Source organism: Coturnix japonica, chromosome 7 (assembly GCF_001577835.2).
Source record: "Coturnix japonica isolate 7356 chromosome 7, Coturnix japonica 2.1, whole genome shotgun sequence".
In the NCBI taxonomy this organism is placed as follows: domain Eukaryota; kingdom Metazoa; phylum Chordata; class Aves; order Galliformes; family Phasianidae; genus Coturnix; species Coturnix japonica.
Window position 1 is genome coordinate 21,932,138 of NC_029522.1, and position 72,089 is coordinate 22,004,226.

Sequence of the window (72,089 nt, forward strand, 5' to 3'; positions counted from 1 at the left end):
GCACCACAAAATTAGATTGCAAGGGAGATGAATGTCTCCTGACAGAAGGACAAAGACAAACTAATGAAGCTGGGATTTGACTGACAGCATGTTGATTGACAAAATATTATTATCCATGTCATTCTGAAGGGTGCTCTGCAGTGATGTCTTAAAGTGGAAGCAAAGACATAACAGGCACAAAAGTTTATGAACTTGAGGTTGCAAAGCTAATTTTTCTTAGGATAACACCTTCTAAAACTAGGAAAGATGTAAAAGGAGAAACGTTTTATTAAATGACGAAAATATTAACCAACCTTTAATACTGAGAAGGAGAAACATGGGTACTCCTAATTGTGAACATTAACATACGATCCAAGACCTAATCAGATTCTTTTTGGGGCAGGACAAAAAAGTTTTTTTCAGAGGGTTTTTTGTATTTGTTTTTCTTATTTTTCCTGTGATTTGGTTGGTTTTTTTGGTTGTTCATTTGCCTTGGTCTGCCATGCTTTCCAAATGCTCTGTGTTGCCCTTATTCTTTTAATTTCTCCTTTGGTCTTCCTTTAAAAAAATAATCTGAAAAGACTTCATTCACAGAGTGATTAAAAAAGTAAAAAGATTTTATCCAATGTTATGAATCAACAGGACTTGTTTTCACCTTACAGTTTGTAGAGTTCCATGGTTCTGTGGCCATCCATTTTACCAATCAAACTGGAATTTATGTATCCATGAATTCAAAAACAATGAAAAGTGCTGTTCTGCTGGTATCACCATGGAAGCCTAAAAATTGGAATCCAGAGGAACTTGGAAGGGTTGCAGTTGGTTTGTGTTTGAATTCTCAAATGTATTGGAGATCAACATTCATTCCAGGCTTACTTACATAGGTAAAAAGCAAGGTGAAGATGAGATCAATGCCATAGGAAGAATTGAAACCACTAGAGGAAAAAAAGGTTAATTTTTGATGATTTTTAATTGTTATTTGGTTGGTTGGTTTTGGTTTTTGCTGCATTAACTCTGGACTTCAGTGCATCCTGTGTAGGATAAGTTCTGCTTACGTCACTGAGAAAACAAAAAGATGAACTATTGAGAATACTGGATCAAAAGGTTTCCACTTGCTCAGGAATAGAACAGTTAAGTGTATTAAGCAGAAAGTTCTACGTACTTGGATTTGACTCGCCACTATACTTTTTTATTAAGCTCAATAAATGAGACAAAATTGAGTGATTAAGCCACAAAAATATTTTCTCTTTCTATGGGTACTACACAAGAATTATTGTCAGTCTTGAAGCCTATAACATATGCCTATAGACATTTTCTTGGCTAAGATATGAATGCTAAAACTATGCTGGAAACCTGAGGCGGCCCTAAAATTTACAAAGTAGATGCTTGTATTTTCCTAACAACCAAATGGAACAAGAGGCCAATTTAATTATGAACTTCTTCTCCAAGTCCAGCCAGAATGCTGATCTAGTCTTCCATTTTATTTTGTGCTGTATTTAATCCTGATATAACATCAAATGTTATAAGAAAAAAAAAACCAAAACATTTTGTCTTTTTAAAATGTCCCATACACTGAACATAGCTGAGTAAAAACATAGACAACACGTTCATCAGTTCTTTGTAACAATTGAATGTGTGATATTTAAGTAAACAGACTGGCTATTTGATGAAGTGTTTTGTATTTCTCTGCTAGCTATCACTGATTATATATAGCTCTTGAAAAATAAGTAGAAGAAACAAAAATGGTATGAGATGGTAGGCTGTTGTTGTTTAACCTGACAAGCAGCTGAATACAAAATAGTCTTTTGCTCACTCCCTTCTTTCCAGTCAGATGCGGGAGAAAATTGGAAGAGAAAAAGTAGGTTGAGATGAAAACTATTTACTAAGACAGAAAATGAAGAAATAAGTAACATTAATTACACATACGTACATCACAAAACAAGTGACGTGCAATGCAATTGCTCAGCCCACCAGCCAATACCCAGCCACTTCCTTAGCAGTAGCTCTCTCTTGGCCAGCTTCCCTCTGTTTTATAGTTTTTTTTACGTGATGTCATATGGTATGGATTATCCCTTTTGCCATTTTAGGTAAGCTGTCCTGGTTGTGTGCCCTTCCAGTTCCTTGTGTGCCCTGCAGCCCTCGTCCTGGCAGGACAATACAGGAAGCTGAAAAACTGATATGTCTTTGGCTTTGTGTAGCACTGCTCAGCAACAGCTCAAACATTGGTGTTATCAACATTGTTTTCTCATAAAGCCAAAACATAGCTTCATATCAGCCACTATGAAGAAAAACAACATGGTCCCAACTGAAATATGGACACAAACTAATTCAGTCTCTACATAAAAAAATAACTATGTAATAAATCTTATCTATGCTTGTAATTTTGAAGTGTGTTTCAAAAGGGAATGAGATTTGAAAAATTAGAGGAAATTTAGAGAAAAGCCAAGGTGGCAAAATATGATTTAAATATCATCCCACTGCTGCCTTCCTTTACTCTCTGCCACTAATGTAGACTCAGCATTGCAAGAAATGTGACTTCTGGCCCTGCTCCCTTTATAACCAGTGAAAATTTCCATTAATTTCCATAGAAGTAGACTCAGATTTTTAATTTGCAAAGTCTGTTTCCCAGTGGAATGTATACGTTGTCTCAGCAGCACAGTTCTGTGCTATAATAGCTGTTGGGGGATAGCCAATGGGAGCTGACTCAGCTTCTGCCCGTCTGACTGCTGTTTTTAAGATCTTGAATCAAAGCTGCTCTTCAGTTGCTGATATCTACATTGGATTGATAGTACAGTCCAGTGAAGAAAACCTCAAGTCTTGGGGAAAAAAGAACAGCGTCTAGGGTTTTGCTCTGGGTGTTAAGAACATTCGTAAGTGGGAAAGAGCCCATCTGTTTCTGTCTCTGCCCTGGAAGCATTTTCTTTACATTTGAAAACTGCTGGATAATGAGGAATATCAAGAGAAAATCCAGACCACAAGGACAGAAATCCACACATCCTGCTCTGAGCTGAAACAAACCAATGTTAAAAAGCAATTCATCTAGGACTAAGTAGTAATTTGGTACATACCAAAATAGGCTTGTAAAAGATAGCGCCAAACATACAGTGGCATATGAAGAATAGGAGAAGTACAGTGCAAGAAGCAGAGGTGATGTACGTAGTTATGTGTGTTGAGTTCAACTCTAAACATTTCACGTTGTTGCTCTTCAGTGAGTGCTGTCGTAGGAACAGCTAATGCACAGTGCTGCTTAAGCAAGTTTTCTGACCCCTCCAGCAGTTACTTGGACTAGCATCTTGGAAAGCATATTGCTGTTTATTCTGACAGGGAACGTTTTCTTTCTGTCATAAATGACTCAGTAATCCTTTGTGAGTGGCTGAAGTTATTGAAACCTCCTGCACTGAAGTAATATATTCCTTCCTCTAACAGACAAGACTTGTTTTCTGAAGGTTTATTGAAAAATGAAAGTCTCTCATAAAATGTACTCCAGATCATTTAACTTTTCTATCTCCTTTTATAATCCAATGAATTTTATTCATTTTAGTAATCTCCTTGTGAGCCTAAGTATTGTGGGGCTAAGATTAAAATATGGTGCGTATGAATCTGTGTTCATAAAAGAAATGAAGACTCTTCTTGCTTATAAGTTTTCAGTCATTTGAATCAACCCATACAGCTGGGAAGAGAGTAAACTGATATTTATTCTCCTGTGCCTACACAAATCAAGTTCAGATAGTTCAGCTACTATCTAAACTAGAGTTGATAAAGCTGACACATACCTGCAGGGAATTCTTTCTTGTGATTAGTAAACCTGAAGTTCGTATCAGTATTTTCAGAGCATTATCAACTACTGTGATCAGTGACAAAGATTAGCTGTGAGCTGATGTCCATGACAATATTTCCTTGCTCTGTTTCAGCAGAGATGAGTGGGGAACTGTAAGCACAGATGTGACTGATTGTAAATTTGCAGCCCTTAGCTTACAGCAAAAAGCTGGAATACCTTAAGTTACTTATCCTAGGAACTCTTGTTCAAGTTCCTTCTTTTGCTATACTTTCTTGACATGTATGGACTCACTCCTTTGAAGTATGAACACTGCCTCCTGCTTCTGTAGATTAATAGAAAATTGTTTCCCTAGTGTAACAGTGAAGGAATGCATTCCAGTTTGTGCTGGTGTCGGATATTCTGTCCCTAACCCCAAGCTACTTCTCAAAGAGCAGTATCTCATGTCCCATTGAGTACATCTTCATGCCTGTTCCTATAGATATATAGCAGTTAATGCATATAAAGTGTTTGAATATGTAAGCTTATAAGACACTAAGGAAAATGGTCAAAGCTGTTGTGGAGAAAGAGAAACACAAGCAGAACTTTGTAGCATTAAATGAAGAGAAATATTATTTGGATAATCAGAAATGAGAATATGACCTAAGCAAGGAAGTTTATGGAGTTCATGACTTGCAGTGAGATTTGCCTGCCACTGTTGTATTTCTGTGGTAATTTATATGCAATAAGCAAACTATTCAGAACTGTACTTGTCCTTGTCTTTCTGTTGAGTAAATTTCCCAAACTTTTTTCCTTTATTCATAACTGAAATATTCATTAGAATAACATAGACTTGTGAGACTTGAAATGAAATGAACAATAGATTTGGATTCAGGGTGATATAATTACAGTTTTCCATTATACATGGTGAGCAGAGTAAGTTCAGGATTAGTTTTTCTTGCTGTATTATACAATTTGAAAGAAAATGTCATACGCATCATGCTAAAATAGGATGCTATTCTTCCTACACAAGCACAGACAGTGCGCTAATGAGCTGACTCTTCTGTCAGACTGGGAACATGCAGGAGTTGACCAGAGAGCATCAAGGAAACTTCTGAAGTATATAATTTGACTAGTAAATAATTGGGAAAGTAGGTCAATTTGTGTTTACCGCTCTCCACAAACAGTGGATTTTCTCTGAAAAAGATTGGCTAAATAGCATAAAAAAAAAAAGGTTGTGTTAAAATTTGGAACTTGTAAATTAGTAGAACATTGCCTGAAAATCAGGAGAGCTGAAGTATTAAAATGAGGCATGCTCAACTGATGAGAGAAAAACTTTTCAGATAAGTTTGGAAACAAGAATGCAGCCAGAATCAAGAGTCACAAATGAATCATTAAGAGGTGAATAGCCACCCTCTTTTCCATTTCCCAGTGAGAAAATCTGATGTAGTTGATCCACAATAGCAGTTCTTAATGGAAAACTGGGAATTCATTCTTGATTTAACATAGTCTGCTGATGGTCAAGCTTAGAGTTGCTTATATTGTACTGAGTCTTGGACATGACATGCTTATCTCCTAAGCTAAATTTTGTCTGCAACCCAAGTGTTAATAAAGGTGGAGTGGGCATTTTCATGTTTGTTATCCCTGTGGTTTGTAATGGAGAGGAAATGGAGGCTCTTGGTCCATGTGGCTCAAGATTAACAAATCCTGTCGTGCTGGCAGCATACTCAATGTCTGGCATTTGCTCTGTATTTCTACTGGGTTCTGTGTGGCAGTTTATTCAGATACGGGTCAGGATGGCGAATAAGATGCAGCTGAACAATTTGGTCTTCATTTCACTTGGGCTGGAAAAAAAAATAAAAGAAGCCATACACATTTCAATTTATGGAGCAATAAATGGACTGAATAGTGGAATAAACATCAGTAGAGAACATAAAGATGCCATGAAACATTTCCACCAACATGGCTGAAGCCTCCTTTCCCTTACAAATTCACCAAGAGACATTTTTATTCCTCCGTATTTTTGTATAACTAAGGGTAGCCTGAAGAAAAGAAAAAGATATCATTACGAGATTAAAAACAAAAGAAGTTTTAACTTCACACATTACATGTCTTTCAGTGATGCTATTAGGGAAATTAATGAAACCCATTTTCCTTACTCTGGGGCTCTGGAAAAGCCATTAGATTGGAATGAATATATAACACTACATCAATCTAATTTCAAGAGAGGGAATTGGCAAACCAATGAGCAGATGTAGCTTCAAAAATTCACCTTAATGGCTATAATGTAAGTTTCATGAGTTACAGTAGAAAGCAAATTAAAAACAACACAAAGAGACAATGATTCACTGGAGCACATACACAACAATTAAGTTCTTCTGTCTATTCAGCTTCAACTTGACAATTAACCATGCCATTTTACTAATATAAGGATTTGGCTTGTCCTATTTGTTTGGATGATACTCTCCTTGCGGGCTCTTCCTAAAACACAGATTGAAGATGTGTTCCTTTTAGTGCGGTGCAGTGGTGACTTTGAAATTCCACTAAGGACACAACTCAGGATATTCACTTAAGGGAGGGAAGAAAGGATTTTCTGGTAGAGTTTTAAAATATAATTACTTCAAAACTGTACCTACTTTCAAACATGTATTTGAAACCTCAGTACACTGTTTTCCTCTTTATAAATTAGGCATTTTTGTTCTTTTAATTACTTTTTATTGCCTGTACTTGCTTTTTATGAGTCACTCTGAAATCAAAGTAAAATAACACTGATGTGTTAATACAACAAAACAAAATTGACCTACAAAAAAAAAAACAACAAACCAACAACAAACACAAAACAACAACAACAACAACAAAAAAAAAACCATCAAACCACAAACAAACATTACTTGTCTCTGTGGAACCAACAAAATAAAGGCAGCTAAGAAGAAAACATGCTACATTAACAACTAAAGCTCCCAGTTCCTTCTGAAGTTTCACAAATGAAGGTTCATGTTGATTTCTAGATGTTTTGCACACCTCCTGTCTCTACTAACACTTGAAATAAGCTCAAATTCTTCCTAGAGATTTTGTCCATGGAATAATACTTCGCAATGTAAAAAATGCTCTAGAATTCCTTGAACCACAGTAGAGGGACCTGCTGCTCCCTGGCATCAGTGCGGACATCATCTTTTGCAGGCAGCTGCAAGCATATATTGGGGTCTTCAATGAGCCCGCAAACAGTGTGTGTAATGCTATGTCATGTCTGTACTGATTACAGTAACACCTTTCGCAGCCTTCTAGCTTAGCCTTTGGAACTGGCTTTTGGGCAGGTGGCCAAGCAAAGCAAAACCAAAGCCATGTTCCCTTTGAGCAGCTAGACAGGGTTTTCAGACCAGGTTCTAGTGCGGCATCTTCTCCCACCAACCTCTACTTTCTTTGTAAGAGTTTCTTGAATCTTAACACCATATTCTGCACTTCTGTTTACAATTTCAGAGGTAAATGTAGCTCTACACTTAAAACTCCTAATTGTTATTGATGGCAGTCAAATAAGAAATTCTAAGAGTGATATGTTTAATACTCTTGTGTGTATATCCATACAGAAGGTAAATCATTCTTGATTCCTGGTTTACTCTGTTTATCAGTGCTCATTTCTGTCTTTTTTGTAAGTTAGAATAGTTCATCTTCCAATAAGTTAGTACAGTATACCAGAAGCAGTGAAGCACTCAGTGTGAATATCAAACATCAACAATTCAGTTCACTGAAATCTGCTGCTCGGACTTTTGCTGCTGGTGAGCAGCAGTGAGTAATGTCCAGTGGATACAGACAAACTGCTGACATCAAATCAACAGCAACAGACACTAAGATTTCTAGACAGCCAGTTAACCTTAGCAGGGATTCTTGGATCTTCAGGATATGTTCAAAGGAGAACGGAGATCACACACTGGCCAAAATAATCACTGGTGCAATGACTGTAACTGATGCTGTCTATCAAGTGCCCTTGTATAAAAATAAAAGACTGTGTGACCCAGCATCTCTCCAACAAATATGATTCTCCCAACAATCCTCATCAATCTACAGTTAAGATTTAGTGTGACAGCTGACTGACTTGCCATAACAAACAGTGCTGGGAAGCAGTATGTGTTGCATCTTCCCTTGAAAATATTGTATTTTGCAGAGTGGTAACTGTCACTTTATGAAATTTAATGAAAGCCAAGTATACATCAGAGATTTACAATCCCATCCCTTTACTGCCACTGCAACAATGTTTTTGTAATCAACAAAGGAGATGCCCTGTAAATGTAGTTGATGCTGTTTTTTTCTGGCAAAAAGTTTTATAACAGTTTATAAATGTCAAGAAAGGTGGGAAAAAAAGAAAAGGAAAAAAAAATAAGAAAAAGAAAAGGAGGGGTGGAGAAACCTGGAGGAAGTTGTACCTGTTTATTTATTTCTGTCTCTTGACTGTTGAATTCAAGACATCAGAATGCAACTTGTGAATAAATGGCATGTCTTCAGAAACTTCTACATTCCTCTGACACAAAAATACTTGCATTTTTTTGGTGCTAAAAGGAGTTGTTGTAGTTGAGAAACAAACAAACAAAAAAACACCTTCTAGTCTATGCTTGAACACATAGATTAGAGAGCTAAAAAAAAATCTCTACATTTCTAATAAGTCTTTTGGATGTGGTTTAGGCCAGTGCTTGAGGCAGAAAGAGCAGTGCTCAGTTACTCTATGTCCAGCAGAAGTTGGTCTGAAATGACAGCAGTAGTCACTGGCATCAATGAAGTGAAAAAAAGAGGCAGCAGATTCAGGTTAGAAATTTTTTGCTAGACAAAGCATTGTCAAAGGTTCCCTGCACTGACAGAGTTCTACACTGCTCATACACTGATGTGATACCTTAGGAGTAGGAGTGAGCTGCCTGTGAAAGGTGAAGAAACAACCACTCTTTCTGTATCAGCCTCTTGGGTATCTGAGGTCGCTGTTAAGTAAAACTGATCTTTAGCCAAAATACTTGCTTCTGAGACTGCTCAGGCTGGACACCAGATCCCATTTAGAGTGCTGCGGGCAAGCAGAACCTGATGCAGTGTGAAACCTGATGCAACAAGTTCAGCCATCTGAATATTTTTAAACAAGCTTGAGCTAGCAGTGTGGCTGATGTCTGTTCACACAGCTGTGACATTTTTGAAGTGATATTAGGGGATGGAAAACTGAATTTACTGTATCATCAAACCATAGCCCCAGGCATGATGCCTCTTGAGACTGCTTTTCAGCTGGTGAACCTTATGCATATCTTGTTGCCCAAGGCTGAGCCTCAAATCCCTTGGATTATTAGAAGAGAAAGAAGTGACATAATAAGAAATGTTTTACATTTAGGAAGCAGAAAGCCCTCTTAAACAACCACTGCTCTTAGTACTAATCTATTTATAATGTCAGTCTCCAGATGCTAGCTGTTGATGGACATATCCCCAGCTATAAACAGCTCCACATGTGCAGCTCTGGGACTAAATATTTAAGAACTTTGTTTTGGTCTTCTACAAGAGGTCTGATTGTTGCTGCTCAGGTCTTAGACCTGATATTTAGATAGACCTTATATTTAAGAAAAGTTTGTTATTTCAGTGCAGTTAGTTATTCGTCAGTATATCTCACCATCCAAAATTACAAGCAACTACCTGCCTTAAGAAGTCTTTCTACTCCTCTTAACTGTTTTATGTTATAATGGCATGAGCACAGCTGAACATCTTCCACTCTTCTTGTATTACTGTAGGAAACCTTTCCAAGGAAGTTTCATGAATGTGAAAAACAAATTAAGGACATAAGATTATGGTCTTTTTTGTTATGAATCTTAGGCTCTGCTTTCAGCAATTAACTCTAACCCAAATTATGAGATGGCCTACACAAATGGACTGTAGATTGGGAGGTTTCTTTGACTATTGATTTTTCTTCACTGACTCTTATCTACCTTCTTGGGATTTCTGGGGAAAAAACACACAGAAAACTATTGATAAGTAGTGGTTACAGCTATTAAATCTGAACGTTCGAACACATGGCAGAAGAAAACCTTAATGCTTTTGCATTGTCAGCTTATAACGTAGTGCTTAAGGATAACAGTGACCCATGATTATAGAGAAGCAGATCTCATAGCTCAAAAGCTAAAAACTATTGTTTTTTATTCCTTGAAGAGGCACTTGTTCAGCACCACTTTGCAAAGCCTCCTTGGTACTCAGAATGAAGCCTAAGAGGGAAGGAGTACTATGCCTTTCTCCTTGATTTGCATACTTACAGAAACCCTGGGAACTCTTAATCTTTTCTCTCTGCACGGTAAAGCTGGTTTACATTTTCCATGTGTGTTACACTGTTAGGAGTTGGTATCTTGTCCTTTATCTTGTGCTGAGCTCCCAGCCACATGAAGTCATGTTCAAAAACCCATGAGTAGAAAAAACAACAAACAACAGAACAACAGAGTAAGGTTTATGTACTTAAAAACGAGAACTGCTGTTACAATCACTTTAGGCTAAAGTAAAATTGCTAATAACTGAGATCCCAAGAGTAGCTGTCTGACCTGAAAATGCCAGCCTTATTCACACATTCACTCACACAGCCTCATTTTCTTTATTTCTGGAGTAGGTACTGTTCAGTATGCAGAAGCATGAAGCGCTATGAATAGACGTGGGCTTAGACTCTACTGTTTGTACTTGTGATGATTAATATTGTACCAGAGCTGCGTGAAAAATGGATTTCTTTCTTTGTCACCCAACAAAGTAAACAAATGGGAAAAAATGGTGACTGAATAAATATTCAATTCTAAGCACTTAGGGTTTGGGTTTTTTTTTGTTGGTTTTTTTTTTTTTTGGTCGCCATTTTATTTATTTTTAAAAGCAGATTTTGTCTGAAAACACAGTTCAGATGGAAACATATGGAAGTACTGAGGGTAGACAAAAAACAACAAGAAAAGACTTTTTTGCTTTGTGGATTCGATTTTCTCAGACAGTCTGTTTGCTGCAGTCAGTTTTAAGTCATGAGCTTAATTGCAATTATCCTATGATTTTCGGTGCCTTATTCTGCCTCAGACTTTGTAGTGCTATGAGCCTTTCCTCCATACAACTATAGCATGGCGCAGAGCTGTTCTGCTATTGCTTTGGAGATGTTCCAGTGACTGCCCTGTATTGTTCTTTGTGCCCCAGTCTGAGCTTTTGGCCCCTCAGGAGCTGCCAGCACAGCACCTGTCTGAATTGGATCTAAAATCCCTTTTACTTTTTATTATTTTATAATAAGTGTTTCCTCAAGTGGTTGGGGAATAAATACTTCAAATGTAGCACTATTTGTCTTCTGAAAAACAAACAAACAAACAACAACAGCAACAACTCACCGAAGAACGGAATAAAGCACTTCCCATCTTCAACACACATATCTTCTACCTTGTCGATTTCCTTGTGGTTTCAGTTTATCTTACAAATTTCCTTAAAAGCAGCTAAACTCATTTTTCAAAATACTAAATAAGAAAGATTAAATGTAGAATTAAGGATCAGGAGTGTAGGAAAAAAACTACCCTGACAACACTGGCAATGAACACTGGTGGATAGGTCTTGGGCCACTGTCATCCCCCCTCCTTGCTTTATTTCACAGCTCAGTGCACCGTGTCTTCTCATCTCACTGGTGTGAGGTGGGCATTTACAGGTCATTTCAAACATAGCATGTAGCTCTGAATATATCACAATTAACAATACCTGCTCTACACCACTATACTCATTTGCTAGACACATCCAATGAACAATCCTTAACAGCTCTTGTGCTTTTAGCTGGCATAACTGGCAGATTGATTGTGAATTCGTCTTTGATGGTGAGTATTAGAGGCAATGACTCACTGTTTACCTTGCATGTAAACTGCTTACATCTCCTAGAATGGCATGAAACTGCATCAACAGAGGTTCAGGCTGAATATTAGGAAAAGGCTCTTCATTGAGAGAATGATCAAGCACCATCACAAGCTCCCCAGGGCAGTGATCACAGTCCCAGGCTACCAGAGTTGGAGTGTTTGGACAGTGCTTTCAGAAATAAATATGGTTTGAAATTTGGGTGGTGCTGTATGTGCCAGGAGTTGGACTCAGTGGTCCTTGTGGATCCTTTCCAACTCAAGTTGTTCTGTTCTCTTCTTGTCATTATCATAGTTGATGGACTACTAGGGATTCAAGTACAATTGAGGTCAAGAGGAAAGGAGTATTTGTAGTATAACTTATCAGCTGAAGAGAGTAATAAGTGCCAGCTGGTACATTAACACAGTTCAGCAAGTAGTATTTCCACTGAGAGAATATACCAGGTCCTGAGGGATTCTGATACATGAAAGACATTGCAAGAACCAGCAATGAAATAAATAAACAGAAACGTCAGGTGGAGTTCTGTGGAAGGGCTACTATATGGTCCAGCATGCTGCTCCTAATCCTTTGTAAAGTTTGACCCTATTTGCACAACCATATAAAGGTACTCTAACTTCTCCATTGCTGGCTTTGTAGCTTTCTTGGAGCCAGTGGAAGAGAATGAGATCTGTGTTTTTCTATGCATGAGATGTTATGCACTCTGCTGATAAGCACTTTGCACTTTTTCATTCCCATTCTCAGAACTTTGTATCTCACAGTGTTAACAGAATAGGCTTAACCTACTCATGTGTTTATCTGTTTTGCTACTTGCAGGCTTGCTTTATCTGTGTCATCCCTTTGAATTGAAACACTGAGTTGCTGTTCCTTGTTACCTGAGATAAAATCTTCATTATTGCAAAATGAATTTCATTCTGCAGTCTTAAAAATTCATAGCTGTCTACATTCATAAGCACATAAACAGCAGATAGCACTCCTGCTGCTACTTCTAAGGCTTCATTTCACTGAGGAGTAAATACAGTCACAGCTGATGACACAGGATAACAGGGCTCTCTTAGGACTTCCTCCAGCCACCTGCTTCTTGACATAAAATATCTTCTCTTTTCTTCTGAACACCCCAGGGCAGAGGAGTGTTGGCAAACAGCTCCGCATTTGGCATCTTCAACATTCAAATGTTTTGTATGCACTATTCCTCAATGACTCCCTCACACCCTGCTTTGCATGCAACATGGTTAGTTCTTGATAGTATACAGGGCATGGAAATGACAATGAGTGAAGGGCAATTATTTAAAACATATTGAATGGCTGACCTTTAGCTGATCTGATCTCTGCACACATTCCTGTGACTGAGCATTACCCAGTGTGACCCATGTGCGCCAACTCCTGAAGGTCTGCTCTTATCCTGAGGAAAGATGAGACAATTCAGGTTTTCCAAAAGTCACTGTCACATTTATGGGAGAGAACAAAAGATCCTGAGAAAGCCTTCATGGAAGGCTGGCCCAGACACCTGCTATGGTGCCTTTTGAGTACTGTGGTTGCCCCTGTTGAGGATGGATGATTCCTTTTAGTACCTAAAGGGAGCCTACAAACATCAGGGGAATCAACTCTTTACAAGAGTAGATAATGGCAGTACAAGGGGAAATGGTTTTAAGTTGAAGGAGGGAAGATTCAAGTTAAGTTGGATATCAGAGGGAAGTTCTTTACCAGGAGAGTGGTGAGGTGCTGGGATGGGCTGCCCAGACAGGTTGTGGATACCCCACTCGTGGAGGTGTTCAAAGCCAGGTTGGACTGGGGCCCTGGGTTGCCTGGTCTAGTATGAGATATGGAGATTGGTGGCCTTGCCTGTGGCAGGAGTGTTGGAGCCTGATGATCCTTTCAACCCAAACCATTCTATGATTCTATGATTATGTTGCACACGTTATTCAGGTATGCTGACATTCTGCTTGCTTAGATCTGACAAAAGCTACAAATGAACAAAACTTCTCTAACCCAGCCAAATTTCCAAATGTAACTGTTGTGAGGGTGTCACAGTCTAACAAGCTTTGTTGTACTTATCAAGGTGGAAGAGGCATGAAGAACTCAGCACAGCAGACACAAGTGCATTTAAATCTGGATCACACAGACTCTCTACTATCATCATTTCCTGATCCAAATTCTATTTGGATTCTCTCTTCTTAAGCAGAGATTCATAGAGATCTCTGCACTTCTTTTATGAAAAAAGGCCAAATTGCCACAAGGGTTGTGAAAAATTTATTCTTGTATTTGAACGCTATATATATATTGTATTTGAACGCTATATATTTGAGGTTGTAATTATGCTGATGAAATTTAAGCTTTCAGTGAATGGAAAACTTAGATATTTCTATTCCATTTGCACACTGGTTGAACTAAAGATCAATTCTAAGACTTTGTAGACCACCCTGGTACAGGAAAGTGTACCAATACTTGGCCACACATTTCTATTCCTCTGTAATCCACACTAAACTGTTTTTTCAATGGATACCTAACTCCCCTGTGTTCCCTGTACACATTCTGCTCCACCCTATTAAAATGCCCATGGACATTTTTCTCTTTGTCCCACAGACAGGAGAATTTACTAAATGTATTTCCTTAAAGTTGTCTCTCCATTTTTCTCTTTGTGAAATCATCAAAAATGCTTCATGCCCACGCTGTAGAATATACTTGTCCAAAACTTTGCACCTTACTGATGGGATTCCTGGTCTCTAGTCATCTGTTCAGAGTCTTCCCCGTCCGCTTATCGTTGCAGAACAGACATGACACAAATTACAGCCAATGTCATCAATCAATAGGAAGCTCAATGAAAACTAGTATGTTCAAAAGTATATGACAGAAATTTCCAATCTGAATTAAAAATGTATAACTCTAATATAGGGATTATACACTGAACTTACAACACACCTTCTTTATTAAAAAAATAAAGCACATACAACTAATGTTGCTGATAATGGCAAGTTGTCTTCACTAACAATCAGGTTTAATTGTTCATTCTGACACACTCCAGCACTCTATTAAGCACAGATTACTCAGGACTGAATAAATGAATACAAACGAAGCTGGCCCACTGCTCTGCACACATCGGTGGAAATAATGAATTACATCATTTCATGAAAATACATAAGGGACCAGGGAAGGTCAAGAGCTTGTTATAACTTCATGTTGACCATTGCAGTTTTCCAGAGCAGAAGATGTTCTGAGGGTGGCTTCTTACTCGGAGAAGAAATCATCCTATTTTTTAAATACCTGCTTTTTCTTTAAAATGGGAATTTGATGTAATTCACATATTAGAATACTTGTTTTTATATGTTTGGAAATTTGACAGGCCATATACCTCTGTGTCTGGAAGCGTTTATGAAGTGCTTTTTGTTGTTGCTTCTTACTATGATAGTTGGTTTTACTAGTGAACACATAGCAAGCAGAACACAAACATCCACCTGCGGGGGACTGGAGTTAGACTGTGTAATAGTTTTGGGGTTTGTTTTCATTGTTCAAGTTGAGATCACTGGGGAGGATCCTATTTGTTAGGTACAAGTATGCAGTGATGGAATGTGGCAATCCTAGCACCACTGGTTTCAGAATTTACATAGATACAAACCTTAATTGAGGAAAAAAAAACCAAGACTTTCCACGTTTATGCTTTAACAGATTTGGTTAGTTTGTGAGAGAAAGCGTAATGAAACAAAACCACCAGCAAATGGAGATACCATCCATGTTATTGCCTTATGTGCTAATAAAGTTGGTGCAGCTATTACACAGGTAATGTTCTGTAAAACATACAGTATACAAATGATTCACATGAACGGTGTTTGGTTTACTAATCCCATCAAATTCTTGTTCAGTCCACAGGACAAATTCATGTTTTCTGTAATATCCCATATCTGTAATTGAACAGATATAATGTCCTTTTTCTCTCACCCGTGTTTTGACATTTTCTTTAGTCTGTGCATTTGAAAGTTATTAAATTCCTGGAAAGTATAAAGGCAGAGGGTGTTTCTAACAGTACTAATGCTCCCTAAAGATTTCTATTTCCTTTAAAGCATCTAAGGAAAAGATTGAAAGCCCTAAAACATTCTGTGTAAGAATCACATCCAACTGAAAGCAAGTCATTCAAAAAACATTCGCAAATGCGTGTCAGATAAAATTAACAGCTCAAACTGTTCCTTTGCACAAGAAGTGTGGCACCAAATTATGACTTAATTATAAATACAAATGATGAGTCTTTAGGACAGTATGCACAGAGGCTGATCCAAGGCCTCTTATAATCATCAAAGCTCATAATAGCTAATGAATACTCGAATAGCAAAAATTTACTTATCTGGGAAGATCCCAGTCTTTTCCTGTTTTATTTTAACTACTTGTATTTCAACAGCATAAAGTGGTCCTAAAATGAAAACATACACTCCCTCACTCAGCTTCCTACTATACACCCACACACATTGCCAGATAATCGGGCACAGATTAGAAGGCCTTTTGAAGCTTCAATTTGTCAAATATTCCTTCAGTTGCTGTGGAGGAACTCATGGTAGCATTTATTAGTAGGAGGGATGTTTACTCTGCTCTACAGGTGGAGATCATGTCTTTCCCAAACAAAAGACTAGGTTATAATTTTGTATAGATGCATCTTGACAACGTAGTCAGATTCACTCCAAAGTCTGTGGCTCTAGAGAACCTGAGAAACTGCATCATGTCCCTCTGCACAGAGTACAAGCTCACCAAAGTTTCTTAGAAATGTGATCGATAGTGTAAAAGAAACTATCACAAAGCCATAGTAAAAAAGTTGTGGGAAAGGTATACTGGAACCATATTCTCAGGCCTATCATTAGAGCCTGAGACCGAGCAACACAGTGACTGCTGCTAACTGGTGGATATGTAGGTTGTCTAAGAGTTCTGACTTTTGGTTACAATGAAGGCTTCTTCAAAACTGTTTTAGACACAGCAGACAGCAACAGTTGTATGTCAAACATATGTATAGTGATTAAAAAACGTGCAAGTAGCCAAAAAGCACTGCTACAGCCTGGCATTCTGAATCCAAATGATGAAATTATGTTTTCTTTCCCTCATATGCTGTATCATGTCATCTTGCATTAATTATAGCCTCCCATTGGGTAATTTTAAAGTGATTAATTACTTCATTCATACACAGTGGGCACACAAACTGCAATCATTAGCAACACCATGTGTTCAGTTCATGTCACGGATCTTTAAATAGTGCTCCGGTCTGTCCCCTGTACATAGCAGCAGTATCCTCCATGGTGTCTTGTACAGACATTTGCAATTGTTTGATGGATGACAGGCATCCCGCTCATTAATTTTCTAGCCATTTATCAGTCGTACTCTGAGGTCCCCATTATTTCAATTGCATGACTACAATAATTAGATTTTGTGTCTTTGGACCTCCTTAGGCTTGCTTCAGGCTATGGTGCTGACCTCTACTGGGTTTAAAGTTTACTGTAATATTAACGTATTTGTTCATTTCCCGGGTGTTGTATTCTAATACTTAGTGGAGCTTTCCAGACACTTTAAACAAGATAGCAAAAAGAAACATGAATCCCAAAGCCACCAGATCTTGCAATTGAGTAAGGTTAGGCAGTAATAACCTCAGATTATTACATGTAGATTTATTAGCTGAATGACTTGGTATCCATGAAGCAAAGCACAGTAAAACTAGATGGACTGAATGTTAACTTGCTAAAGGTGGGTGACTCAAAATACATCTCTTCATCTTTCATGGTTTCTTACTGTTGTACCAAACTCAACATGTGTCCGTTACAACACTTATCCTCTGTCTCTAGAAAATCCACGTCAGCTGATTGAATGCGTATCCACTGCAAACCTAAATCCTTATCTCTTCAGACTAGATTATCAGACTTTATACTTAATTCACTGTGGAAACTGTGAGACCAGGGTATTGTGGGATGTATCCTGACACCACCTGCACAGTGGTGCTCACAAGTAGCACAGCTCCTATTCTCCTTCCAGTTCAGATCACTGAAGGTAGCCCCTGTGTCCCACCTGCTCCCATGTCCAGTGCTGCTGCAGTAACACTTTATGTGAGATGTGTTATTGTAGTCCTGTGACTGGAATCCACTGGGAAATTGACCATGCTGTACAGACTGCAGTTCAATGATTTATTTATTTTTTGCCCAAGCAATCTTGAGGCCTTCTATGATGGAGTGACAACATTGGTGAACAAAGTAAGGACAACTGGTGTCATGCAACTGGATTTCTGGAAGGCCTTTGGCATTTTCCCACACTGCATCCTTATCTCTAAATTGAAGATATGTGGATTCCAAGGGTAGGCTATTCAGTGAATAAGGAACTGACTGGAAGATTGAAGCCATACGGTTGTGGTCAGTGGATCATCTAAGTAAGGTTCAACAAAGCCATGTGCATGGTGTTGCACTTAGGCTGGGCCAATCCCAGATAAATGTACCGACTGGGAGAACTCCTTAAGGGCAGCGCTGCTGAGAAAGACTTATGAGCCAGCAGTGTGCGTTTGTGGCTTGGAAGGTCAATGGTATCCTGGGCTGCAGGTGTTCAAGGCAAGGTTTAATAGGCCCTGTGCTTGATTTAGTGGTTGGCAACCCTGTCTGCAGCAGGAGGGTTGGGAACGCATGATCCTTGAGGTCCCTTCCAATCTAAGCTGTTCTGTAATTCGATGATGAATGCTTTGTATTTTCCTTCCATAGTGATTTTTAGACTGTGAGTGCAGAATAAAACCTTGTTGACCCACTGCAGAGCATAAGATAACATTAATGACCTGAAATATGTTTGGTCTCCTGGTTAGTATTTATTTTAAATACTTTTCTATTACCACAAAAAATGAAAAGATTTATAAAAATAAACCACTTGAAATTAAAGGTCATAAATTTGATTAAATATGGTCAGGAATGAACTTGTGTATTTCTGTAGCTGAAAATAAAAGTACAAAAGAGCAGTGGGAAGCAGTGGGAGACTTAATCTGTTAAAAATTCTTATTCAGTTCTGGGTAAGTACTTGAAATGTTTTCAGAAGTTGTTTGAGTAGGTGCTGTGGGTGTTTTCCATCATTACTGAGATGTAAAGCATTGGATTACTATTTAATTATGGCCAGTGCAAGTTCTGTTTAATTTTTATTTATAATTAAAGAAAAACCTAACAAAAAAAAATCCATAACAAACAGATAATCTGAACTAATTAAAGCAAACCAAGTAAGCAAGTAACTAACCGACTGACCAGTAAATAAATAAATAAAGTCTCCATGTGAACCACAAGACTTGTGGGTTTTTGAATCCTTTGATATGTTTCCTGGCTGTAGTTTCTGAAACAGCATGTATCTAAAGCTTTGACAAGCAATTTGGTTGGCTTGTATCTTCCTCTGTGCACACTGAAAACACCCAGAGAGAGTTCTTTCCTCAGTTTCTTCTCAATTTTTGGCTTGTTCCTGTGAGTTCTCAAAAAATGATTTGTTTATAAACATGTGCAAATAATATTTACTGCAATGGGGTTCTTTGGTGAGCATCAGTATTTGCTAGTGTAAAACATACAGGATAACAAGATGGGTGGACTTGTTAATGAAAACAATGCAGACTCACAGATACCTTCAATATGTCATTCTGAATATGGTCCATGGTGAGGCAGGGTAGAAAAAAACTAATAGATTCTGTCCTGAAAGTGGGTTCTCTTTAAAAATCTTTATGAGCTTACTTACGCTTTGTGAACTATAGATTTTGATGACTAAAGTTATGGTGGTTCATCTGTGGTTTTTGTTTATCCTCAAATACAGGAACTTCACTTACTTACATATAGATTAATTTTACAGCCTCATTACACTCATGCGAGAGATGGCATTTTAAAATTTGGCCTAATAAGTGCACCATCTGATTGCATGTGTTTTTACCCTAGTTAACTAGGCTTTGTCTAATTGCATAATTAGATTATTTACATAAAGCCTTGAAATCTAAACGGCATTCTTTACCATGTAATCATTTTGTGTGCATAAGCTGTCAGAGCTGCAGCCTTACTGCAGTATTATTTTATTTTTGAAAGAATAAAAAAATGCTTTTAGAATCTGCAGCATAGAGTATTTTTGAAGTGTGTAAAAATTGTGATTAATGAGAATATTGAAAATAATACATTAATTCCTTTTTTCCACTCTTCAGAACAATTCTTAATGAAACTAGTAGCACAATTCAAAGGATAAAATGGTATGCACAAGTGTGAAAATTTTTGGCTGTAATACTTTGTGGAACTGGGAGGGTCCATGGAAGTTTAATGGGGAATGAGAATGGGTACAGTCTGTGTATGCTCACTCTAATAGGGTGGAGAAAGGATTCGTGGTCCCTTTTGTACAAAGGCAGTGTTAGCATTCATGTTAATGATAAGCATACTGACAGAAACAGAAAGCAGGATAGTAAAAGAAATGCAATTTCAATTGTTATTAATGGACAAAAGTCTTTTATTTTTTTCATTTTTATTTTTATTTTTTTTAAAGCAGGGGATATCACCCAGTCCCAGGAGCTGACTTTATTTCCATTGAACTTAAAAGGGAAAGATGCCATTAATATTGATAATATGGGACACTGGGTTAAGTGAACTTAAATGCTAGTGCTTTAAACAAATATTTAAAAGGCATGGGTTAAAATTGAAATATTTTTGAAACATGAATTCATGTTTCTCATTGCTTATAAAACAGATGAGTATAAGAACCCAGATGAAAACATTCTGAATTCTGTGAGGACAAGATGCAGAAATAAAATCAATTGGCCAGACAAAACATGGGGAAAAAACAGAGGCTTCAGCCCTCAGAAAACTTTGTTGTGATTTGAATAAAAGAGATAACAGAGAGTATCTGGGCTTGTTTCAAATTATGCTTTTCAAAATTGCACTCTCAACCAGTATTATGCTAGAGAAAACAACATGTTTATGTCTTATGCAGTGTTTGTTTTGCTTTACATAGCATTGGGGGAAAAAATACCAGGATTTCTCCTATGTTATGTATTATTCTGCATAGTGCTGGTTATTACAGTGCTGAAGCACACAGAACAATGAGAAGAAAATACAAAGAGTAACAACGAAAACAGTGCATAGATTAGAAAATGAGATATATGAGCTGACATGGAGGGAGGTAAACTAATATATGATGGAGAAGGACAGACTCAGGACGGACATGATCAAAGTCTATAAATACCTTCTACAGTCTATAAACACCTTCAAGGTAACCATAAAAATAAAGGACAGAAGTGTAAAGCATCAGAAGGTGGTAGGAGAAGAATCAGTGTGGTGAAAGTAACCACACAAGGAGGGGGGGGGGGAAGAGATAAAACTTTGGGCAATAGCTGACCCCAGACCGGCCTGGTAATAGGGTACTATCCCTAATGATACTGCAGAACAGGGTTGAAGCTATTAAGCAAAGTAATGTAACAGAAACGGGTACACACTAACCAGCACTAACTAATTTGACTATAACAGTTGCCCCTTTTAAGATTTGAAATAATATAGATCTTCTGAAGAGTTTCTTTGTTACTACACCAAGACTACAGACAAAAAAAAAACCAAAAAAAACCCCCCAAAAAAACCCAAAAAAAACCACCCAAGCCCAGTCTTACTTTGGAGTCAGTAGCAAAGCATCAGATGTCTGGATCTATCCTAAACAAAGTGAAATGCAGATTAGAAATCCCCCTTTTCAGGAGGTCAGAATTCTTGCAAATATTTACAAGTGACCTATGCAATAGGTTGTTCTGGATGGCACAAAACATTCTGTGACTGACATGCTAATTTCTGAATTATATTAAATTCTACCTTAATTCTGGATGTTTTCTTAGCTGTGGGGACATCTAAGTAGTTCAGATTAACAGTCCTAAATTATGAATTGAGAATTAATTGAATTTATTCTCAAAGGCACAAAGACAAGAATAAGTGGGACTGGTCCAACTTGATGAGTAGTGCCCTTGCCCAGCATGAGATAAAAATTCTTATGACTTCTTAAGAAGGCATAAATACAAGTAAAGTAGATCTGTGCTAAAGAATGACAGGAAAATCAGACCACTCTTGTTCACTTTCAGTTACTGGTAATTTGCAGAATGTTTGGAATGCATATTGAAAAGAGTGAATTAAGAAAGCGTGACTGCTCAGTTCGTTTATGTGACAAGCTTGACTCAGGTGTAAATATTGCAGTTTATTAAAGCCAGAAGTCCACACAATTTATTCCTTGAGGATGTTTTGTATCAGGAGGGTTTTGTTTATCCTTTTGTGAAAAAATATTGGACTATCAAGCAATAATTTAAAAAACAGAGGAATATAACTGAAGTATTAGTTTTTTAAATGAGAAGCGAAATGAAACAATATTGTTCTACCAAACCTATGATACAGTTGTGCAATTATTAATTAACTCTATCTTGTACAGAGGGTTTGTGAACCTAGGCAAGATATAACCTTGTAATGAAATCAGAAACCAGGATCAGTTGTCATGGTTTCCAGTGTTATAGCAACATTTCCACAGAGCTGCAGAGATAAAACAATTGAATACAGAAATTTAAATTACTTTCTTACGCATCAACATGTTAAAAAAATTGTGATAAAAAGTATAGGCAGCACCCTGCTGGAGATTTTAAAACTGAGACTATCATAGGATTCAACAATTCATGTTTAAATGGGAATGCTTCTGTATTTGCATAGTATATTAAAGCAACAACAACAGCTATCAATATTATTCATCAAAACTGTAAGGGCATTTTTGGTCTTTACTCTTCTGGTGATCTAAAGGGCGCTGAAATCTATTTCTTATTAGTTAATTTTATCATACAAAAAATGTCTATCCTTAGTCTGATGATGTAGGAATTATGGAGACACTGGGCAGCCCAGACATGTGGGAATGCATTTCCAGAACTCCATGACCCCATGAAATGAATTGACATCTTAAATTTCGATACTGTCACATCATATTTTCCAGCACAATATTTTTTACCAACTGGCTCCTGAGATATGTTTGTGTTATGCAAAGAAGAGCAGCAAAGTAGATCTTGCAGGTAGCTCAGAGCTACTCAGAGATTCTCTCTTGCTATATGTTTTCCCTGTAATTACAACTGCCCTTCTATTATTCCAACTATACAGTTACTAAGCATGTTTAATAAAGTAAGGTGGGAGAGGAGGAAAAAAAGAGAACAGTTTTCTTTGGGGGATTTTTCTGCTCACTTCAGTGTTACGTCCATTCCTCAAACGTAGAAAAGCAGAGGTCCTTCCTTATGAAGCAGCTTCCTTACGAAGGTGGTTGAGGTATGCAGCAAATATTGCTCTCAAACCACATCTTGCAGTTCTTTAAGTCATGCTGGATGAGGTTTTGGAGATAAAGAAATGGGAATATGATGGGAAGTGTGCAGTGAGTCTTTAGATTGATTTGCCCAGATTTTTCAGGTTTGCAGTCCTTTAGAACCCTCCAAAGTTCTCAGGCTTTTGGTTTGCTTGGTTTTGCTTTTTTTTTTTTTTTTTGTTTTGTTTTGTTTTGTTTTGTTTTGTTTTGTTTTGTTTTTTTGTTTTTTGTTTTTTGTTTTATTTTTGGACAAAGTCTCCAAGTAGAAAACAAAGATTACTTGAAAAACCTGGTTCTGATATGATAAATCAGAGGACCTTTTCTCTTCTTGAATTTGAATTGAGTGAATTGAAGAGTGGTACATTTGAATGCTTGATAACTATTTGGATACATGCCCCTTCTCCCTTGAAAAATAAATGAGATTCTCCTAAAAATGAATCTGAAATTGGCCTTGCCAAGAAGTACTTCTGAGTGTTGGAATTACCATTACATCTAGTTACTTCAGAGGATTTCATCTGCGTGTACTTTCCACTGTTTCTCATAATTCTCAAGTGTATGCCTCAGCAAGATCACACTCTGAATCTGTTTTTCTCTACATGCTTTGATTTTATACTAGGGTTACAGTTGTGTGAAAAGTATTTATTTAGTTCTTGTTGAGATTAGTTTGCCAAAGCGAGGTAGAGCAAGTTAAATATTTAATTAAAATACTATTCTGTGTGGGCTGAATAAATATCAATTTTCAAATACATTAAATAAAGCCAAGAGGAATCCGTTACTGCATTTCTGTTGCTTCTGCAACATCTAGTGTGAATTTAGCACATTTGGGTTAGTTCTTGAACTTCTCATAATTAGCTTGGTAGGAAAGGGAAAGGATCCTCTGTAAGGAGCTTCTTGCTACCAGCACTGCAGTTTATGAGAGAGACTTTCTGCTTTTTAAGTTTTCCTCATTAGTTGCTGGGCAGTAGGAGGAATATAGTAGGACAAATTCACCTCACATTTCTGACAATAAAGTAGAGGGTTATTTCTTTTCTTAGTTTGTCAACAAAAAAACCCCCATGCTTCTGCTCCCAGGACGATGTATACTGTCGTAATTCCTCCCACAAAAGGAGTGCATGCAGTTTAAGTTAATGGAACAGTATCGATATAGAAACAATGCTGTAAGATTTAATGGAATCATATTATAGCTAACCATACACTTATCATTTTAAACAGTTTTGTTTCTCTAAAACCCTTTTGTACATGGTTAGCAATAGAAATTGTATGTAATAACTGGTTTTACAGTCAGCAATTAGAATCCACCTACTAAGATCTGAAAAGGTACCAGTGCTCCAGGAAAATTATCTTTCACAAACAGAAATCATTAATGTCTTGGTAGAAGAATTTTGTTTGTACGTGTGTGCATTTATGGATATACATTTGCTCTGAATAAAATATAAAGTGAAACCCCAACTGTAAAATCTAATTGCATCATTTAGAATATTGAAAGACTTAACACAAAACAAAAAAACAACAACAAACCCACACCAAAATGTTTTAGGCATCATTTCAGCTGAAGCTTATAAATAATAATGACTAAAATTCAGAAAGATACCAGCTGGTTGTTCACACAAAATGGAATACAAAAGTATATGCATTTATCTCCTCCTCTGAAAATACTATTTTCAGCTCATTAACCCATACAAGAGCTTTTATTGAGTAGTCATATATACTTTTAGAAATACTTCTTCTTTTCTTTCTTTCCTAATCAGTCCCATCTCATCACTTCCTCATTAAGTAAGAATGTTTGTTTGTGATGTCCTTGTGAGGAGTTGCAGTGTGTCTTCCTATTCTGGGAGGTATATTATTTAGCACTGAGAACAGTAAGAGCAATGACTGCAGTAAACAACAGCAGATTTCCTGAATGTCATATTAGAAGACTTGCTGTATCTGAGTTCTTCAAGTTGAAATAAAGGTTCTTGAAACAGTAAAAACACAAGCTGGTTCAAATTTGTGGTAGCTTAAATCAAGATGGACCTTTAAGATGTAATTCTGAATTTCTTGAACAGTATTATTTGGAGGGTTTGTACTTTTTGTCTGCAAATGATCTAAATATGTCCAGTGCTGATGTTTCACTCAATGATGCGAACACTTCTTGACAACTTAATTTGGCAAGGGATGGAAACAATAATAAGGTTAAAATACAGATCAGTGTTAAAATGTTCACTGGGAGGCTGCTGAGGTTAGTGTGGTTCTTGCAAATACTGCCTTTTACCTGAAGAAATGCATTGTAAATGGAATATTTAATCAAGCTTGTGATCCCAGAACATTTGTCCTTTTCCTATGCACATACCAGACAGACTAGATAAGATTCTAGTGAGGATTAGGTGGAAAATGTGTTCCCTTGGTTTGCTGTGCAGAGAGCTATGTGAGTGTGGAAAATGAAATGCAAGACTTGGGGGATCTTGGGAGATAATCTTACCCGTGCTTCTACACAGAAGTTGGATCAAACACTACTGCCGTTGAGACCTATGAAGGAAGGTTTCCTAGTCAAGTATTTATTAATTCATTGAGGAGATAATAGGAGATATTAATTTGGATAAAGTCTTTGTGACTTTGTTGATTTTTATCTTCACTGATAGTTGTCCATCAAAATGACAGGACCGAAATTTAGGATGTTTTCTATGGGAAAAAATACAGTTTTGTGGTAATTTCAACAGTGAACGGGGGAGGGGGGTGGGGGGTGTCTGCTTGCAAATATCTCAGTTTGACTTTTAGTTCTAAAGTTATGATGAAAGGAAAAATTGTTGTGAAAAAATCCCTTGGCTGTCTAAACCTTTCAGCACTGAAATATTTCTAAAGGATTTTACATTTACAACGGGGGAAAAATAGGATAGAATTATAGATTTCTGGCTTTAGAAATCATGATGGACAAATCATGGAATTGGTTTGTCATTTTTTGACAGTTGCCTCCTATCCAGAAGGAAACAGTTACTACAGGTATTTATTCAGTTCTTCATTAGGCTTTTTATTATGACTGTTACATGATTGATTCCTAAAGAATCCTGTTAAAATTTGTTTAATCAGAATAATAATTACATTATTTCCCTGACAAAGTTAAATTGACATGTATTTTCTAACAAGTATTTTATTTTTTTCCCAGCTCTCCTTTCTCTTCTTTTTTTGTTAGTTTTTTTTCTCTCCTTCTCTTGTTTTTATTTTTCATTTCTTGTTCTAGATTGCATTTGTATAATTTCAATACTGGTTTTTATACATGAATATTTTAGATTGTAGCATTCCTGTAGAATCTTCTCTCATACCATTCAAGCACGGTTTTCTGTGCTGCTTCAACAGCTGAAGTGAAACTTTCCTTCAAAGCAATTTTTGACTAGAAGCACTGAAAGAAATACCATTTCTCTGGAAGGAGTCTCAAGTAAAACATCATCTCCTTCATCTAGCTCTCATGTAGAGTTATGTTGGAAAAAAAGGAATGCTCAAAATAAACCACAGGAAGTGTGTTTCCTAACATGTTTGTAAGAAGGAGCAGAAAGGGCCTGGGTAAGTAGAAACAGACAAGGAAAAAGAAACACTCTTCTTAAAAGTGTAATACTTAGGCCAACATAGGTAGCCAACTGCTTGTGCCGTGGATTTTTCCTTTCTCCACTTTGGAGTCTGAGGCACCAATGGATTAGTCCTCGTGAATTCTTCCTACAAGCTGTTGAAAGAGGTATGTAGTTCCAAAAATGCAAGGAACTCTGTGTTAGCTTGTTATGTACCAGAATGTCTAACGAAGGTGTCTTAATGCTAAATACTTGATTTTGGACATATGTTTTGAGATTGTAATAAATCTATGAAACATATTAATTCCAAAGGAGTTCACCTGAAAAATCATCCTAAGGATATTAGAAGTTTGGTTTAAAAAAAAAAAAAAAAAAAAAAAGAAAGGTGAATTCCATGGCCTGGACTAAGAATTGGTGTGAAACCAACAAACACTAGTGACGATGGCAGTATTGGCTTTCTTGCCATTATCTAATATCTCAACTATGCAACAGCAGCATCTGGCATGTCAAGATCTGTGAATAAAGAATACACATCCTCTTCTGTGGAAAATCTCCAATCTTGTATTACTTATCTCAGCTTGGAACATTTCTGGGCTTTATCAAATTTATCAGCATTCCTTGATTAAGGAATCTACTCTGTTGCTGATGGTCTCTAATATTCATTTCATCACGTATTGACATAGAGGACAGGATGTTTTATTTCACTCTTGCACTCAAGCTCCATTACTTTACATGGCAAAAACAGACAGAAAACTGACAAAGGAGAAAGGTAAATTCTTTATGAATAATGAGCTAATGGCAGATACCTCTCTATATATCCTCTTGTCTTCTCTTTTGGGTGAAAATTAAGTAGTGGAAATTAACTTATTCAGGTTGTTGTAAAGAATTTTCTAATAGTCATAATAATGGACTTCACTGCAGAATTAAAAAATGCACATGGAGTTTTCTAGCTCACTTGTAGATATTTAGGGTAAGTAGAATTTAAAATCAGGTGGGAATCTCAGATTGTGTAGTCAGTAGTATTGTGACCACGAACCTTGAGCTGTTTCTGTCTATGTATAAGATTCTGTGTCGTGAATGATCAAATTGCAATTTACAGTGATCTTGCCAGTATTTAGTTCTCAGAAGCTTTCAAAGCAGGCTAAGCTGAAAAAATATTACGATGTATACTTTTCCTTCATTGGTTCTAGCTCTTACAAAAAATTGAGCTGTGTTTCTTTAACTTACCATGACTCTCTTCATGATTTCAGGCAGAAATTGAGTTCTGCTCAGTGGCAGCACATTGCAAGGGATCCTGCATTCTGTCTAATCCCCCAAGCAGCCTTCACTTTTGTCTTTCTTCTTTTACCCTTGTCAGTGCTCTTGTGCCTTTGAAAGTCTGTGGGAAAGCTTTCAGATTTGAACAGGTTTGGGATCAGATATTTTGGAAACAGTCATGCTTACTGAAGAGTTCTTCTGGCAGTGTGCACAAATGCAATAAGAGCATGGAGAAACATTTTTTTGAGCTTACTTTTATTATGTTCAAGTACATTTTATGGCATTAGTCTAGACTATCCAAGTGATACTTTAAAGGTTTCAAAGGATGACTGATCTATTTTGCAATACAAACAAGTGGTTATCTCCTTTCAAATTAAAGGACTCATGCACTGAAAAATTCTTTATTCAGATCTGTACTGCCTTATAAAAGTGATTTACTGATGTTTTGTGTAATTGTGGCAATTTTGAGCAAGTTGATTAGGGGTATTTCAGTCACACTTATTATGGTTTTCTGGTAGCACTTTAGTGTTTGTTTGCACATATTCCTTGACCAAATAATGTGTTTTCAGTGTGCTTTTGAAAGAGTCTTATCTGCCTCAAAAGGAAGTTAAAGACTCAGTCAGGATTTCTCAATCATACAATGACTTGACTAAACATAACTTGTTACACAGGTGTTCTATTTTTAGCTGGGATAGTTATAATTTTCTTTGCCAGCAAGTGTACTGGGAATGCACAAGAAACTGTGAGGGGTTATGGCCAGAACAGATGGTCTCAGCTGGCCATGAGGCAATCCGTACTGTATGACATCATACTTGGTAATAAAAGCTGGGGGGCATTTGTCTTCCAGAATAACTGTTTTGCATGACAAACACTCACCTTATTAAAATTGCTGAACATTCATCTTTCAGTGCCTTGCTTACACATGCAGCTTTTACTTACCTATTGGAGTGCTCTTATGTCAATCCACAAATATTCTCTAACCTTCCTGATTCTCTCCCACATCCCACTGTAAGGGAGAGAGTGACCTGAGCAATTCTGGGGTGCCTAACAGGGTTAAGCCACAAAACAGGTCCACCCTGAGTGAAGAATTGTCTCGGGCTGTGTATAAACTAGGTAATTTGCTCCAAATGTAACAAATGTAATGTCTCCTCTTTGTTTCCCTGGAAACTACAACAGATACAAAGAACACAATCACACTTTGATTGAGAAAATGCTGATTTTCAGCATACTCACCACCATTCTCTATGCACTTTTATCAGTGATGAACAAGAACCTGAATGCCACATTTGTCAGAATTTGCACCAGCAAAGGTAACCCACTGTCACCACTGCTGAAATGCACCACACACTGTTTGGTTTCTGTAAATGTTCAGCTGTTCAGCTTGTCTATGAATGTCAATAGGAGCCATTTTTTTCCTGATACACCTTTCCTTCACATTCACTTCCATGTCAGACGCCATTTTGTCAGACGCCATTTTGTCCGGCTGCCCCTCTGCTGCCATCTGTCTCACAGTGACATATTGGCGGGAAGGTTCAACCTCTGCTGCCACAGCGCCAACACCCACCTCTGATGTTGTAGGCCAACGTAACAAATTAGGAGGCATTATTTTGAGAGCAGCCCTTGTAAGTAATATAGTTAATGCATATAAGGAACAGTTTAAAAATATATAGGTTTTTTTATTAGGAAAAAAAAAGGCCACTCAGTGGGGAAGAGCTGCTGCCATGGTGGTGCAGGACAGGGGGTGGCTGCAGGTCAGCCTGGGCCAGGGTGCATGTGGCCCACAGCTTGGGCATGCTGGTGCTAGCAAAATAAGTGGATCTCAAATGCAGTAGACACACCATCTGTGACCAAACCATGTGTGTGGGACATGCACAGATGCTGCTTCTTGCTGCAAGCCACACATAAGTGTCTGGTTGGGAAATTCAAGACATATAGGTTACACATTTCTAGGAGATGGGAACTCTCTGACAGAATTGTGGAGAAATTTTGAAACAACCCCTAAGAGAACATAGAGGTCAGTGATATAGTAGAACAATATTACACTTTAAAACTGTCTAGCACCTCTGAGCAATTGAGCTGCATAAGGTACTGAGAGTGCTACAGGAGGTAAAGCTCAGGAAGACTTATGTTTCATGACATATTAACAACTCAGACAAATAATAATGTCTGTTCAAATCCAGTATTCTCTATGCTGTTCTCTTTTACTTCTGTTTCATAATGAGGCAAAGAAGGAAAGTCCTTGAAGGATTTTGCTGTTAATATATGATTGTCTGAGTTAACTGTATTTTGTACTGTATTCATCTAGAACCTGTAGAAGTCCATGCAGAACTGTAAAATGATTTGGAAAATGAGAGACAGATGACTGATTAGCTGATGACAATTTTAACAGTTCCTATTCAACTCTGTAACATGGGTCATAATTTTCCTGTCACATCAGTACTCCTGAGTGGAAGGAAAAATGAATGACTGAGAAAACACTTACACTTAATTTGGAAAAAAAAAAGATCTGAGTATTAGGTGCATCATCAAGGACTCACAGCAAGATTTCGGCATCTTAAAACACACTTTTAGGAATATTTGCTTGCTTGCAGAGAAATTGGCAATTCCCCTCCTGGTCTGGGAAGGTCTAAAAATTCAAACACAAACATAAAACCCAAAAACTAGCAACAAATTTAACTGAGAATGCTCCAGATACAGGTGATTCCTTACAGTCTCTATCAAAAGGTTTGAAGGAATGCTTACAATAGAGAAGAAAGAGCTGTAGATGCTAACCACTGAAAGTAAACAACTGAGATGGGACATAATTAAGCATCTGAGATTTCCAGTTTTGCAAGAACTTATTCTATCATAGAAGCAACTGCTTTCTATCTCAAGGGAATCATTATCATACAGGCAAATGTTAAGTTTTACTTCCTAGGTTCCTTATTTCTCCAGGCAATGCTACAATAGTTTGGTGCTTGTTATAGGGAGGGCACAGGAGGTCCGGGTGGTGGATTCATAACACCTGAACACAGTGTATAGTTCTCCTCTAGGTACATTATAGCAGACTATAAACCGAACCTGAGAATATTCAGGGATTAGAAAGATTCTTTGAAACTTTTTCCATTCTACATTACCAATATTTCCCTACCATGTAAGAATTATCATAACTGATAATTCATAATAGCAGTACTAGTACTAATGAAACACGTGCATCATTACATAACTTAAGAAACTGATGTTATATAAACTTTAAAGTTATAATTGTACTTTATTTGCTTTTGAAAAGCAAATTAGAATAAGCCCTATATGCAAATGGAAATGGTGATTCACTGACTAAATTTGCTTCATATAAACTTGGTAGCTTTGATTGACATTCTAGAGAATGTCTTTCATATCACATGGAAGACTGTGTGCTCACTGGTAACACAAATTAGATGCATTAAAGATAGATGCAGAGAGAAGATCGGTAAGATAGTGGTAAGTTTGGCCATAAACAAATCTGTCTGTGTTGCTAATATAAGTTCTTTAGTATATATAGCTGAGGATGTGTGGGTATTTGATTTAATTCTGTGATTTGCTGGGACAAAGGAAAAACTGAGGAAACAATTTATTCAAAGATAAAAGTCCAAAGACATGATTATAGCAATTAAATGCTGTACATCTAATTTACATTCCTGAACAATGATGTAGTATATCTAGAGAAAGGACTTACTGTGTCGTTTAAGAACAACTATGTCACGAGCAACGAGAAGATACTGACAGGCAAGAAATGTCAGTGCTTTTTAAAATCAGAATTACCATCTATGGGATGATAGGAATATAGCAGATGCACTGTGTTAGCAGCTAGAGCACTTGATACTGTGAGATGATCTCTTGGTGAAAGATTAATTCCAAATTGGCTTTGATGAGAATGCTTATGTAGACTGGTATTTTGATTTAAGTCCAAATAGCAGGAGAGAAAGTAAGTGAAAATGGCACTATATAAAGCTTCCAAGGAGGGCCTGTGAAGTAGCACAGCTGTTAATTTGAGGGCTGGTCTGGTCTGGGTAGAAACAAAGGATTAAAGCACACACATTGGGCCCGTCCTCTAGAAGAGTTGCACTAAATTTGAGACGCAAAAGAACTTGATACTTTGCAGGATCTTGTGATAAAAATAATTAAATAAAGTCGAGGCAGTGGAGATACAAGACCAAGAATGCCATCTGTGCAGCACAAGTAACGTTTTGCACAACAACAATACAAGCAGACACATTGTCTTCTTACATGAGAGAAAACATGTTGAAGTGTTATGTAGAAAAACACTTGCGTGGAGAGTGCCTATGTCTGAAGAGTTATCCTTGTTCCTATTTCCTCTCTTGTTCCTCAGTATCGGTAGACAGCTGTCCCTTCTAAACATGGAGAAAGTATAAAATGGCATATTACTAAAGCTACATTCACCTGTAGCCCAGAACAGTGCCTAATGCCGTATTCAGGCTTTCTTCCCATCTTGGCAGCATTACCAGTGTTTACTTCTGAAGGAGAAGTTTTATTTTTTTTTCCCACTGCACTCAGGCTTCTTGAATGGCTGAACTTCATAATCACCCTTCTTTTTCACAGAAGTAAATTACTTCAGCTAAACAACTTTATTTATAACAATAGTCATTTTCAGTAGGCTTTATCTGAGTGTTTCAGAGCAACCAAACAATGAACTGAAATGGACCTTTCAATTTTTAAATTATTATTTTAATGTTTTATTCTATTTTTTATCACCTTTGTAAAATGGAGGATGGGGGAATCCAGCAATTGGAGAAAAGATAAACAATCAATATGGACACCAGAAACATAATGCATTAATACCGACTACAAATCCACTCTTTACTTTCTAGTAAACACCTTCTCTCTAAATTAGATAGTCAGAAGGCCTGCTTTAACTCTACTTGAGCTTATTCTGTTCCACTTTACCCTTTTTACTGTGTTTCATTGCTACTTCTTTATATTCCTTTTATAACTCTGATGCATTGTGTGCCATGTAAAATCCACAGAGAGAGGTGCACGCTTGCCACTGATGGTATATGACATTGCAGCCTCCCAAACTTTAAGCTGTTATAGAAAACATATATTTCTGCACATGTAAACAAATAGTTTTATGGCTATCATTTTGGTTCCAGACTTGTTCAGTACTATCATCTTTGTTTGACTCTGGGTACGTGAATTTCTGTGACTGAGTTATTTTCTCCAGATGGAAGCAGATAAACTTCTTCAGAGTAACTTCTGTAACTGTTGACATATATTCTGCTGACAACCAGCCTTGCCAAACAAAAATCTTGGCACCTAAGAACCTAAGTCAGAAATCTCTGCATCCATGAATTTCCACTTATGGCTGTTTAATCATCTTTCTCATGGCTTTATATTCTGTATTGATAAAGGCATGAAACAAAGGTATTTCAACTTTTAGTCAAACTAAAGATCTTCACACCTCCTTTCATTATAGAGAGAGGAAACCTTTTGATCATTTGAAACAAGTTATGGGTTCTGATTTTACTCTTCTATTTTTTTTGTAAAAGAGAAGAGTACCTCTAGTCTGCAGAGCCTGATTCTGGTTAATTCTTTTATATACTACTATGCTCCCTTAGCTACAGTGGTGTAAGAAGGCATTATTATAAAAATGGCTTAAATTGATTGGAATATTGGTATATTGAAGCATGTGGGATGAAATACAGGCCCTCAAGTCTTTCAATTATAAGGCAACAGTGAATGGAGTGTCAAGATGTGATTTATTGAAGAACACATTAAAAAAAACTTCATTGGATGAGCTGCTACCCATGCTTTGTGTTGCAGGTAATCTCTTGGCCCACATTTACCTGATTTTCTTATCTTATAAGGGCCAATCTGATAGTCTTTTGTCAACATAAGTTACACATTTGTGTAGGAGCATGTGGTAATGGAGACAGCTACTGCACTTTTGCAGTTTAGAATGCACAGAAATACGTTTTGTTAAATATATATATGTACATGTATTTTCTTCTTCTGGTAGACCCTAGAACCATCTTTCTTACACACTGGGAAACTTCATGTTTAGACCTCAGCAGTGTTTAGAGTCTAATTACTAGCTACCATTTCACAGACAGATATCGCAAAGACTGCAATAGGCAGAAATAGATACATCTACCTTTCAAGACAAATTGAAGGATGAATTACATTCTGCTGAATACAGCTGTTCTCTATTTATTCTGAAAGTATGCTTTTTTTTTAATGTTTCTTCTTCTTCTTCTTCTTTTTTTTTTTTTTTTTTTTTTTTATCCTGCAACAAAATGAATCCCTTTGAATGCTTTTGTTCTCTCCAAATGCAGTTACTACGTTGATAAAGATTGTGAACTGGTCCTTTACTTGAAGTAGGGCCTGGTTTGGGCTGGGACAGAATTAATTTTCTTCCTTGTAGCTGGTTTGGTGCTGTGTTTTGGATTTATGGTTAATAATGTTGATAAAACACCAGTGTTTTAGTTGTTGCTTAGTGGTGCTTACACTAAGTCAAAGACTTCTTACAATACCTTGCTAAGAAGGAAGCTGTGGATGCAAAAGAAGCTGGGAGGGGACAGAGCCAGGACAGCTGACTTAAACACACCAAAGAGGATGGAATACTATGTGTGTCACATTGAAAAATAAATCTCAGGTAATTAGCTGAGGGAGGCTGCCACTGCTTGGGAGCTGGCTAGATGTTGGCCAGCAGGTGGTGAGCAACTGCACTGTGCATTACAAAGCCATTATATAACAGTACGTAACAGTATTCTCTGGTCCATACCAATGAGGACCTAATGGCTAGAAGAAAGAAGCATGGATTTAAAAAACAGATTGAGAAAATGTAGCATAAGCAAACTGTCCGGTGATGTCTAAAACTTGTGAAAGTACTCGAAGATAACAACATCCTTAATCTGCTTCTATCTGGTGATTTTATTCCAGGAGCCCCTTCTCTCCTGCCCCAGAAATCCGACATTCCATATTTATTTCAGGTAGCATGCAGTACAGCCTGCAGTGTCATTCAAGCACTGTTCAGCTCGCTGAATAGCACTAAAATTTGTGCTGCTCAGCAAATATAATACTTGATTTACTCATCCTTAAAGAATGGCCTTGTTCATTCCAATTGCCACTGCATCAAGCATTAAAAAAATCATCCACGCATCTCTGGCTTTTATTATTACTCTTATCTTATAATAGAGGTAACCTGGGTAAAGATACTGTTTAAGTGAGTAAAAAATCTTTGCATCATCAGGTAATAGTTTGGATATTAATGCTAATCTGAAGGTGAACTACTGGTGAGGAAAAACTATAACTGAGGAAAACAAATTGGAGTTTAGATTAACAGTGAGGGTATTTGGAGAGAATGAAAGTGAAACATACACTGTGTGGATGCCACTGAGTGGCAACAATAACAGTGAAACTGGATATTGTGAAAGTACCAATTGTGGCTGTGCACCATGACAGTCAGTGGGGACAAGCTGAGATTTATTTAAAAGATGTACCCTGGCAAAGACAAATGGGTCTGATTTATTTATTTAAAACATTACTCTTTGGGATAGCCATAGGAGAGACATATCTCATTTCCCAGTGGACCTTAGAAGGATATGGGATGAGAGTTGAAAAACATGCATTTTTTCACAGTACTTCAGTTTGTATTCTTTAAGGAAAATGTGTTGGTGCTGAAATTTCAGAAGGTATATGAGGCTTCTTTTTTAAATCAATTTCAACAAACCAGCTGGTTTGACAATCCAGAGTACCACTAGAACAAGAACACCAACTTCTCCATAGACTGCTCTGCTGGAGAAGCTCAGCTCCAACAAACAGGGAAATGTGAGGCGGCAGATGTGAAGTACTGTCCCCGTGGATAATTCATTCTGCAGCATTTATTCTCAGACCATCAATATCAGACTGTCCAATTAGACCCAGCTGCACAGAGATTTTGACACATGCCCTTTGGCAAGCAGGTTAATACCACACCATCATTTTGCTCAGGCTGTAGCCAGCAGTGAAGTATTTTTAACAATGAGCGAACCCGTTTTTTGTCATCTACATCCCTCGAGGCTAAAAAGATCCACAGAGGCTTTAGTAGTCCTGGCCTCAGTTTTTCTAAAGCACTTCTGTTTTTTAGGAGAGAGATAGGATTTCTCTCTCCAGAAAAAAAAAAAAAAAAAAAAAAAAAAAAAAAAAAAAAGTGTGACTAAAAGAAAATATTTCTTTATTGAATTGAATTGGTGCTGTGAACATGTTACTCTTGGGAATAACTGTAGCTCCCTCCTATTAGGTAGTGAAAAAAACCTGTTAGACTCAGTGTCCACATGGATCATTTCCAATACAAACATGTCTTGGTTCTTCTATTCCAATTCTATATGGCTTCTTTTCCCTATGGATGTGTTTCCTGTATAGGTGAAAACATTGCAAGTAGTTTTGTCTGGTTAATATATTGAGAACTGACACCAACAGCAGAGCCTGAAAACAATATTTGTTGGAGGAATACTTTCCCTGTGCTCATCCTTAGCACAGAAGGCTTACCTGATTGTTTCTAAGACTGTATCCCTGTCAGATCGTGTTGAAATAAGCATGAAATGAAAAAGCGCCAGAGTGCAAATTAGCCATAAAGCAGCAGCAAATAAAAGTTCTAAAAAGGCAGGCAGTCATTTAACAAACAAATCCAATCCTATATTTCTTAATAATATTATATCTTTTTCAGTGCTAATTACACTCTCTAAAAGTGTGTGGAGTGCACCTGAGATACTGGAAAAGTCATTAGCTCATTATGTGCTTAAGGTAACACATTGGTCACACTGGAACAGGCTTTGTAGAGAGATGGCTGATGTCCCACGCCTATCAGCGCTCAAGAGGCATTTGGATAACATGCTTTATCTTGTGATTAGCCCTGAAGTTGTTGGGCAATTATGCTAGTTAGTCTTTGTAGGTCCCTGTCTATGGAACTATGCTGTTGTATTAAATATTTGTTTTTAGCTCCTGGGAAGACAGAAGTGTATGCGTTGGTTGGTTTTTATTTTATTGGTTGGTTGGTAAAAATGAACAAGTAAATTAAAGTACTAAGAAATATACCTATAAACTAGATAGATATCATCATAAGCTTCCAGGTCTCTGAAAACTAGGTCTGGACTTTTACAGAAAAAAACATTCCAATACTCATATGAAGAGCTTGTATGTCTCTTAGTAAATACAAATGGAAGGAGTTAATTCCTTTCTCATTCCACAGGATCATTTGAAAGCAAAAGATTTCACTACAGAGAAGAGTACATTAAAAACAGTAAGTATGCATTTGATTATACAGATATTTAATGCAATTACATAATGTGTAAGTATTATTATCTTTGCTAGAGGCTCCAGTGTATTTATTCAGAACTTTTCTGTATCTCTGATGCGTCATTATCTTCCCTAATTACAAAAGAACATATTTACCTATCATGTTTTATGGGATTATAAATGAAGCTATATTAGTAATAAGATGCAACCTCGTTACAACAAGACTGTGCCTGCAAGTATACCAGCCAAGCTGAGGAGTGTAAGGAACATGCCTTATTCCCCCTTTCAGTCCATTGCCTCTTGGGTGCTGAGAAACTGGAATCTCATGCACTTGAATTTCGAAGATAAACAAGGAACAAATGACAATGGAAGAAATGTAATTCTACTTTTAAATCATGATGTCTTTGAGAAGGAAGTAAAATAGGAGACTGTCTTTTCATTTGTGTTCTTTTCTCATAAAATGGGAAATAACACATCAAAGAGACAGTATAAATCATAATCAATAAGTACAAAAGAATCAGCTGCAATTTGAGGGAGAAAAATAGGGGGATTTTGTGATTTGCTGTGCAACCAAACTGAAGTTCTGTCCTAGAAAAAAATAGTTTCAATTTTTACCTTAAGTACTATTGAGATTCTAAGTGATTCATTTACCCTGCCTGTGAACTATCAGCAACAGGTTTAATATACATATGAGCATGTATTGAACATATACGTATACATACATACATAATCAAGCTTACACTGCTTCATGTACCATCCACTATAGATAAAGGTGAAGAACGGCAAAGAGTTCCTCCTTGGCAACTTGTGGATGAGAGGTGTTTTCTGCACCTTCACGAAGCCAGGGTGAAAAGACCTTTGCATAGTTAGCAAAAAATTTCCTGCCATTCATTGAGCAGAATCACTTTTGGAACTAAAGCAGATACATCGTGAACAGGGTGAGTTTGTATTTGGCTTTAAACCCATACAACTTAAGAGAAATACCACAAAAGAATATTGAATAGACTCATAGAACTACAATTTATTTTTTTTTTCCTTTTCAAAGTGAGCAATTAAATTCCCTATTTTGTCATTACAAGAGTTAGAAATACTCTTTTTGTAGCTATATGAGAACTGTTAGGTCACAGCCTGAAGCAGTGATTGAGCACCTGGTGAAGAGGTATGGCCAGCCCTGGAAGCACAGGTGCAAGCAATTCACTTGTGTGACCCAGGGTCCACCCCTCCCTAACATCATTTAAGGGTTGGCAAATGAAAGGGAACGTTTTTGTTTGGAGATCACCTACTTTGGGGGCTTTTCTAGCAAGTTCTGCTCTTTGGAACTGGGTAAGTTATTCCTTTTTTATTACCAGTTTGTGGTTGATCTCTTTCTTGGGTTATTGGGAGTTTGATCAGAGGGAAGTGTGTACTTCTATTTCAGACAATGCAGTAACCTTGGAAATAAGGGTAGTCTCTACAGCATCTGAGTTTTGATGGTGTGTCATTCTTTTATTCGGTCATCTGTAATGAGTTTAAAAGCATATTTCTGAATATGTGTTAAGAGCTGATTAACGGAGACAAGAATTCATTTCTTTTACTTGTGTTGCTTTTAGATTGTTTGTTCTAGATGTAATGTTTTTTCTTTATTTCCATTGGTTCTACAGTAAGTACAAAGAGCAAAATAATGCTTTATGGTAGAGAAAATTCTCAACTGCAAAACAGTGCTTCTTAATGTAGTCATTACCTTTAGCTGTCAGTGTTGGATAGAAGTTTGCGTGCTGCATAAAAATCTGCACTAATGGGCATGACCCGCTGTTGCTATCACCACTACTGAAACGTGCCTCCTACCCCCTCACTGTGCTCACACTGTGGTTGGTGCCTAAAAATGTTCAGGAAGCGTTAATGAATGTCAGTGGTGCAGCTTTTTCTAGTGGAATTTGGCAACACACCTTTGCTTATTATGTACTTCCATGTCAGAGACAGTAGCTCACAACAGGGGCCATTAGGATTTAGAAGGTCAGGGACAGTTCATACTACTTGTTTAACAAATGCTAACCTACAATTGCAATTAATGTGCAGGACTGTGTATTTTGGTGTGTGTCTTCCAAAGTGCTTTAGAAGTTTATGCAAAACAACATACTACTACTGTTCAGAGTTCAGTGGGACTTTATTATCCCATGCTACCTTAGTTCTAGTTTTCTGTACTTACCTTACAGTTTACTGCAACTGGGAAACTTTTTCTATCTTAAGCACAAACTGCAAACACAACTAATAGCAGTGGCAGTTCTAGTCTAACCGGGACAAAAGACTGGAATTTCCTGCTGAAGGAGGCAAGAGTAGGAAGACCAGAGGGGGCAAAGAAGGAAAACAAGGTGTTGAAGTAGCACGTAACTGTTTATAAAAAGTTCTGTTCTTGTGCAGTGATTTTTTTTTTCATACCAAGTAACACGTTTCATATGCAGAGAGATTTTCACAAAGACTTGAATGGTTAGTGCTCTAGATTAAGATATACAGTTATTTTACTCTGTCCACAGTACTTCAGCTAAATGCATTTTAAATAGAGGCCTCTTTAAAAACATTTACAATTGCAGCAAGGAGTTTGTTTCAAATAACATAGTCTCTTTCTTTTTTAGTAAAGAATCATTTGCTAAAACTTGCAAATACCAACTTGTATATTTGTTGCTAAAATGTTTTTGGTCTTTACCACTTAAAGAAAAAATAGACTCTCAGGCTAAGGCTGTCTAACTGCTTGGATTAATCTGATGCTCCATCTTGTTGTCATAACATTATTTAGCATTCTACCAGCTGGCCAGCAAGATTGGAATGAATTTGTGCTTTGCTATACAATGCAAATAGCAGTATAATCAGGAAGACTGATTGACAGTGATATGATTGGTTAATTTTATTTTAATTTTTAAAATTCATAGAATAGCTAGAGTAGCAATTCTAAAAAAGCATTGCTAAAAACTGACTTGATTAGAAAAAAGAATATATGATATCTGGATCTTATTGTAATTATGATGAAAATCATTTAGAGTTCTGGGTAGTTAATGGGATAGAACTATTTAAAAGAATAAGCATTATCCTTTCCTACTGCTTTAAGCTGATATTAGTCTTGGCCCAAGAGAAGGCAATATTTTTATATACTGTGGAAAGGCAAAATACACTGTTATTCACAAAAGCACATCTGGCCTGAAGCAGGCAATAGGTCCATTAAACAAACATGATCACATCCATCCACACACCATGTTTTGCAGAGTTTCCAATTGCCTACAAGAACTATAAAACTTCTGATGGTCAATTGGCCAAAGGCTTACAACTGAGAAATCTTTGTTGCTAGCAATAGGCAACTGAGCATCAGTACTGACAGCTGCAACCTCAGCTGTGACAGTAAGGAAGGGAGTGCTAAGGACCTTTGGGAGTTAGGCCTCAGCTTAGCAGAACACTTGAGTATATTCTTTATGATGGAGGACTCAAAAACTGATCAGTGGGACTGTTGACTCTAACATCATTAAGCATATGCTTAAATATTGTAATGAAGAAGGGGTTGCAAGAACATATGTATAGTTGAAGATGGTATTTTGCTGTTTACAAATTAGGTGGTACTTCCTCAAGTAGTGTGATTTGAGTAGTGTGAGACTGTTGGTCTAATGTCTGGAAGTGATGCAGGAGATAACTTGTGCCTAGGACTCTAGGAATGAGTTTGTCATGTGGGGGGAGAGGAGAAAGAACAGTCCTGAAATCTATTGTCGTCTTTTCCATCTCATGAGCAGAGGTTGTGCCTTGACTTATCTATTGCAAATGCGGTTAACAGGCTTTTTCAATGCTCTGATGTTAGTGTTTAGGGTTTGTTTGTTTTTTTGTGCCCCAGGTTAGTCAAATCCTTTTTGTTTTTTATAACTAACGCAGTACCAAATATAAGGTGATAAGCTTCGTCACCAACTACTTTACATAACTCAGCCTGTAACTTTTATTTTTAAGAGCAGCTTAGTAAGATGATAGTAACTGACATTTGTTTGGCTTTAGTTACCTTTGGAGTTGAGCTACAGAGCTAATAGAGCAACTGAAAACAGATGAGAGTGTGAGTTCACAAATGAGCAGACAAAAGATTAATACTTGCATCTGGTCTGTGGTTCTGTTTTATTTAGCTCTACGTAAATATTTGGAGACTGGCAGCGTTTAGCCTTATTCTGATTGACTTGGAGTACTGGCTTGCAGAATGTTTTTGACTAAGCTGTTTGCTAATGCTTATTCAGTGGATGTTCAGTGCAGCTACATGATGCCTAACAAGGCACCAGATCAAACCAGCACCTGGTGTGTTTTATGCATAGATGTGGCAGCTGCATTCCATGCTGAGTTGTTTTTCAGTCCATCTGTGACTAGACTTGACTATAAGTATGAAAATTGTTTCATCTTAACTAAAGGAAAACTAATTTTACAGGTGAGATCTTTTAATTCTAGGTTTAGGCTGTTTTGGTTTTTTTTTGCCTTATCCCAGTTGTGAGCTAGCAAACATATCCAAGAAGATAAATTTAAGCAGTCCTTCTGCACTGATTGGTTCTTAATATAGTTATGTATCTTATCATAAACAGAGTGTACCCATTTTTTTAATGTTAATTAGGAACTTCTTAAAAATCCATTTATTAGGAGCTCAAGTAAGTGTTAAGATTTAAAATCCCGTAAGTGATTCCACTGGTTTTCAAACTATACATATTTTAATCATATAGATTTCTTACAGCTGTGTTGTTGAGAGGAGGTCAGAGGTTGCAGTTTCATTTTACTGGGGATGAAAAGACTGAACAAAACCATTGTCTATGACCCAGGCAGTATGACTAGAGACAAGGTGTATTTTTATTATATTCCTCTTAGTTCCTATGAAGAAATATGGGAATAAACTATGCACTCAGATTGTAGTGAAAGATTCTTACTTATATTAACATAAATATTGAGTGTAATTACGAGGAGCTAGAAACTCAAGTTTTCCACATGTTCATCAATACATTACAGAAACCGAAGTTCAAAGACTCAAACTACATATACCTGAATTCAGAACTGCATTTGTAAGTTTGGATTTGTAATGAAATGAATTTGTAAGTGAAATTTTAATTTATTGTACTGTATTGAAGTCTGGAGAAGATTTGTGGTTTAATCCAGTTTATCTGGTTTACAAGGATTGGTGGGTTATTCATTGTTGTTGTTATTGTTTATAAGATTGACTACTAGAGAGAAATCTACTTTTCAAATGACTGTTAATTGGAAATCTAGCACTAAATAAAATGAGTGCTGTGGAAAGCGTTGGTTTAGAATTTACTTCCCTTAGTAATCGCTGCACAAAGCCACTTTAGAATGTAAAATGTAGGATAAATGAGCAGGTTAGTAAGAGAAGGGAAAAAAACTCTCATCTGCACAGGAGAGAGCAGGGCTTCTGCTTCAATGTGATTATACTGTACTCTTCAGGAACTCTAATTCTAAATGCTGTCCAAACCATTGCTGTGTTTGTTTTCAGTTCATTATCTTAGCCTAAAAGACAGCAGTGTTGCCAAGAACATGGCTTATTTTCAGTAAAATGGTATTTTTTTAGGGAAATATGGGTAACCATGTGAGAAAGTGCTCAGAATTTTCCATACAGAGTTATGAGATCTCTATTAACTTGTCTAAGTATTCAGTTTGTCTTAAGATTTGCAGCGTCTATCAGTAAGAAATATTTTAGAGCCCCTGTGTGTTTGTTGTACATATGCATAATACTTAAAGAGCAAAGGGAACTACTCAACAGATCAGCCAGCTGTACCTCAGACACCTACATTAAATGTAATTTGCAAACAGAGAGCAGGTCCATTTGTTCCCTTGAACTTATAGCTTTGTGACTGTTATTCATCTAAATGTTTACAGATCTTTCAAAGGTGATACAAGATTACATTACAAAAATGTCTCCATTATCTTAGAAGAATGTGCATCACAATCCTTGTTCTAGGAGAAGTCTAAACAAGGGCTGTTATAGAAAACCTTTTCTGAGCAGTTAATGAAATATGCAGTTATTTGTATGTATGTCAGGCCCTCTCTGTCAGAGGTAGCACGTTGGTAGTTGGATTTCTATTTTAATTTGTTTTGGCAGTTACTGTAGTTTCTTACACATATATTTCACTCTCATTTATGTTAAAATTACATATGTACACTTAAAAATAAGTCAGCAATAGCTACTTAGTTATCCAAGTTAGTGTTTTGTATAGCGCTCAGGCTGGGAAATAAAAGCAAATTATGCTCCTATTCAGATAACTTTCTTTTTCTTATGTGCTGGCAAAGACTCGGGATATTCAGGTTTGCAGTAATGATGATTGTTTCTTTGAATTCAAGTAAAAAGCAGTTTAAATGTAGATTGGATTTTATACAAATACTGAAAAGCAGAGTTAATCCACATAGAAATACAATCTCATGCTCAGGGAGATCTGGGTAACTCTGTTAGAAACTTGGATATTGAAAATGTTGATCTGCCAAATGTAACACAACAAACAAACCATGAATATCTCTGGTAACCTAAATGAGGAAAACTATACATGGACAATCTATCTCTACATTTATCTGTGGTATTTCTCTCTTAATTTATCCGTTCATTCCTTCAATATCAAAATTTTTTCGGAGAAAAATAAATTTTTCTTACTGAATTAAGTTACTACTTATGGCACTGTTTTCTTTCACATTGTTTTTTTGTAACAAAGCTCTTGGGGACGAAGAGTTCAACTTCCATAACACAGAGAAAATAGCAGACACAGACACAAGTAACATTCTTGAAAGCCTGAAGAATGCAGCTGCTAATTATACCTTACTTAATGCATACGAAAGAGCCTAAAAATCCATTAACAGACAGAGAACTTCATTTTCTCGTACAATCTTCTCTGAAAGGAAACTATGAGCAAAGAGAGCTGCTAAGAGGTCTCCTGGGATCAAATCTTTGATGGTTTATTGATCTCATTTGATGCTTTTAGAATCATTAAAAGTCACCTTTCTTTTGTCATTCAGTCCTAGGGAGTAAATTGAACATTATATTCGTGTAGGTCATTGAGTACTTCTTACAGTAGTTTATTCAAGCAAATGGAGCAGCTTGCTCCTACTAACTGACTGGCAAGATTAGGATATCAGGGAAGAACAAAGATTGTTAAAGAGAAACAAAGCACCAATTCGGTTTGTAATAGGCTGCTCTTGAGAAGCAAAAGATTCAATTATTTAGGAAAGTGAAGTGTCTGGGGGGCATGGATTTTGTATCTGCTTCTTTGTGGAAGACCTTGTTTAAAACAAATCTTTATAGTAAAAAACACTTTTTTTCCTTGCTAAGGGAACAGAGCAACAACAATAAACAACAGCAGCAATGTTCTTCATTCTGAAGGCAATTAACTGTTAAAAAAGAAAACACATGTTCCAAATAAAACATTAAATGAAGAGATTATTCTGAGAAAAATGGGAGCAAATATCAGCAGAATAAGTGTCATTCTCCTGGGAAGAACTCTAGTATGTATAGTGTTGAATAAAGCTTCAGACAGCTGCTAAATTAAGACACCTTTATTAAAGAGCGAAACTATCTGGATGCAGGATTATTATTTTTTTTTATTTTATTTTAAGTTTTCTCCCTCTTATGAAGCAGGATAATTTTATTGATTTGTTTATAAGTATGTTTTTACCCCAGAAGCAAAGAGCACTTAACAAAAGTCGCTGAAAAGGACTTATTTTCTGTGGTACTAGTTAGCAAATCAGTACTCAGCCATGTGTATGATCTGCTGTTACACCGAATTACAACACCCAGTTTTTGGTTTTTTTTTTTTGTTTGCAATACTAATCAGTTTACTCAAGGTTAATTTAACGGGTACCTGCCAATTGCACCTGCCTGTTTTACCTTTCTAATTTAAGAGCATTTCAACTGTCCAGCTGAATGATTCTCCCTTCCTTAGAGTAAGCAAGGCACATAACCTGTCATCTATGTTACTGACTGCAGTTGCAATCTTCATTTGTGTTCTGTTATAAGCAACTTTCTCTGATTGTTGACTTTTCCAGTAGAGAAGACCCTGGTTTAGCAGTGCTGTTAGATACTGTGTAAAGGTAACAAATCTGTTTCCTGGTACATTGAATCCATCCTGTATAATTCAGCAATTATTACAGCCTGTAACTCCTCCTCTCGATTTCAAAAAGATGGACTCAAACAAAGTTTTTGGAGTTCTCTTTGTGAGCTCTAGAGAACAACATCTATTAAACCCCATTTGTTCTCATGTGTATTTATATGTGCTTCTTATTTCTTTGTACAACAGAGTGAAGAGTGTTTATGACTCTTCATTTGTTGGGATAGAATGGAAAGAAACAGCCAACCTCTGATGCAAGGATTTTGTACTTTCTGTTCTTTCATTTGCTATTTGAAGTAGTTTTTCTGAAGGTTAGGGTTCTTGCTTCTGGGCTTCGTCTCTGAACATATGCTGCTTTGAGCCAAACCTCTTACCAGCCCTGCTTCCCTCTCTTTCTTTGGGGAAGTTAAAAATATTATTTAAATTTCCTTTCTTTTTCTGTCTACAGTGACCAAATCTTTAGTTCTGTGTTGGACTTCCAAATTTAGTAACATAATATTGACACAAAATGTCAATACTACATGAATTCTTTCTATTACTTTGGCACATTAAACAGAATAGTTGAAGCTCTGCTCTTGGAAAATATGTTGTGCTTCGTTCATAAATTCCTTCAATTCAAGTGACCAGTGATTTAATTATGACACTCTACAATGTCATGGTGGTATATCAAACAGGTATGCTATGTTTTTTTATTTATAAATGTTCTAATGCATGTAACAAGTTCAGTCCCAGGGCTTTTAAGTTTCTAAATTTCATTATTAATAACTTCAAGAACAAATAGAACAGGAAATGCCTCTTTCTTTGATGGTAAAACATGCTATCTTTGTCTTCTTGCATGTGTTTTTTTTAATGATCAATACTAAATGATTTAAGGACTCACTATAGCAAGACATTAAAGCCGCATATGAATTGTCACTTTTCTTTTTGCCTGGAGATCTAGGTGCATTAAAATATTGCTGCTTAAATAAAAGCAAAAAACAGTGATAACCTACTAGTCAAACATGACATATTTTGCCTCTTTAATTCCACATATATGAAGTTGTTTGTCTGTTTGATCCTCTGTCATTCTGACACCCCCTGCCCTGCAGTTTTAACTAGAGTAGCTACCAGATGACATATCTTTTACTGCAAGTTTCATCATTGTATGGTGCAAAGGGCCTGTCAGATGCTGATGCCACTGGGAAATTGCTATGAGATAAATGGAGATTATTTTTGTTTTACTTTTTTTTAACGTCCCTTGTTCTGTTCTCCCTCTTCCCTCCTTTTGCTTAAGGGAATCATGGTGGAGAAATTGTAAGTGTGTGATGAATCGATCAGCAGGGTGCAATAGCAGCATTAAGCTATCCATCCATCAGGACTGCAGTGCATTTGTGCAAGTGGGTGCTGGTTGGCTGGTATCTCAGGTCTGCTCTCAAGTGATGGAGAGGCTTTCACTTCTGAATTCCAGGCTCTGCTGTGTTAGAAATCTTTCTAACTTGAAATTGTTTCAGTGTATATAGAAATAGTAAATAATAGGATAAAAGATTTGTTCTCAGGGGGTTATTTCTGCAAAGCACAACAAGCTCCTTTTATATTGACTGCTTAAAAAAAAAAAAAAAAGGCCATCCATTTTTTTTGTTGTAAAGAGGTCACCATGGACTCAAAGTAACAGATGAAAAGATCTCTTATAGTGATATTTCAGTCTAGTTTATTTGGCTGTGGAGTATAGAATGGATTAAAATTCCCAAGTACTGTAGGAGTTGTTTTCTCGCTTTGGAGTTCTGTGTATGTTGTCAAATGACATGCTGCCAAAAACAGATATTGAATTGCAACTATGGCTATAGTAGTTATATGAATCTTACTGGAGATGTATCTGAAAATCTTGCAGCAGCATGGAAAAAACCTTTATGTGGACATTAGCCAAAGTTTGGGCTCCTGAGAATAGCGATAGCTGAGGAGGAGTGTGCTATTCTACTGATTTCATTAGTTCTCCCTGAACACCTTAGGCGTGTGTGTTGTTTATTTTTTTTTTGAACACTCATGCAGACCTCTGTGCTGTGCTGAATGCCATCCCTTAAAAAGGGAAGTTATTAAGTGTTAGACTTCAGTTTATGCTGTAAATTTTCCAGGACTTGAACCATTAGAAAACTGCTCTGTAGTGTAAAATTGAAACAAGATAATAAAGATTTTCTTTATGTCTTCCTTCAGTTAAGGAAAAAAGGGACTTGAAACTAAACAAGTCTAAAAGACACTGTACAACAGAGATGAGACTTCACAGTGATGAACCAGAAAAGGGATGAAAAGTCTTCCCCCGAACGTAAGAATGGTCTTGACAGTGCTGACCTGCAAAGTGTCTCATACTTCCAGCAAATGAAGTGAATATAGGCCTGAAGTGAACCTGTCAGAACAAATTTTACCAGAAATGATTCTGGTGCATCTTTGTCTGTAAAAATTCAGTGATTTTAAAGCACACTAATAAGAGCAGGAAACAGGTGATCTGGAGAAGTTGTCTGGTGACCTTGATCCAGATGAAAAGGCAACTGTATTGGAAGAAGACAATTGTTAGCCTCCTTCCTAAACTTCCACTAGGGGAATTAGAACTCAGTGGTATAACTACTTGTTGCTGTAGAAACCCATTTAAGAATTTCTGGTTTTTGCCAGAGGACAGGAAATGATCAGGGTACAGAGAACTTCTTGTATCGTACATAAACCAACCATGAGGTATTTTTCAGAAGTAGAATAATCTGAAATAGATGTGCAGTAAAAGGGAACGTTCATGTATGTTTAACTGAGGTCTATTTAACATAACTTATTAAATATAGGAAAAATCATGCTATAATGCCAAAAGATGTCCTAATCAGACTTAAGTTTTTTTCCTACAGAAACATAGTATTCATTTCATATTTATTTTAACGCTGAAAATATTCTGTAATGACATCAAAAGGTCTCTCTGTTTTATAAACTGTTATCACAAGTAAATATTCATTCATATGGCTTACGATTGATATTTGTTTGTAAAGTGTTTTATTTCAAGCAAACAATGTATACAACAGAACAAATTGATTAAAACCTTAAGGCTTAGTATACAACGTATTCATTAGCAGAATCTTACAGGCATATTATTATTGAACTTAAGTTAGACAAAGTTATATAACACTGAGATAAATCTGATCAGATTGTATGGCACTGTTCTGGCTTATAGTGTATCTTGCATATGGAACTCTCCACTTCCAATTTCTTCAGCTTAGGGATGAGCCAGTTCTATTGCTAATGCCGAGTTCCTTCTCTAGTGGGGTTCACAGGGTGAGAATAAATGGGAAATTCATCAAAGGACAGCTACAATGCTGTGTGTGTAATTGAGATGTTTTTAGTGTAAATTTTTTAAAACAAACCACTGGATATTGGAAAAAGGCTAGTAACTTGGAAAAACTCAATATGAAACACCATACCCAAATGATGTTTTAAATGATGATAAATTGAAAACAATAATAAATAATATTTGCTTCTGCTTTTATAAACTGGAGGTCAGATAAAAGATTTTGCATGTAGACTGGGTTCCAGGCACAGCTTAAATCAATGTGTAATGAAAAAAGTTAAATCTATGGGATAAACACCAACTGAAATTATGGTTGTGTAGGTCAGTGCTAAGCTACTGATTTTTATAACACAAAAGGGACATCATTTGCAGAACAAAGTTCCAGTAAAAACCCCAAATAGCCACAACAAAACCAACCAAAAAAGTCAAATAAAATGCTAAAATATTTGAAGGCTGTTCAAGCGCAGACTGCTTCCTGTGTGCTCGTCTTCACTGGTGGTATTCCCAGGTGCTTTCTTATAACTCATCATTGCTAGTGTTTCTTTTTGACCCCGCTCTTCAGAGCTCAAAATATTAGTTAGTACTTCAGATGGGCATTGACATTATCGGCTTTATCAAGCATGACATCTCCTTGGAGTCTCTAATATTACTTACAGATGGTGCGTCTCAACATGAACCACTTTGTCAAATGTGACACTCACAAGGTTGCTGAGGTGAATTAGAGACTCTGTCCTGCTTTGTGGGAATCTGCTGCACTTGTATTGCTCAAACCCTCCTAAGTAGTTTTGCTCGTTTGCTAGGGGAACTTATATTGATCATCTTAATTGGGTAACTTGCTTCTTCATTTGCTGATCTGCCTTACAAGGCCATCAGCAAAATTCAGAGATGATTTTAACAAGTGAAAGCTCCAATGTGCATTGAGTTTCTGCTTTTAAAGACTGCTTCTGCTCTAGTTTTTAAATCTAAATTGTAATTGAAAGAACTTGGTCTAATTTTTAGCTGTGGTGATAGTATGCTATGGTTTTTACTGTACCTTTTTCTCCACTCCTAAAGAAGAAAACTGACTCTTTTTTTCAGAAGTCTGGTGCAGGGATGTTTCTTTGTATCAACTTTTAGGAATGGTAGAAGCTGTAGCTTGAGGAGTTACATAAATATATTGTAAGCTTATTTAGTCTTAACCTTAAAACAGGAGCAGATGCCTGGAAGTTTTTATTACGTGAAACATGACAAGAAACTGAACTAAACACAGTGACTGTGTCCCCCGGGGCATAGCACAGCAGGGTTTTCTGAGTGGGAAGAATTTTTTTGTGTGAGATTTGTTCTTGGTTCCCTGCTGTGTAGTTTTATAAGCACCAATGTGCATTAGAGAAATTCTCAAACTGGTCCCCAGTTTCACCTGAAACATCACCTGGTCTCGTGCTTTTATAGTCAGGGTGTGTTTACTCCTGTTCTATTAGAAGATTAGTTGGTTGGCTGAGATTTAAAAATAAAAAAGAGTTGTGAAGGAAAAAAAAAATCATTGAGACTTAATAGTTTTCCTTAAACTTTGTCTGAGCTTTACACTGAAATTTTCTTCTGTGTAAAACTGAATGAATGCAATGGTAGGTTATATGAGTAGTCATTTCTGATCATATTTGTCCTCGCTATCAACAAAAATGAAGTAATACAGAGGGTGATGCTGACTGTCTTTATTAGTGTTTTCCTTTCTCTTACTAATAAGATTCAATATGCTGAAATTTTTTTGCAATTTTTTTTTTTAAACTAATATTACTTTTTCTATCAAAATTTTGTGGTTTTTAAAAACTTTAGCAGCCCTGTTTAGATACATTTCATCAGTTTTTAGATTGCATACAATTCAGTAATCTGTGTGGGCTGAAAACATGACTAACTACATGTGTTTTCATCAATGATGATATCATATTCCAGAAACTAGGAGTATGTGTTTGCGGCTTATAACTACTCCCTTTCCTTCAGACACCTGATAAACATGTAGTCAATATGTGCATCTTAGTGTCAGGCTGTGTATCTTACTCTTCAGATCCCAATGAGGTTTCAAAACATGCTGTTCATGCGCATTCCAGGAGATAATGCTCCCTTTTCTGCGGTGATTTCTTTTTTCATGTTATCAAGACTAACCATGTGTATTTCATCAGTAATGGAATCAGAAAAGGCTCAAAACCAAACCAACAAGCAAAAAAAACCCTCAAAAAACAATGACAAAAAAACACAAGAACAAAAGAGGTTTTCTGGTTTTACTCATCTGCATTTCAATGGAGACTGACACTACCATTTGAATTCTCCAAAGGAATTCAAGAGTTCAGAACCCATGTCCTGTTAAGAATCTGGATTCTGAATCTCCTTTTGACAGCAGGTGCTGGTTGTCAATTATATACTTTTATTTTTACCACATTTTTTTTCTTTTTTAATTCTCTTTTGATTTCTTACAGATTTTGTGGATGACTCAAAATGTCACCATTCACACACACACAGCTGATAAGCCTGGCTTTTAGCATTTTGCCTTATCGCTGATAGATGTCATAAACTCGGTGGAATTTGACAGACATCAGTGCAAATTTCATTAATGAAATATTTATAGAAGTGCAGACCTGAAATGTAGCAGCAGTTGTAGTCCTGTGTGTAAATCATTCCTTACCATCTTTTATTTCTTGCCTCTGTTTAAGACCTCTGAAGACAGGACAACATTTTCTATCATCTTTCCTGACATCTTGTCAGATTATTGCTGAAAGGGATAGTGACCCTTGAGAGTGGCTGAGAAAAGAGACAGTTTTAAGAAAAAAGTGAAAAAGGAAATCCTGTCAGTTGATGGGAAAGCTGATGGAAAAACTTAACAGTGGTTCACATTTGATAAACTCTTAGTAAATCTGTAATCTTAAATAAGCTTATTTTAACTATCATACATAAATCATATCATACATCTTTTTTTATTTCTTGTGCCTCTGTGCTTGCTGTTTCAGATGGTACCTTGGAAAAGCTAACAACTCGTCCATGTCATAGTCTTAGTATAGATAATAAATATATGCACGTGTGCATTTACATAGGCATGTATGTATACCTATATATGTAACTGACAGTTCCAGAGTTCCAAATGTGACAACTCAAACTCCACCAAGATCTGACAGCCGTCTGTGAGCAGAATTTATACTATGGTTTATTTTTGAGAACCGATGTTGAATGAAATGCTGCCATGTGAATAGTGGCAAAAGTCTGGTCCATGCACCTCTGGGACAGTAAGAGGTATTCATGAGTAGACAGAGGGCTTGTCCTTTTAGTCTGCAGGACCTGTGCAATTAACACTGATTGTCTTGCTTTTATATAGCAGCAGAATCTAACAGAAAGACTGGGTGATTTGCTTAATTTTAAAGTAGTTAAACACAATTGAAATGAAAGGATTAAGTCAAGCACTTATGTATATCTGTTTTCATTCACATTGCAGGATGTGCTTATTTTTTCTTAAGGAAGAGGAGTGAGTCATTGTAAATTTTCATATGCGCAGTAATTGTCCTCATTACTTTTCTAAGATTTAAATTTGAAGTAGATGAGCTGCTTACCAAACCCAAACAACTGGCTTATAGAAATAAAATTTTTGGTAGCTTCTACTGTCACAGATGTTACTGTAACACATTGAAGGCCTCTGAAATCCTGGAGGGGTTTACTGGAATGAGTATTGTCGCCTTGTGTAAGGAACTGCATCAGCTCTGATGGGTGGGACAGAAGCACAGCATTTTGAATGAGAACTAATCATTCCTGTCCTTGTCTGCAGAGGAAAAAAAAATCCTATAAGCAATCAAGCTAGGGAAAGAACTGCACCAGTGCTTGCGCAGTATTTAGAAAAGCTAATAAGTAGGAAGGGGCTGTGAACGATGTATGGGTGGTTTTAGAATGAAGTATGAAGCTTACTTGATTGGAGGAAGTTTCTTCCTGCTTTTCGGCTACTGAGTATAACTTAACCATCTGCTGGCATTATAATAGAAGGCAGAATGTAAAATTAGGTGAAAAAAATAATGAACGTATAGGGTTTCAAATGTTTTCTGACTTGAAGATAGGAGGATTTGTTTGGTATATTTCTAACAGTTAGTTTTCTAACAATCTAGAGAAGATTATAGCAATAAACTCAATACATACTTGTGTTACTGAAGCTTGTAGTAAACACTGAAGTCCAAGTGAAGAAAAGGGAAAAAATTCCATCTTCCCTTTTTGGGATTAGTATCCCTATTGTACATGTTTTGTTGTTCAAGAAGGCTTTCTGTTCTTTATGTGACCAAGAACTTAATTTAAAGGCCTAGTCGTCTGGGAGGTGACAGAGAAAGCACAACTGTATTTGATATGAATTAGATCATTACATTCTCCCATATAAATCCCTGATAGGTCAGGTCTCTGCTATGAGTTAGACTCCCTGCTGAGCCACTTCATAACTCTTGATTAGCTATGGATATTAGAGAAATTGAGTCTTTCAAGTACCTACATTTTCAGAGAGATATTAGCTAAACTGGTTTGTTAAAATAATAGCCATAGAAGAAGAATGGAAGACAGAATGCAGAGATATACACAGTATTTCCAGATCTTGGAATTCCTTCAAACTCTGTATCCATAAACCCTTCAAGAATTCTACAGCAGTTGCCGCTTTACAATTAACTTGTACTATTAAGTGGGTGCAGAAAGTGTGTCTTTGTGGCAAATAAAAGGACAGAAGCAAGTATTTTTGTGCAACACTACAGATTTTTATTACCCATATTCATTCAAGCAATAACCATGCTTGAAAAAAATTAATGTTCAGATGCCAATTGACAAAAGCACAGGGACTCATTAAATCAGAAATATTGTGACAAACTGTAGAATCTTGTGTTTTTGGCTCCAGGGAGCTAATCCAGCAAAGCATTTAAGAAACTGCTTAATTTTAAGCAAAGAAGGACTCCCCAGAGGAGGCATGAGCAGATGCTAAAGTATTTTACTGGCTGCAACACACAGTTGGTCAAAACTCGATTGTGTGTATGTTTCTGGTTTTACTTTGTCTTATAGCAAGCTGTAAAGATTGTACTGATGCTTGATGAACATCTAAAGGTATGCTAAATATTCAGATCATAATATTGAAACATGAGTAAAATAAATAGGGGCATTTCAGCATCATGAAGAGATTTAGCAAATACAAAAGAAACTGCTATATATGGTGCTTATGTAAAGAAAACATCATTATTTTCTGAACAGTTTGAGGTAAATGGCCTTAGTATGTAGTTTTCAATGTGTATGGTATTACTTTACTAGAGTAGGTGTCTAGTTAAAATCAATGGAGATGATTGAGTGTCTCCTGGTTGAAAATGGTATAATTTGATCTAGGCTATTATATAATGTGTTAACAACAATAATTTTTCTCTCTATGTGGTTACATGAGTGCCTTATGTTCCCAGTGCCACATACAATGAACGATCACATATATCTGACAAACTGTCACATCGCTTATGCTCTTCAAGGCACAGCTATTCTTGATTCTCTATAGCTGAGTTTCTTTCATGTAAGCTGGCCCAGTAATGAATTTTAAACACTTGTTTCTTTTAGAGGTTGTGAATCTGACAGTGCAATAATTGTGCAGAAGAAAATATCTGGAATTACTGTTTCCTCATTCTGAATATAATAATTCCATACAAACTGAGGACGAACTGTGCAGTAGAAGCCTAATACTTGCTCTTCCTTAAAGATTTGTCATTATAACATTTTAATACTCTTTAAAAATTAACCTTAAAGGACAAAAGTTGTATCTGCTCTTCCAAAGCGCTGCTCACAGGACGGTTTCTAAATCAAAGCCAAGAATATATTCTCAGTTCACAGGCTCTTACTGCCTGCATCTCATTGTCTCTAAACAGTAGAGTTTTATCTCTTTTAAGCCTCAGGGCTTTTTTCATTCTGACCTATTTTTACTCCTGTCCTTCACTTACACTGACATAGAATGAAAAAAAATACATTTTTAAATCAAACAAACAACAATTAGCACTGTGCCAGTGGAACGTGAGTTTCTCTTTTCATTTAATTGCTGATCCTGAAGGTATTGAATTGAATCAGTAGTGATTCAGTTATGTGGCATTTTCAGGAACTATTCCAATTTTCACCAGAAAACAATCCTGAGTAATTTATAGTATGCCTATTTTAAAAGCATAAACAAGGGTATGTTATGCACTGTATTTAACAGGAAACATGAGTTCAAATTCTTATGCGATAACCTCCACAGAACTGCTTTGAGTACCTGAAGTTCTGTTTGATTTCTTTTCTTAACTGATTCTGACTTGTTCAAGCTGGTTCCAGATGGTGTGAATCAGGAATTTGCACAATAGCAAACTTTTTTTTTATTTTTTTGCTAAATAGGCTGATGATTGTGGACCATCATCTTCACATGAAGAAAGTAAACTACAATTCCACTAATCTGTCTTATTTACCACATTTGCTTTGGTACCCAGGAAAAACAGTTTCCTGTGCATCTTTCTAGGCTAATGATCATACACTTCCTGTAAAGATTGTTCTGTGCTGTGAACACAACCAACTTTGAGAAGGTGTTTGTTAAGAAAGGAAAATTATGTGGAGAATGTTTTCATTGTTTTCTTTTGATCTTTTATTATTTCCTCAACAGTATATCAAAATAATATCTTCAGTTGTCATGTAGATGAGAAGCTGTGTTAATTCTATTTTCTATCAAGAAATGTTTGTCTAGATTAGAAGGCAATGTCTGGGATTTATACTGACTTGAGTTAAAGAACTAATTAAATTATTAATTAAGTTTCTAGACAGAAGGATAATACAACCATGAAATTAGACTGACATGTAATTTTCTGATGACAAATTTATCACTAAATCTGAAGCCAAGATTAGTTTTTATGATTTCCTAAATCTGATATGTGCAATACTTGAATCAGCATGAGAGAACAGAGCAGTTGGAATGGAACAGTAGAAATGTAAATGAGCTGCTTTATTTAAAGTATCTTTTTAATACGTACTTTTTAGATCCATAAAAAGAAGTGACACACATCTGAAATAACATCTCATTTTTACCTGAGGGATGTTAATACACCCAGCCATAATTTTTTTTTTTCCTTGTCAGACCTTGCATGCATATTAATTCTGAGTTTTGCTCATTAAGCCTACATGTAAATTCATTTGATAACTGGTTATCAGACTTCTTGTGGAATCAGAGTAAACTGATTTTCAGATGTTTTTTTTATTTTTAATAACAGAATGATTATAATAATAAAATGTTAAAGATGATTAACTGAATCTTTGAGCAAAATCTGCCTCTAAATGTCAATGTTCTTTCCTCCCCAGTGCTGACAGTGAATGTGTTAGAAAACAATGTGCGATCATTCTACAGATCTTCTTACCTCCACAGAATTAGGAGGCACAGTTATCTGTTTAGGGCTCCAGTAGTACCCATGGTATGTAAATGTTTATTTGTGTGCATGTGTTATATAAGTATATATATGCATGTGTTTAAATACTGCATGTATATATATTGTTTTTAATAATTTACCTTCATAACACCATAAGTACTTATCATCCCCAGGTCCTAAAATATGCAGCAAAAATCCATTTGTTTAGATCTTCCTTCAGATATTTTACTTTAACTGTACTTGAATAGCAAGGTATATTTTCTTCCTTTCTGTAGCAGAAGAAAAAACCTGAAGCCCTCTGCATTTTTTTTTTTTTCTTCTTGTGGCAGGGATTTTTATATATTCCTTTTATATTCCTGACTTGGAGCTAATAGAGCCCATTTGTTTTGTCTACCAAGTGAGTCAGCAATATAACTGCATTTCTAAGTAAGTCAATAAAGAAAAAATACAAATGTGATTCCTTTAAATATCTTAGGCAACACTTGCTAATGCAGATGGATTTTTGACAACTTTAAGACCTTCAATGCCATCAGTATAAGTTTGTGGCGCATACTTGAGCCGGACTTATAAAAATAGTTTTTTTTGTTATTGTTGTTTTAGTGTCTTTCTCCAATGTAGCTGTTTAGCTTTGTTTCATTTTCAAATCAGTAAGTGATTTACAGAGGTCAAGTCACATGCCTGAGGTAAAAAGGCAAATGTGTGGGAACAGGCCTCAAGTCACCTTACACTTATTACTGAATTCTTCTCTGAAGGTGATGGAAATGTGTAGGAAGTAGGCTGAAAAAATCAGGCTGATTTCCCACTATCATGATTCCTTGGGGATGTGTGGTAAACTCTGCATCTGCAGGAAGAGCAGCAGAAAAGGTGAGGGAGCTGTAATTAAATAAACAATATATGCAGAGAGTTAGACTAATTATAGTGAGTTCTCTGGAAATGCACAAGAAGAGAAAAAGAATGCAAAATACAGATAAGCTTTCATCATTATTATTATTATTATTTTAAACAAAAGTGAGGTAGGATTATTAGTTTAGAGAGCAACATAAAATAAACAGTATGCAAAACCAGTTCTCTATAAACCAGCTTTTCAGCCCAAACCAAAACACTCAGACAACTTTTATGGATTTGTAGTTAAAATGTATTTCTTTATTAATGAGAAAGTTCTGACCTAATTTACTGAAACAGTAGGGATTCATGAGATTCAGATCTCCTGTATTTTCTCAGTATGCCTCTGTGCTTCATTCATATTTGCGTTTCTCTGCTTAGGCAAAGGGTATACTAGAGTTCTGTGGTGGTCTGGACATTTTGGTTTCCTACTGTTGTGTCCACAAACGTTTGTTTGGCGAACTGTTCCCATGACTTAATGCTCTAACCACTCTGTGCAACAGTGTGAGTATACACTTAAAGTAAAGCTAATATTGCCGTGCTCATAATTTGTGAACTTTTTCCTTCAAAAGGAACATAGATCTTTAAAGGCAAGACAGGATATTTACACACTGAAAAACATTTGATATTCAGAATATTCAGAAAAAAGGCTTTCACTGATAACCCAAGTAACTATGTTTCTTAATCTCTGAGAAACTTTTGGAAACTTTGGGACTTTTGGAAACAGTTTTAAGCTAAAACACGAGAGATTTAGGTTAGATATTAGGAGGAAGTTTATCACTCAGAGGTTGGTGATGCGCTGAAAAAAAGGCTGCCCAAGGAGGTTGTGGATGCCCCATCCCTGGAGCCATTCAAGGCCAGGCTGGATGTGGCTCTGGGCAGCCTGGTCTGGTGGTTGGCAACCCTGCAAATAGCAGAGGGGTTGAAAATAGATGATCATTATGGTCCTTTTCAACCCAGGCCATTCTATGATTCTGTGAGAGATTTAAATTAGGTGTTAGGGGTAATATTTTTCTCTGAATAATGATGTGCTGGAACAGGCTGTCCAGCAAAGGTGTAGATGCCCTATCCCTGCTATCCCTGGCATGTTCAAGGCCAGGAGCAACTTGATCTAGTATGTAATCTGCCCCAGTGGTGAGAGGGGTGGAACCTAATGATCTTTAAAGTCCATTCCAACTCAAGCCATTCTATGATTTTTTTTTTTGACATTTCTATAGTGGATTCTCTTATAACCAAAACAGAGAGCTAAGGCATTATTATGTGAACACTATGACATGATAAGCAGATTAATGAATAAAATTTACATCTTAGAACTGCTACGAAAATATGTTTTAGGAGAACACTACCAAAGAGCAGAAATCAAATTAGATCCTGTATGCTTGTTTTGGCTCAGATGAGTTCTTGTTTACTCTTGGCACATTGTTTTCAAGATGTTAAGCTTCAGTGCTGCTGTATTTCCAGCTTTAACTAATTTTTCATTGTTCAGATAGTTAAACCTTCAGAGCTTCAGCAGAACTGCAACTAACAGGTATCTTGGGATGCTGTGAATCCAAATGTTGACATTTTGTAGGAAAGCTTGCTAAAGCATTTGCCAGGGAGCTAAATTCTGTAGAATTTTAAAGCGTCTGACTGTTCTTAAACACCTTTGGCAGTTATGTTATTCCTTCCAAACATTTTAGGAGTTGGATTGGGATTGTGCTGCAGTGGCCAGGCAATCTGTCTACCAAATATCCATTTTTACTCTCCATTTGTTAACAGTCAAGTACATGGGTGACTGAATAGATTTCTCAGTGCCAATTAAAGTGAAAGTCACCTAGCAAGAATGGGTTATGAGAATAATGCTATTGCAGTGTTTTGCACTTCACTGTATTTTTAATTTCCAAATCTCAAAATAATCAATAGGTTCATTAGAAGTTCTCTCATTTGCATATTGTTAGTCCTTTGAAAAGACAGAATTACATTCTTAATTAATGTCACGTGTGAATGTGACATCCGCATCTTGTATGGCCGCAGTCAGAGTTCTATAAACCATGGAAAAAAATCACAGTCCAAGTGTGTGAACAATTGATGTACTTCATAGAGGTTTTTTTTAGAATAAGAACACATTTCTATTAACATCTAATAGTTCAAACTGCTCAGAAAATAATTTGCATTGCAGAGGAATACTTGTTACTTTGAAACATGTTTTCATGCCGTGTAAATATTCTTTCTAGTATGAAAATTTTTAATGATCAAAGTTTAGAAAAGTACACAGAACTGAAATGTGGGCTGACTGTTTTTGGATCTCTCATTTAATATCAAAATTTATTTTTTAAAATATTTTTTATTATCAGTTTAATATTAAAATATCAACGTTTTGAAATTAAAGTGGAAGTCAAAAATGCATGCATTTTCCCACCCCCACCCCCACCCCCTGCAGTGCTCATCAGTGATCAAACATTCCATCTGATTCTAGTTAATGTATTATTACACATGTTTATTAATGTTTCAGCTTGAAACATTATTTTTGAGTTTCCATTGTTGCTTTGAAAAAACTCTATTTCAGTATGAAAATGTGTGACTTCACTGAAGTACGTCAATAGCTATTTGGAAAATCTCAGTTTCAAATATTTAGAAGAAATTGAAGAGTAATCCTTAAAAAGAGGTAGGTACTGGAGTAAGCAAATAGTGATACAGTACAGTAATGGCAGAAGCACAGTCTTTCTTCCATACTGAGTATTTTCTTTTTATTTTAGTGACTTCAAAAAAAAAAAAAAAAATCTCATTTCTCCCAATCCAAGTAAACCCCAGTACAAAGATACATGCAGTTATGAAGCAGATTCATTCTAGTATAAGCAGCATAGAAACATGAAATAACTGGGAACAAGTTCAGTATGTCAATCTATCCTCTTTATTTTGAGCTAAAACTACCAACTAATACTTAAAAACAAAACAAAAAAAACTTGGGCTCAGTCTAGTTTGGTAGCACAGAGTGTCAAGAACTTGCTTGACCTTCACACAGCTGGCTCCATACTGATACTCAAATAGAAAAAGATTTGCAGCACCTCCCTCAACAGCTTGTACTTAGATATAGGAAATAGCTGCAGTACATCAGTAGTTTCTTGGGTAAAAGGGAAGGAGGGAGGCTCTCGGGCTCATTAAGGATGGCTCCTTACCTCACTGGGCTGTGGTTGGAGGTGGTCTAAACAGGCAGGTCAGGGGTGAGGCAGTTCCATTGTGTGTGGCCTAGAGAGAGGTTGAAATGCAAATGATTTTTGGATAAGCTTAGTTCCTCTGTTATGCTGGTGCTTTTCACCTTATGTGAGTCAGGTTTGTTCATTGGGTAAGAATGTTATTGTTTTCTTTGCAGCAACTGTCTCCTGCCTAATTTTGTGCAATTTTTAGTATTTATTTATTTGTTTTGCATGGTGTCATGATTTTGAATGTATTTCTGGCCTGTTTAGGTTTATTATCCTGGTTCTGTACCCTTCTAGCTCCTTGTGATTTTTTCAGTCCCTCACACTGGCAGGTCAGTATGAGGCTGAAATAGCCTTGGCTCTGTAAAGCTACTGTTCAGCAATAAGTGATATATGGTTGTGTTGTTACTGTTGATTTTTTTTCCCAAAGCTAAAGCATGGCATCATACTAGACACTGTAAAAGGGGAAAAAAGTATTTTGTGGTGCAGGCTGTTGTTCATAGATAGTGAAAATGCATAGCTATTAGTAGTGACTGTACTGAAAAATACAGCTTCACAGCTGAGAGTTTACCCTATCAAACAGTGTTATTGTTCTCTTTGTATCTATTGTAGTTTCCTTGAAAATAAACAGGAGACAATATTTTGGAGCAAAGTATGTATTTTCAGTTTGCATCCATGTGCTAGAAAGTGTGAAGTCATGTATTGTGACTTCTGCTATCTGCAATGTATGTTGTTTAGTAGGCTGAAAGAAAACTGACAGTCTGTTTTATTTCATGTTAACATCATATGAGCACATGTATGTTATCTTAGGTATTTCTCGCTGAGCAAAATGAGGAGTGGTAAAATAAAAGGCAATTAGACAATCTATTAGGCTCTTCTCCATGACTATCTTTCTTAAAACAAATCAATAGCAGCCAAATTCCAAGTGCAAGTCAGAAAGAATAAAGGGCTTCATTTCTCATTTGTATCCTAAAAGATGGTATTGCATAGCAACTCACAGCAGGAAACTCAGTGAGAATTATATAAAGCACATTAATGCAAATTGTCAGAGCATAGCTCATTGCAAAAGTTGCCATGTAAAGGGAAACAAGTCCCTCTAATTAAATCTAAAACCTTTACAGCTGTGAAACTCTAAATTTTTATCTACACTACCAGGAGCTGTAAAATGTAATCTAAATTGAAGTATTAGGTCTTCCTCCCCCTCCTACATAAAGACTTACATGAAATTAGAACATACTTTTTAACTTATTCCATGTGAGTACTGCCTCTGAGATGTCAGTATGTTCTTCCCAGCAGAAATGTTTTCTATGCTTGTGCTCATTAAGTAGTCTCTTTTGTCCTTCCTTTACTTTCCTTTGCTATTCATTTGATTTTTAGAGAGACAAAAGCAGAGTTTTTGCATCTGATGCTCCTGCCATGAAAAGCGTGGGGTCTGAGCGGTGCTGACAGCTGTATCAGCTTTGGTTCAAGGCAACCTGGTTGGAGCTGATTCACAACTAGTGTAAATTGGTCACAGTTTCTTGTACTGCTTCTATCATCAGAAGATCCCTGAAAACTTGCTACACTTCCGGACTTGTTTCTGAAACTTCTAGAGACAGATTAGAAGCAGTTCAAATCAAAGTATTCATGGATTTTTAGGAAATAGGATCTTTATTTTTAACAGGAATACCTGGGAGGTGTGTAGGTGGAAGGAGTAGTCTTCACAACCCCAGAATTGTGATTCCTCTCTTGCACCCATAGACTCTCAGAATCATAGAATCACTTCGGTCACTAGACTAAAGGTCATCTATTCCATTTTCCCTGTAATGAACATCAACTTTCCAATTTACCAGGTTCTTAAGGCATTTTTATTTGTATCTTGATTTGCAGTTATAGTGCTTGTTATTACCTTATGTTTCTAACAGTTCTCAAGTCATATAATTTTTAAAGATTCTGTAAGTGCTATAACAAGCATAAATTAGCCATAGTCTTTTTGTCTGCCCAGTAAGCACTTGATAGTCTTTACATCTGGACTTCAATATCCTTAGCACAGTCTACTAGAGAAATGCCCTGAGAAGTGGGGATTTCTGGAGTGTCTTAGAATCCTTTGGTGAATGCAGCAATACATGTGTGTCTATGTTATTCTCTGCTGATAGTTGTGTGAGGGGTGCTGCCTCTATATATTAGCTGCATGTCTATAAACAAGTCAAAGTGAAGGAAAATATCACTGCGGTAGTAGAAGGGCTGTGGGGAGGACAAAGTACAAGGGCATCAAGGTATGGGTTTGTGATACAGAATGCCTTTGTTTCTTACTGAGGGCCTAGGTTGTATAATATCATTCTGTGCTCATTCTCAAACTGCAAATGAAGTCCTTTTTATTTTCTAAAAGACTATAAAGCAAAGCTGGGGATGGACTTTTATTATGCTTATGTGTAGCACTTAGAACTCTTAATAACCCAATCTTAAGTGAAGTGTTCAAGTACTATGAATAATAATCAAAGCATAGCAGCAGGAAGGACCTAATGAATGGAATTAATATATCCCTTGTTCCAATTTTGTAAGATTAGTAAACTTGTTATTGTCCTGCTGATGAATACCTGGCACTGACATCTTTACTGTTGGAGGATCTTTTGATTGCATCTTCTCAATGTTAATTTCCTTTTTCCCAAATGACTTGCTAGATATTGATTGCTATACCTGAGATCGTGTTGTTGTGTGTCATTCCTGACTGATCTGTCATGAAATTAGCCTGGAAGCTTTTCAAGTATTTTCATTTCCCGGTCATCAATACCTGCACTTGAAACAGTACAACAAAGAAATGTTTCTTTAACAGTAATTTAAGAAAATATTAGTTTGCAATAGAGGTTCTTATTTGGACAATTATCCCTATAGACAGAGATGAATTGACATGATTTATTTTGATGCAAAAGAATCACTTGTTTATATTTTAAAAGCACAGCAGAAGTATGTTTTAAAAGCAACAAAACAATGTTTTCAGAGATCACATGTAAGGCGTTATTTTCCATTATTTTGTTGGAGAACAGGAGCAAGTGCATTGAAGATATTTATCTAATTCAGAAACGTAACAATACACCAGAAAATAAGGTATACTGCCAGAAACCCACTTTCCTCTTGTCAGTTCTTTGTGTGTGTGACCTGTACCAAGTCTCTCTAATTTTTTTCCGAAACGTTCCTATTCATAAATAGAAAATAAGTATTTTCTTTTGAGTTTCAGATGCTGCAGTTTCTTAGTAAAGCAAAGCATCAGTTTTCAGCTAAAAAAAATAAGAGCATTGCAGCATTAGGTGGCATAAATTATGAACTTTGCAAATTTAGTTCATTTTTCCGCTTCCAGCAATATATCTTAGGAAACGCATCTTTTTAATGCTGCACAATCTCAACATCTCAAAAGCATTTTGCATCAGATCTCACTTTGAGTTGAATGAGAACAGGGACACCAAGTTGCTCTAAAAGCTTTGACATATAGCAGAAGTAGTTGGATTTCTTAAGTCAAAGCAGAGGAAGCTAAGAGTGGGGGTGAATCTTCTTGAGGTATTTTACTTTCTGAAAGGACAGAAGACAAAGCCAGACTGTTGGGAGGCGTGAAGTGAAAGTTATAAATTACCAATGGAAGTTAATGGGGATGGAAAAAAAAGAAAAAGAAATCACCACAAAAAATGGTCAAATAAAGAACAAAAATGAAGAGAAATGATATCAGCTTTTTTGGGCACTTGTGAAGCCTATCAGGAGAAACCCTATACATCCCAAACTTCATGATTAATGCTGCTTTGAATAGGGGGTTGTATCAGACAAACTACAAAGCTCCCTTGCAACATGCTCTATTCTGCTTGCGGATGGAAAAAGCTGGAAAAAGTTGATCTGTGTGTGCTTATTATAACATATTGTATATAACTTCATATAAAAAATGCAGTATGTATAAGGAAGCCTACCAAAAAAATTGACAAATGCAAGATGAAAGGCTGTTTTTCACAGAGGTACAGACATCTTTCATGTTTTTTATATTACTTTGTTATTAATTTTTCTTTACCTTCAAGTGCTTGTCTGCATATGGTTCTCAATGTGCAGAATGCACAGGCAAAGAACTGTGGTTGGATTTGTGTTTTGCACTGTCTTCCTCTGTCTAGATACCATTCACAAAGGGCCATTTATGCTGGCAGATTTGAAATCTGTTTGACCTCCTGCCTCTACAGGCTGCTCAGGAAGCAATTTTTTCTCCAGATTCATGAACTGTTTTTTCATGATGCTTACTGTCTTTGAGATGGGGCTAGGGTAGGATTATTTTGCTTGTAAACAATAACCTGAATGGGCTTGCAGACTTGCTTTCTGCACTGCAATACTGTAATCATCTTAACTTTTCTAGAGGATCAAGTCTAGTATTTCCTACTTTTAAAACATAAGTTTAAATCTATGAGCATATTTCAATGTTTGTTCATAAAGTAAGCTCTGCTATTTACTACACAAACAATTATTTTTGCCACTGCTGTCACCCTGAATTCACCTGCAAATACTTAGCTATTTCATCTTCACAAAACCACATACACATCAGAAGTTCCTAATAGGGTGCTATGTCCAATGTAGTTATTTCATTTATCTTCACATTAACCATCTTTTTCAAAGAATTCCTTCCTGAAATCTACTAGTAAGCATAAGCTTCCCAATGGGAATTTTCTAATATTCCTTTTTGGTTTTTTCTTTGTTTCTGGTTTCCAGTGTAGAAACTGTTTGGGGAAAAGATGCTGAATCATTAAAAACGTAACTAGATTTTCGTGCTTTCATCAACCTGAAGCCTTGCAAGCTTTTCCAGAAACACAGAAATTACTTGTATTAGGAGCAAAAAGCTTTTCTAAAAAGTTCTAGCAGTGTGTTGTGTTTGTCAATGAAATCTGAGCTTTTATTGTTTACTCACAAATACGTGAAGGATGTCAGTACAAATAATTTGATGTATTTTATTTTAGTTCCCATGACTGAATCTTCTACCTTGGTTAATTCATGACTTGAGGTGTTCTGTGCATTGTTACCTGGAAGCTTGTTATGTGTGGCAATTTCTTTTCCGCTTTGCCCCAACCTAAGTATTTATGATTAGAAGAGGAGCTGAAAACACCTGTTTTGGAATGATATAAAAGGAAGAGTTAGGTTTTTTTCTTTTTTTCCATTGTATGACAAAACCCGAAACAATCACTGCACAAGGACTGTGGCTTCTTATTCATACTATAAGCAACTATTAGTTTTATAACTGCTCAACAAATTATAATATCAAGATAAGGTATTTCAAAAGGCAATTACACTCCAGCTCATGGATATGTTGCTTCCCAAATGAAGGTTCATGTTACATAGGAGTTGAAATAAATTCTAATACTAAGGTTCCTAAACTAACCTTAGCTAGAGATGGCTAATGTTGTTGATTTCTATGTATGCAAATCAGCACTGCAAGGAATTAATTTACCTATGTTTACATAAAGCAATTCCATATACAACATATATTGCAAGGGGAAGAACTGTTTCTAGAGCAGATTCTTGGTTATCAGTCCAGTGGTAGCAGTGACTACAACAGAAATAAATATATTAATACTGTTCAGACTTGGAATGTTCTCTGCCCCTTTTGTAGCTTTATTGTTAGTGCTAGGATATCCAACATGTAAAATGGATTTCACATCTGACATTTAGCAGAACAGCTTCTAGTAACTTAACCAACAAAAGGGTCGAGCCTTGGTTCTCTGGTAGAAGTGATAAAGCTGCTGTATCTGACACAGGCCTGTGAAAGTAGAGACTATTACACGGAGTGTGATAAGTTGCAACTATGAGTCGCGCTCAGCTTTTTGAATTGGGTAGAGAACTTTATGTAGCTTCAGTTAATCAGCTTTTTCCATACACGCACACACATCCACAGACTGATCAGTGTTATTTAGCTATATATTTAGCCTATTTTAAAGCCTGTTTGGAAGAGTCTTACTAATTACACAGAAGCTGGGATGATTCCTGTACAGAAGGCCAATCAGTCACATCAGCAAAGATTTATTTCAAAGTTCTGGGTACAGTGAAATATTAGTGCCTGTCGATGAAATGGGCTGTTGAATCTGTAGGCTTAAATGCTAAATATTCTTTTGATTAAAAAATAAATAAATAAATAAGCTGTTAGAGAACAAATTAATGTTTTTTTTTTTCTTGTTTTTTTTTTTTTTTTTTCTCTTGATTAACTGCTTAATATTCCTGATGTGCTCAAAGTACTGGAATACTTGGAGGGTAAACAAAGATAGAACTGGGGACCTTAAAGTGGAAGCCGGTGAGGCCAGATCTTAATTAAATTTAAATTAAGAGGAGGAAATTGAAGTATCTATCACATTAAAAAAGAACCCAACCATGTTCAGCACCTTAAAAAGAAAAAAAAAACCAAAAAACCTCAATTGAAGACTAATAGTTTAGCCTTAAGCAATCCATTGAGAATTTATTGTCACAGCTGAAAGCATTTTCATGATCATCTAATATTGAGATTCATTTGGTTCATGTGCTGTGAAAGAACCAGTATTCATTTAAATAGTGGAGTCTTGATGAGATTATTTAAGTTTGCTGAAGAAAACTGTTAATATAGTGAAGGAAAACCTTAAACTTAAGTGTTTTCACCATGTGTGAAATTCAGCCATTTGATAGTGATACGATGTTGTATATTGGTTATAGCTTTTAATTAATATGTGAACAGTCAATACATCTGCTGCATTTGTGCCAACTGAAAGTTACTTTAGAAGGTGGCTGACAAAGTGGGAAGAAAGAGATGCATCAACTGATGTGCAATTACAGTCACAAATATGGTACAAATACTTAATATATTGTATTTAACTTCATCTATTTTCAATCTTTTCAGTTAATAGAAGTGCTTTAGAGACTTGCTAATAAACTCTGCCCATCCAATTTTGGCTGCAATACTCTCACTGATAGCTCTGACCAATTCTCAAGGAGCAATAGTACTTCAAACCTGCCAGTTTTTTTCCAGCTTGCTGCATTCCTTGGCATTTTTCTGTTCAGTGTTGTCAGCTATCATCACATTTGTAAATCCTTGACCAGTTATTTCTATTCAGGTTTCAGCTCCTCATTTCAGTTGACTTCATTGGAGGTTTTAATATCACATCTGCATTTCCAGCTCTCAATAACACCTTATAGGTATGGCTTTCCATAATGGAATAAATGAATATATAAAAAGACTTTTATTTGTCTGTTGGCAATTTCAGAGATTTTGGTCATTGTTATATTATTTAGTGACACCATTGTGGATATCTAGTGTAAATGCTAAATCACAGCCTGAACCAGTTATTGAGCACCTGTTGGAAAGACAGAGCCAGCCCAGGGCAACTTGCATGCAGTGCACCTGAGTGACTAGAAGGGGTGGAGCCAGGACCCATCCCTTCCCAGACCTCATTTAAGTGTTGAAAGCAGGGGTAAGGGCATCTCTTGTTGGAGATCCCTGCCTACCTGAAGCCCTGTAAAGGTAAGCAGCTCTTCTTCATTTCTGCATCCATGGCTGCTGTGTTTGGGCTCATTCTCATTTGCTGTAGCCAAAAACTTTGCTTCCCCACTATTATTGTGGTACTTTCCATCCTACTGTAGTATTACAGGATGCTTCTAGATAAATTCTCTGAGATATTCATCGTAATAATATTCATCTAAAGGGACTAAATCAGGCAGTCTTAGGAGTTAAAGTGACAGATAAGGATATGTATGTTTTCATTTTCATCCTTTGCTGTGCTCTGCTTTTTTTTTTTCTGCTTATTGCTACTTAACCCTTTGAACTATTCAGCAAAACAAAAATGTACAACTGCCAAGCCTCATTGTGCAGTTCACTAGAAAGAAGGTACTTGAAGAGAATGGTACCCTGAATGCAGAATGGCATAATGAAAAATTCCATACTTCAGTTGCTACGAGGCACAAAAGGAATATTTCTTGTAGGTTTGTGCTTCAGGGCTAAGATTGTTTTGGTTTTGGTTTTGTTTTTTTTTTTTTTTTTTTGTTTGTTAGTTTTTTTTTTTTTTTTTTTTTTTTTAATTAAAATTTTGGAGAGAATATATTCAATGTCAGTCCAAATCTAATTAAGTACTTTATAAAATTCCTGATATTTCCGTAGTTTAAAAAAAAAAGCTATGATTTTCTGATAGGAATGCAAAATCCTTTTTTTCTACAAGATACTCTGGTGTTGCTTTATAACTGTGTACTTAAGAACTCCTCAGCCAGAGAATTCAGTGCCTATACAGATGAGAACTTTAAGAAATACTTCTGTATAGAGTGCTGAAAAGATGGCCTTGCACTTACAGTTCGGGCAGTGATCTAACTTTTACAGGGGTAGTGCTAGACTACATCTAGTTGTCTGTTTCCCTTGTGTTACTGGAATAGGTCAATGTTTTTATATAGCATTTCAATTTAAAAAAGAGGAATACAAGAAGGAAACTGTGCTTCAGGCTGACTGCAATATTTGCATTTAGGAGGAAAATAATGGCATTTGTTATGGGGGGAATTTACTCCACAAACTTAATACAAATCACAGAAGGTGGGGCTTCAGCTAGATGAAGTTGAAACTTTTGTAATGTTGGGTGAACTGTTCTCTTTTATTATCCGTGATTAATACGAAGTAAGAATTTCATTCTGTAAAACAGACTAAGCCCTTTTCTGGTCACACTTTCACTGTAGTATAGAAACGTAAGCAGAGTCAACATCTATTTATTTCTGAGGAGTGACTTCTGAGCAACTCGAAAATGAAGCCAGTGAGAGAGTAGATAGGAGAACACATTAAAATCCTATGGGCCAGAATTTTAACCAGAGTAAATCAGATGAACTCCCTTGGGGTAGATGGAGTCCTGCTTTTTGTAAACAATTAGAAATTCTTCTCCTTATCTGCACTCTGAAATCCTGGTAACATTTAAGTGACTGAAAGTTATATTTCCACTGACTGTTGTGCGGAGCTGAAGCCACAAAACTGCCATTATAGTTAGCACTTTTCTTGTGGCAAGGGAAATGTGGCAACAATGTGAAAGCAAAAAAATAAAAATAAAAATCTTAATACTTTAAGGGGAATATTTACTGGTGATTAATTTCTTGCTAAAAACTGGGATACAGTTGTTGATAGTCAAATGTTGTATTGAATGTCACCCACTATTTGAAGAATAAACCAGATTATTTGCTCTCTCTTTGTTTTGCTGACAAACCACAAAAATCACAGTATTTGTGCTAAATGCAGTGATAATATAAGAATGTTGGACCAAGCAAAATTATGTTAATACCCTGATTTGACCAAACAGCATTGACGAGATGCAGCATAGCAAGACAGTGGGAGCTCTCAGTGCAAGATAGCTGCTTTTTTAGCCTTGCAGTGCCCTTGTTTGTTTTCCAGACTGCACAGACACATTAGCCTGATTGTCTGCTGTGTTGCCTTATGTTTTAAGTCACATTGGTGGAAATCTAAACCTGTAGTAATGTAGTGAGCAATCAGGCCTGGAATCGGCAAAGTGCCCTTGTGTGACACAACATGACATGAGTGGTGATAGTGTAGACTTCTCTATATCTAGTTTTGCCAAAATTTGCAGCTGCTTCTGTACTGTTCAGTCTTAATAGGCTTTAGAGATAATGACTTTGTGGAAGAACATACTGAAAAGTAGAATACCCCGCTGAAGCATCAATGAGTTTTGAATTCTTACACCTGCACAACTTGCCAATTACTCAGTTGAATGGCATCCTACAGGTGCTTCTTACTCTTTTCTCTAGGTTGAACAACTTTTTAATTATCCTAGCAAAATCAGGACTGGATTCATCTGTCAAGGATCCTCATTAGTGCTGTGATTTCATTGGAGTGAGTTCTATTTCAGACTGCTGTGTAGTCACTTTGAAAAACTGTGGACAGACTGGGAAAGGTATTGATGAGATGATCTCCATCACAACATTATGAGCCAGACTGATGGTCTGTGTTTGAATAATAAATTAACAAAGAGACTGTATTCTGTTTCTGATAACTTGTTCTTCCTGCATACAGTAAGCAAAATGAGTAAATTGGAGGAAGAGATGATCTAAGAAAATGCAAATCATGAAAGCATCTGCTAAATCATTTTGTTTGTACCCATAAGAAACTTCTGTACTAAAAAGGAGATGTGCCTGTTCGGTCACTGTAACATCAATTGTATACAGTAGGATAAGTAAAATGTCTTTAATTCTCACCCTCTTACGAACTTTGTGTGCATCTGAATGACATATAGTAGTACTTCAAATTCAGTTTCTCAGCATCATTAAACATAACAGAAAAGAAGCTGCTATCACAAGTAAATACTCTTCAGCATAAAAAGGGCAGTAAAATATATTTCTTTATTGTCTCCATGCACTTTTTAAAGTGATGTTATTTAAGTGGCTTGCAGCAAACCAAGCAAGAAAATATTTTCTTTGATAGAATTGTAGAGACCCCAACTTAAGGTCATCTAAAGGCTTCTCATTGACTTTGGGTCTTGGATTCAGCTCTTAATGTTCTATCAGGCAGCGTAAAGGATGTTGGGTAATAACTTCTCCCAACCCTACATTCTTTATTGAAAGCCATACCAGATCATAAGACTTCAAAGAATCCGTCTTCTGGCTTGTTTTTGTAGCTTCTTATTTTGCCTGATTTACCATTATTGAAAATTTCCCCAGTCTCCACTCATATTGATCTAGGCTGATGGAGTGACTGACAAGCTAGGAACAGCAGATCACAAAACCAAGAAAAAAAAAAGACAGTAAGTCAGCATGAAACTTTCCAGAGGCCAGCACTACTGAGGAACAAGCTGTTGAAGAAGAGCATGGAAAAGAAGTCAGGTGTGCAGTAGATGATAATGTGGGACACTGTCCTTATTTGTTTTAAGCACAGTCCCTGAAGAGAAAAGATTACCGAGGGAACCGGTTATGAAAACTATTAAACCAGTTTGCATGAAATTCCCCCTGGTAAATTTGGTTTTACAAGCCCAGTGACATTTTTTGTTTCAATCCTTCCAAGTATTTGTTGCATTTGACTATGCAGGATTCAGTAAGTAACTGCTGGATTGGCTTAAATGAGTCTATAGCTGCATCTGTTTGAAACTCACCACAGTATGACAGGTTTATGTATGCACTGTAGAATCCTTAGAAACTAATCTCTCCTTGTCTTCAGAACTGAAAATCTTTGCAGTATGTTTGCAGCATAGTAACTATGCAGTTTGTATGTTTGCAGCAAGGGAATGGACAAGGCTGCTCATATAGTCTCATGGAACGGCCCCTCACAGAGCTCTTTCACTCAGATGTCTGATCGGTTACACGACTGAACCACCAATTGTGAACATTTGTCAAATTAAACTCCTGGTCATACTATAGAGGTTACATCTTTCACTGGGAAGTTCTCCTTTTAGCAGCACTCTGTATTTTGTTTCTTTCAGCTTTTCGTATTTTATTGTTTTGCGTTTGTTTTATTCTTCTAGCCAAAAAGAAACTTGTAATTCTGACCCTATAACAGTAAGGTCTATTTAGACTCTGGCTGATCTCTCTAGGAGGGTAAAAGAACATTTTCTTGGAGATAAATAACAACAAAAAGTAAACCAAATATAAATAAAAATAATCAGCTTTAAAAACAAAGGTATTTATATGAACTTAAGGTAAGAAAAAGAATTGTAGATAAGTTGAATTATTGTGCCAGTTGTGTGATGAATTAGAGATCAAATCTGTATAATACTTACATAACTTTGAATATTCATTTCCATATACTGCTGTAGGACAGAGGAACACATTGTTTTAGTAACTGACAAGTTATAGCCAAATTGTCTTAATCTCTGCTGATTTAAAAAAAACAAACAAACAACCACAAACATACACAAAATAACAAACATATTTCTGTGCATTTCTGTGCATGTCACTTGCATACTTCATTATATTAGTTGTCCAAAAAGAGATTTCAAGGCTAATTTCTTTCTGTCACTAAAATAGACAGTTGTCAATTAATAAAAACATAGTTTTATGGCAAAGAAAATGTTGCTGCCTGCAGCTCTGTTCAATTTCAGTTGCAGTTTTAAACTCTTCAGCTTAGATTTCTGTATTTGTCACTATGTATAGTATATTTTGAGACAGAATGTAAGTATTAAAGAACATGACTTGATATTTTATATAGATACTTTGTGAATTATTTAGAAGTTATGACGTGATTTTGCATGTAATAAAGAGGTACAGAAGCAGAAAGTAAATTTTGCTGTTACTTCTATTTCTGCCAGCATCAAAGGCAGGCATATAGCTTGATCTTCTAAATTTTGGAGATCTGTTTTTCCGTTATGTAGTCTATTAAACTTCCAAATTTGCCACAGAAAGTAACTTTTTAGTGAGG